The following is a 72,089-nucleotide window of genomic DNA, read 5'->3' on the forward strand; positions in this document are numbered from 1 at the left end:
CTGATTTCGCAATATTTCCCAAGACCCTCCAGCCCTCATTACAGCAATTCCCCCAAATCCTGTTTGGTTGGGCTTGGTACAGCGTTTTTAAATGAGCTTGAGAGTGTATGTAAAGAGGGCTTGATGATAGAGAGAGCAAAGCAAGTTTGTCTTACAGCATCTGTGTTTGCAACAGGAGGGTTTGCCTTACGTCTTAAACACGATACTTTAGAAATGAGTGGAACCACCTTGAAATGACAGTGTTACTCTTACCGTTACTCGAGAATTAAAATGAACAACAACCTGTTATCTTAAAAGTTTAATGTTTGTTGCAGTTTTTGGTTTCTTTTGCTATCTCACTCTAAGCTCGTTGTACTGACACTACGGTTGGTGTTGGTTTTCTTTTTTTGTAATTTTTTTGTCTTTTGTCTATTTTTGCCCACACAGAAACTTGATGGCACAAGAATTGACCAATAAGAAACTCTTTTACAACAAGGTAGACTGCAATCAACAGTTGCCAGGGGTAACACAGTGACCAAAAATTCAAGATCATTTAAAAAAAGTAACATAGTCAATAAAAAAGGGGAAAAAGAAAGAAAAGAAAGCCAGTTGATTTCAAGTATAACTTACTGATAAAATAACTACACAGCATTAAATATTCTCATTATACATTTTAAATTATTTATAAAATATATTTTGGCATATATGTTTTTTTCCTTTTTGTGTTTGTGTACAAACGCTACTGTAGCTTTAGTTGAACACCAATGTTTATTTTTTCAGTTTTTACTTCCGCAACAAAACATTAAAGGGATTGTCACATAACAACAGATTATTAAAAATGATAGTAGTAAACCCTAAACAGAGTTTCACATAGCAAGACGTAAGTGACGACCCCTTCTATCCTAGCCCCATAGTCAAAATCCAAAAAAGTACAAGACCAGAGCACAAAGTTCTAGTAAACTGCGCTCCACTGGCTACAATCAGGAAAGGGCACAGGAGATTTCAAAAGCAACAAGTCAGATTTTTTCTTTTATCCATATACTGTATATATATATATATTTATATCTGGTTGTGAGTCTGAGGGATTGATCTCTCCCTATTCCAGTTTTTCTGTGAGCTTGAGCTGATAGCGCGACTTCATTTAGCTCCATCTTTGATAAAAAATAAGCACTGTAACGACCTCACGGTTTTCTGACATTGGAATGTCTTCGGGGGGAAACAGAGAAGGTTGTCTTATCAGACCAGTGAAGAAGCCACTGAAATGAAATGAGATCTGCGGGAGCATTCCTGTGCGACGTCCCGCAAATCAGACATTGGCGTGAGAGCGCAGTCGGGCGGTAAGAGTTCTGCTAATGTACATCACCATCTGTAACATCGGAGGGACCCACGTCCTCTATGGGAACAGTGAGCGGTTTGGCAGCTGAAGCAAAACTGCATACCAAAGAAGGCATTTTTCGAACAAAGTCTCTTTAGAGTCTACAAGGCATGACTGTATTTAGATATGACCAGTCGTACGCTGGCAGGTCTTTCTCCTTTAAGGGTAAAACGCGAGGGTGGGGTTGAGCATGTCACGCAGCACACAGTAACCAGCCTGTCCACTGCGGACAGAAGATTGCGTCTTAACATAAAAAGCATTGCTGTTGCTACCAAGCCACAATGACACGTTTTTAGCTCAGTTTGTTCGGCCTCTGCATTACCCCGTCCTCGTGGGAATACGTTGTGCAGATGTGTTCCTTCCCCAGCCCACACAGCTCGAAACTCGCACAAATACACACACATAAACGTAAACATATGCTCATAATAGCGTATGCCGTCTGTGTATATATGTGGAAGGCGGTTAAAGCACAATGTCCTTCAGACGCTTACTTCCGGGGGACTCTTTCTCACGGCCGTCCTGCAGGAGCGTGTTGATCTCCCGCATGGGCGGCTCACTGTCCTTCCCCTCTGGCTGCCGTAGCAGGCTGTGGTTGGCTATGCGCTCTGCGTCCCGGCACTTAAGCGTGTTGTAGGTGGAGGGCGGTTTAGACTGGGGGCTCTTCAGGTGCACGGGGGAGGTGATGGGGCTGACGGCCTCCCGACCGTTTCCGGCCTCGCGCACAGCGCCATTGGTCTTGGGGCTGCAGACGGCCGGCTCTGCCACTTGCCGCCTGCCCCTCTGTTCGCTCCGTTCCTCGTCCGGCCCGTCTTTGCCAAAGGTGGCAAAAGTCCTTTTGGTGGTACCGCAGTCCTCGTAGTGAGGTACGTCCACAGTGGTGGCCTCGATAGACAGGGCGATGACGTTGTTGCGACCGTGTTCGGGAGATTTCGCTCTCGCCGACATCGGCACCCTGGGCATCCAACAGCGGTCCGAGTGGCCCAGGATTCGACACTCGTCTTGGCAGTGGAATCCTTCGGATTGATCTGCAAAGAGAGCGAGATTGAGAGAAAGAGTTAGGTTTGTCTCTTAAACAGTGCAGTTTGCAGAGCTTCGGCTTATTTGTGTTTTCTTCTATGGATCTCAGCACAGTTTGTTTTGAATCTTTTTTCTTTTTTCTTTTCACCACATGTCAAAGCTGGAAAGGAGGCAAAGAATGTGGCAAGAGAAACAGCTCCACTCCATTTCGGCAAAAGCTCTTCCCTGGCTCTACCACTTCAAGTTTTGTGCTAGACTTTTGGAGGGTCTTTTAATAAACCAATTAAAGGATGCATTGTGAAATTGAAAGTGGATTCGCCTCTTGTGAGTAATTGTTTCACTCTGTTGCAATGCTTGTTGAAAGGAAGGTTTGGAGATTTTAGTGTCAGGGACATTGCGATACCCCATTGTTAAATGCTGATCATTGTGCTCTGTCATCTAGCTGGCAGTTTTAAATACGTAATGATGCTTTAAAGCTGTTGTGGAGTTACAAAAAAGATTTGTCAGAGCCAGTATTGCTACAGATATATCTTTTGTTGGGTTTAAAGGAAGGGCTATCAAGCTGTTTTTTGTGTCATTACATCAACAAAAGCCTGGCTCTCACTGGTTCGAGTTGACGAGCTGACTGTCTGTCCTCTTTGCTCTTATTTAAAAGAGATGCATGTGAATTAATCAAGGCAGCTCTCTTTTTATTAGTAGTCAGCCAAAAACAGCTTTTCAAGCCAAGTCCTTTGACTCCATACATATTTCATTATTGGCCATCTGGATAGACGGCAGCACAAGGGCACTCTACCTGCTTAAATGTTTACTAATATACACAAATGGCATTTGCATAACAAAATAGCTTCCCCAAGGCTTGCATTCATTGATTGCTGCATCTACACGCTGCTTACAATTAATAAAGAAGAGCTAATGTTTCAAACTAAAAGCTTGTCGCATCAAGAACGATAACTATAAAGATATATGATAATGTTTTGCTGCAGGTTCACATTTTACAGGTGCAAGCCCTTTAAAACTTGAGTGAATTTTGATTGGCTGTAAATGTTTTATTGTTTTATCAGCTGGAAAAAAATATCTCAATTATTTTGTTCCTCTGTATTGTTATGGTTGTGTGTGAACTCTATTCCCTTAAAGGAATAATTCACCTAAAATAAAAAATTCTGTCATCGGGGTTTATTCCAGATATCATTCAAAACCTGTTTATGACTTTTGTGTGGAACACAAAAGAAGATAATTAAAGAAATGTCTGAGTGGTATTCTGTCCATGTAATGGAAGTCAATAGGGGTCAGTGTTGTTTGGTTACTAGTGTTTTTAAATATCTTCTTTTGTATTTTGCAGAAGAAGAAAAGTTAAACCGATTTGGAATTACATAAGGGTGAGTAAAAATAAAAAGCAATTTACTATATGTTGGGTTGTCACCCGTCAACAAAAATAGTAAGAAAAGCTGTCAAACAGATGTTTGTTGACACGTTGTCAGCTGCCCTATTGGTAAAACAGCCCAAGGGTCGATGCCCTGGTACACAGTGGCAGCCTACGGTGACAGCAAGGGATTGTGGGAAGGGTTCGCACATTTACATCTGGCACTCCGAGCTTGACGGATCATCCAATTAAAATCACTAATTATCTGTCTTTTTCGAGACTCTGAGGGACAACGCAGCTTTGGGCCCTGAATCAATATTTAAAGATTGGAATGTTGCATTCCAAGGCCTCTGCTGCCAAAACTTGTCACCCTAAAATGTGATCTGATGAGATTGACAGATATACTGACCAAGTCAGGGGACACTTCAGGTCTCCTGCGGCACAGAAAATGAGAGGCGTAAAAATATGCACGTGTTTGCCTGTGTCTTGGTGCATTATGAGAGAGATTTGACCCACATATAGATAGCAGCATCCACACGCAGGCAGGCAGGCACGCGCACACACACCAACTCGCAGGCGAGCAGCAGGGAGAAGGGAGAAATTAAATTGAAAAAGTAAAAATAAATTGGAAAGTAAAGCTCTGGATCGACTATGGTATCTCAAGTGGCTCAAATTTAGCCCATAATTACCAGCCCCTGTGAACACACACACAAGTCCACATCTTGAAGGGGCTTTTCATCACCAAAAGTCAATGTTATCACCATAGCAACAAGGGTGAGTCTCGCCATTATCCAAATATGCAGCGAGAAACTGCCGAGGACGCCGCACCTGCCACAGCGCACGTATCTGCCTACCCAGAATTCCTCCTTTTATAGGAATCTGCTTTTCTACAGAAGCATGGATTTATCTGCATCCTGTCGATCAATATGAGGCACTTCAACAAGATTCGTTGAATGCTCAACACATACAAAAGCACATTTTCTAATTCTCCCCCTGTATGACAGGAGGGACATGCACATACGTAGCCTCGTTCCTTTAGGGGGTCTCCCGTGGAGCGATTCTCTTGTAAATGAAATCGCTCTGAAAGAACAACGCCATTAGTAGCTCTTTCGCATCCTGTCACTGGTTCATCCACAAAACTCACAGATGTTTCTCTCAAAGGTCTGTAGTAACCACACGAAGTTGCAATAAGACATGACAGCCTGTCAACCCCGAAACAAGATTCTCTTCCTATCTTTTTTCTCTATGAGAGATAGAAATATAATGCAGACAAATTAAGCAATTAAAGCTTCAATGCAGCTGATCTTAGAGTCGAGCAGAAGAGAGTATTAAAAGGCAGACGGCCCTCCTACGGAGAACGTCTATTGAAAATCATCAAGAAAATATGGGTGCCAATCAGATCCGGGAAAAGACTTAAAATGCAGTCCAGAGCAGTCAGTGGGAGCGTTTCCTATCAGAGATTTAAAGCTTCTTAATTACCTCGGCTCTGGTTTAATGCAGAAGCTTGGTATTTTTTATTTATTTTTGCTGTTCCACATTTAAAATAGTAATAAAAGTAGGTACAGAGTTTTAAAAAAATATCTTGGGGTTGAAAGTCTCGCAGTGCTGCTGACAAATCGGAAATATTGTGGTTTAATTTCGCACCGGGGGGATGAAAGAATACAGGAGGCGTTTGGGAGCATTTTAAATATGTGTACCTCCATCTACATTCTGCAGGGCTAAAGAATAATAAATAGCACCACTTGTAATGCAAAGGCTGAACTCGTCTGATAAAATACCCACTAGTGCTCTCATAGCTCGTAATAGAAAAACATCCGTTTGCTTCAACGTCGAGAGAGAAACTCAGCCCAGATCTTCCTCCTAAATGTTGAGCCAAAAATCCACGATAACTCACAGATTTGCTTAAGTCTGACTGAATCTAAGAGATCGCTGTGGCTACAAGGGTGGACACTGAAGATAAAAGATCTGTTTTTAATTCAATAAAATGATGTCTGTTTACATACATAAAGCTAAATTAGCTAGATTTGTGGCTGGGCTGAGTCTTACATACACAAAACAAAAGGAATGGCTTTTAATTTGGACAGAACATGTTTTGTGTCAATGCCAGACTTTTATCTTGTTTGGCAGCTATTCTGCTCCTCCTTGGAAAACGCACTTTCTTTTCTCTCCAAAAATGTGGGCATGGGCGGTGGAGGTCTGCTGTGTTGATGTAATCCAGAAAGAGGGCTGGGGAAATTTCGCTAATGTGCCTGTTTAGACAGGCTTGGACTCGGTACCAGGGAGAGCGGGCATACGCTCATGAAGGCAGTCCGTGACTGGGGATGTAATTGCAACCACAGAGCCCTGCAGTTTTAGCTTGACACTATTCAGTCACTTTGGATTTACAAGCTGAGGAAAGAACATCGTTCCTTTTAGAAACAAGGTGAAACGGACAATGAAGCACACGCAACACGTTTGTAATAAATCTGAGCTGCACAATAATGCAATGGTTTGAAGATTAACAATATTATATATGAGCATGATGTAGTGCGGCCAGACGCACTCTACCTTACAAAGCATTAGTTATTCTTCTGTTTGTCTGCCTGCATTGTTGTTCTGTATACCCGCCTGTTGAAACAATCCAGCTGGAGCCGGCTCCTGTGAGAAATAATTTCTCAGAGTGAAAGGCCAGACATCAGTTGTGGCGTTTGTTTTATTTAGTTCTCTTCACCGCAGGTGGCGTGGTATGAGAGAAAATAGGTGCCACATTAATCCATGTGACCCCGTGAAGTACAACCCTCTGCAGGTCGGCTTTCCAGTCAGGTCTTTCACTGCAGATTCCGCTTTGCTAGCGCGCTGCCCTGGAGCGCGGCCACGCATTAGCGTCTGTCCAGCTGTTGTTTGTTAATTGAGCTCTGTGTTCAGTTGGCTGTATGTGACACTAAATAAGTGTCACGTGGGCATTGTTCATTTAATTCAGGCGCAGGAAGGGTGGCCTGGGTGGATTTGCACAGTGCTTTCGTCCAGGCTTGGGTCACGTCAGGAACCCTGTCTCCACTCTAACACTATCGCTAGCTGCCATGCACAGGCTACGACAAGCCAGGCAGACGCTGGGGGCTTCCCATGAGGGAGAGTCCAAGTGATGCTGTCATCCCAGCCAGGCAATTCAGTCTGTGCATCATAAATCAGCCGCGAGCCCTCAGCCCTGCGGGACCACAAGATGGAGTGTGATGGTCTTGTTTTTACAAACAGTGGAGGAGGATGCGTCACTGAGCCACGAAGATGGTACTCAGTGTAGAGGCCTTGCCATCTAGAGCTGCTCTCCAACGTTCACACTCCATCTGCTCGCGCTCTCTCTCTTTTCTCCCTCCAGCGCTTCCTGTTTCACACCATCCCGAAAACTCGGCTTTCTTCTTACCCCTGTACATCTGCTTCGCTCTCTTCCCCTTTCAATTCCGTGGCTCCTTTAGGAAAGTGACCTTGACGTCCTATGTCTTTCTTCAGTCTGATATTAATTATTGAAGATATTATACTCTCTGCTTGGTCTTGTTAAGGCCTGTCATACGGGTGACAAATCAGGAGTTCCCCGTGCCGGCTTCCATGTCTTAACATTAGTATCACTCAATTTATGAAAAAGTAAATCAGGGTCTGTTCTATCTGGCACGGGTAGGCGTGTTTGACGGTCGGACTCCTCAGTTTAAAAAATTGGACTAAAATCGTGTAGTGTAATCCAGCCTCAAACACACACTGACAATTTAACGTATGTCTGCGGTTTACCATTGCACCATTTATTTCAACCACTGCCATTTGTGTGAATTAGTGTCACGGCTAGAAACTATGTATCCCCGCCCTGTCAACCCCTACATGGCTGGTCCTAGTTAAAGGATGAATTTCTAAACTGGTGCTGACAAACAATGCACCGGCCGTAGATTAGTACAACCAGTATCTGCTTAACAGCTGTGTAATTGCATGAAAAAAACTACAATGGTGATGGTGTGTTATGCAAATTTGAGCTGCTTTATGTAGAAGAGAGAGGTGGGTGCTGGAAAAAAGACTGCTTGATGTTGTGGTATTGAGCTCAGCTTGTCTCATGGCCTGTACAGGTTGAAACTAGATCATTTGGCATTATTGCCCATAAGTCAAATGTTGCTCTGATTGTTACTAGAAATCTATATTTAGCATTATATAAACTGATAGCTTAGATTAGATATGTTTATTATCATGATCCAATGCCTCACTAGCATATTCAACAAATCTAATAGGGATGGTTCACCCAAAAAAACATTCTGTCATCATTTACACAGCCTCTTGTCATTTCAAACCTGTATGACTTTCTTGCTAATGCAGAACACGAAAGAAGATATTTAAAAAAAATGTTGTTAACTGAACAGCGGCAGTACCCATTGACTTGGTATTTTGTATCTATACAATAGTTCTTCTTTTGTGTTCTGCAGGAAGTCACACAGGTTTGAAATGACAAGAGGGTGAGTAAATAATGACAGAATTTAAATTTTGGGGTGAACTCTATCCCTTTAAAACTGAAAGTACCATTAGCATGTGACATCCGGGAGCCATTTTGTGTACAAGATACTGGATCTTGAAGATAACTTAGTGATGAGACTGGATTTTTCCTCCAAGTTGTTTAAAGCCCTTAGAAAGTCCTTAATGTTGTGTCACTATACACTTATAGCTGTTGTGTGGTCAGTGTCATGAACACTGTGCTAACACAAGGGTCAAGCGACCTCCTGGATCGGTCCTCCACTGATAGAAAACAGAGGGAATCTGACAACAAATAGGGTTGTATGTCTCTGCGCCCTTCATGGGTTGGGAAATTACAGACTCCCTCATTAGTTTCAGATTAGCTCAGAGAAAGGCACTGTTGTGGTACTCGACCCCGAGCTCTCTTGATAATGGCGGACCCCAAATTAACCCGACTCATAGATCTGGCACGCAGTTTGAGCTCGGTCGTCTTTTTCAAAGGGATTGGTTTGTGGAGGACATTTTTAAATACTTTGTAAAAAACGCAGTATTCTGTGTTTAAGCTTGACCGAGCGATGTAGCTAATTTACTCGGAAACCCTTGAGTCTGAGAAGAGCGAGAGAGACAAAGCACACAGTAAATTACATCTGTGAGGGGACGAGCTGGGCTTTGGGGGTTGAGGGTTGGGGGGGCTACGAAGGACTTGAATGTACTGGCTGCAGTGAAATTAAATGATCTGTGAGAGGACCACATTGCTGAAATCAGTGAACCTTAGTGATATGTGCAAGCCGGATTTTTTACTTGAAGCAAGCCTATGAGATAAGGCTTTATTTGCTATTAATAAAGCATCCAGCCCGACTGTAACTAGCTTCAGGGATGGCAAAAATAGATGTGGGAGTGCACAATTGTACAGATTTCATCTATTTACACTCTGAGTTTTATGACTTTCCTTTTTTTAGTCAGTTAGTTAATTTTTTTTTACTTTGCCCACTTCAAGAACTGTCTATATTTTAACCTAATTTGTCTTTATGCTTTTGTTAGAAGTTACAAGATCTACCCCAAAGGAAGAATTAAGCTAAGTACTCTAACATGTTCTATTACAGCTTCTATAGCTTTGTCTTCCTCCCATTGTGCTATTGAAAATGTGTTGTTTTTAGACTTGTTGCTTTATTCGATGGGAACGGGTCTGATGCCCTGTTCCTGTCAGGCTAAGACTGACACAAACGCACCTGGACACAATGCAACCTGAGTACGTAAAATCAATGGGTCTTCCTTTCAACAGCTGGCCCCAAGTGCGTCAATTGAATACTAATATCTCCACACTGCCATTCCCAGTGAGATGCGTGTGAGAAGCCTGCTTGCATAGACTCTGTTACATAATTAATGCAATGTGCCTTCTCATTCAGCTATGTTCACTGTGTCAGCTTTGGCTATGCCTTTTATATTCTGTTTTATCTTGCTTTTCAAACTAGCCTTTTTTCTCTCACACTTTCTTTCTTTTGTCCCTCGCTCTTCTTCTTTCTCTTCTTCCTACCCATGTCTGCATATTTCTCTCCTACTTTCTTTTAACCAACTCAGTCATTATTTCTCATGCGCCTCTCTCTCTTTCCTCTCATTTCAGATAATGCAGGGCAATTTAACAGTGTCTGTTCCATTCATCCTAAGTTTTGAGACTTGATTGCATGTGTCTGAATATCAAGATTGTGCACTATTGAACTGAGAATTGAATTCAAATAGTAAACAGGGTGAAGAATTGTTTAATGTGAAGAGAACGAAGAACATTTTTTAAGAAAATTTGAATTCTATTCTCAGTTAAAATGTAATACAATAAATCATGTTCAAATTCAGAATAACATTTTCCAATATGAATTACCCATGAATATTAGCATTCACACAAAACATGGACTATTTCCAGAGCCATTACTTTAATGATGTTGAAAAAGCAACTTTTCTAAATTTAATTCTTACCGATTATATAATACATATAAAATATATACAGTACATTTATTATCATTTTTTTAATTACTGTATATATATATATATATATATATATATAAATTATTATATTTATTTATTTATTTTTCCATTTGACATCCTGCAAGTTTCAAATTCTGAATGGCAAACAATCCTCAAGTTCAAAATTGGGCCAAACCCTGATGCATATACAGACTGACATCACCATGTGTGCGCGTAAAAGGGTGTTTGGGAAATTGCTACCTGTAATGAAGCATCCGCTTCCCCTCAAACCATCATAGCCTGACCCAACCTGTCGCCTGCCCGTGTCCAGGCTCATGACAGGAGTGGGCGGCCAAGAGGAAGGACATGACAACAGAGCCCTGCTGGCTCACCTGATGCTTATTGTACCTCATCACTGTGATGGTGAATACGAACATACTGCACTCAGACCCAAGTCCAGGTGCACTATAGCCGTGCCCCCTCTAAGACGATAACCGTCTGGCCTCTCAACAGGGACACCACACCCTGTTTTGTTTTCACATCCCTATAGATGCTTACATTCACCTTTTTAATTTCTACTGAAAGCTTCTCAGCGGTGTAAGCCATAACTCGTGTGTCTTTCTCCACCCTCTGCCACAAGCCCAAAAACACATCAAGCTTACAACAGCCATTCAGGGGCCCTGACCAACTATTGCCAGACAGTGTGTAATATCGAATACATCAGTGTCAGAAACAACGAATCATAAATACACGCAGCAACCAATCCTCGGACAACAAGCCATCAGAGCGTAAACAACACCAAAGAACCCACACACAACAACTCACACCCAGAGAGAAACAACACCGGCATGACCAATGTAGCATCGTCGACCTAGCACCCTCCCACGACTAAACTTATTATGCCAAACTAAACCACCGCCACCTACACCCCACACTAAGTCCATAACAACCCTGAAAACTACAACCGCCGCATGCCCAAACCATCTGAAACCCAGCATACTTACATTCGTCTCACGAATCGTGCAACAACGCACTTGACATCCCCATACCCAAATACAACAGTATAAAGGTATGCCTTCAAACGATGATCCAGGTAGAGGCATTCGAGCTGCACTGAACCTTAAAGTATGGCTGATCCAAAACAAAAGCAACAAACAAATAACTAACCAAAACACAGACCACACAAATCACTAGCACAGAAAATTCACTACTCACAAATCGCACCCAGAAATACAGCTCCTCAACCCCAATATAAAAGCAAAAACCGGCGTGAACTGCATACCCCATAACAAGCAAGCCCAAAAACAATCCTGCAACTCACAAGCAACAACGCGACCCAGCAACAACCTAGGCATACACCCGGCGGGTAAATGACAGGCATTAGAGGCATCAGTGAAGTCACGTTGCTGAATGCCGAATGAGCATATTACGCTCATCTATATGCGAGAATCACCTAAGCTGACTCATCAAGCGAGACCGAATTTATCCTCGTACAACGTTTATTCCCTACACCGTTTCCACAGTTTCCCTCTTACTGAGTAAAGGGGGTTAGGAATGGGAACTGTAAGGAATTTAATCATTCTGGTTACAATTCTGACTCCTCTTAATGATTCCATTAATGATTCTTTTAGTAGTTCTGAGACAGAAAGATTTGGAAATGAGAAATGCAATTATTGCTGCATTTACCGCCTTCAGCAGTCTCTTATGAAAGCATTTTAGATTGCAACAGAACAGATATAACAAATCCAAAGGAACTGAATACTTCAATTTGTCTGAAAGGACTTTTTATAAGCAGTAAGAAGTCAGGAATGGGCCCCAAATACATTTCAAAATACACGTTTTTTATATTTTTATATTTTAGTCATTTCATTTCTTATCGAAAATGAAAACATTTTCAGTATTTTAGTTTGCGTTGGCAAAAGAATGCAATAGAGGAGTCAAAGTTAATATAAAAATATTAATTTCTGGTATTATTTAATAACAATAATTCTGAATTGTTCGGAATAATCTGGGATTCTGGGATAAAGAAAAACGGGAACAACAGACCTCTAAGTCATTGGAAGTTAGTGGGACATTGGCAATAGGAGACACCCAGTTGTGCCAGAGGGGTGGGTGGGATTGCGAAAGGCACAATGTGGGCACTGTTGCTGTGGCAGAAGTTAATTGGATTTCCTCTGTGCCCACTCCTGCTCACATGCAGGCTTGTGACATTAAATGCCCTTATCTATGACAAGAGAGTTATACGGCGTATAGAGAAAGCGACTTGTCTTCATGCGCCCTACTGACCATACCCAGTCTATGCTCCATCACATTTCCAGCACAGCCAGCCCAGTGCTCGACTGCAAGGGTGGGCCGTCTGGCATACTATATCACAACAGCCAAATGGTCTTGGAAGCAAGACCCCAATGATTGTATGACAAAAGCTTATGATCTCATAAAGCCTGTCGATTAAATTAGACATATATCATCAACGGCAAATCATGTAAGTGACAGCCAGATCAGAGCGCATGCTTTAGATCTTTTGAGATGCTAATGTGAGAGAAATAATGAGAAAGCAAGAGGTTTTTCATTGTTAGGGTGCATATTATACCTTAGCATGGAAAGACAAAAAGGTCTTAGCTCCCGCTGTGATGTTTGGCCCGGCTGATTGTGTTGATCTCCAGTCTCGCAATGCAGCAGCTCATTCCTGCCTAGTCTTTAATGGATAGTGCACAGGAGCATGGGAGCGTCATTAAAAAACCCATTTTGAGGTCTCCCCATCTGCCATTAAACTTAACAGCCAGTCATTGCTGGTCGTTTTTATCCTCCTTTTTAAGGGGTAGCGGTAAGACCCTTAAAACCATGAAGGTTAATTGGTTACTCAGAGGATGAAGTGATAGAGTTCAATCTGCCCTTTTTGGAAGGCTTGAAAACAAGGGTTGTGTGAAGTTTAGGTAACATGCTCAAAATGCATGCCACACGGTCTCTCTCCTCTGAGAAAAAGGTGGCTCTGGGGCCGCTTTGAGAGAAAGGAAAGAGACCATTTGCACGTAAAAGGTTTGCTGGGGGGGTCTGAATTTTAAATCTGAGCGCACAGGCCTTTGGGCAAGGTAGGAAAGGTTTGTGGCCCTGTTCTTGGTTCCTGCCTTTAATCTTTCATCAATGGCTCATAATCTAACCCCGGCTGAAGTCATTTCTGTGCAGGAGGGAGGATAGTTTTGCTGAAGAACTGAATTTGAACCCACTGAGATCCTCTGAAATGAGGTGAGTGAAGATGCAGTGAGGACAGAGGGATGAGGGAGATGAAGTTGTGCCTGTGAACTCAGCCAGCCATTTCCCACAATTCAGTCACTGGCCGTCTGATGGCACGTTTGTGCATTTGCATTTCTGCTGTCAAAGGTCCAGATCATTTTAATGTTGACATCATGACAAATGAAAATAGATCAGAATGCTGCCCAGGGTTTAAACCTTTCTTAATGGCTGCAGTTACCTCCGACCGACGGGCATGGTAGCTTTTATTTTATTTTTCAGGATGAGTCATAATACAGGATGAAATGTGATGTCAGTCAGTAGATGAAGGCAAAACAGAAAAAGTAGCTGGCAAATGGAATGTAGTATATAGAATATAGAAAGCTCTATATATATTTAGATGCACGCTGTGTTAATATGAAGGGGGTTAAAGAGAAATTCTCGCACTGCCGCAGTGACAGAGCAGCCAGCTCTCTCTCTCTCTATTTTCCCTCTATCTTTTTCTCCTTCTCTATCTCTCTCTCTCTCTCTCGCTCTCTCTCTCTCTATTTTCCCTCTATCTTTTTCTCCTTCTCTATCTCTCTCTCTCTCTCTCTCTCTCTCTCTCTCTCACTTACTCACTCACACCCTCCTCTCTCTTTTCTACCCAGCTGCAGTGATAAATGTCTCTTTGTATTCCGTACAGAAAACTGCCGGGTACAATGTACTTGTCAGAAGACAGCAGATTTTTTCTATTACAGTTGGAGAGTATACGCGTAATCTTTCTTGGAGTGAACGAGCCCGGCCTGAGAAAAAAATATACAATTGACATTTGGCGAATGGCATAAATGCCGCAACAGCTTATCGTGTGTGTTTGCATACGTGTAGGCGTGTTTGAGAGCGCTTTGCTCAAATGTGTACACTCTTTTAATCAGTGTGTATTTCAGTGGACACACATGCGGTTTAGTCCGTAAGCAGGGATCAGGGATGTTGAGTTACAGCGAGTCGAGCTGAGCTATTCTAATGGGAGTAAATGGAGTTGAGTGGGGTTTGCTGTGGGTGCTGTGGGCTGCGTGCCAGCAGGGATCTCATCCTGGCGTCTATTAAACTGCCTGCCCACTGATAGAGGCGAGCTTTTTTGGCAGCGCTCGCCACAAGGTCCAATCCGCTCCTCGTCAAGCAAAGCGACTGTGAAGATGATGGGCCGGTTTAGCTCGGCATTGCTGCTGATGAGATTTCACTGATTGGATGAACGTTTTATCCTCGACATGTGATCTGCAATTTACCTCCGCCCAGGTAGAGAAATCCTAGGGTGGGATGCGGGAAATGCTTCATTGGAGACGTGGGTTCCCTAGCAGCGGTTACGATGAGCCCATTACACATGGAGAGGGTCCAAGATCCCTCCACAGGGATGGATTTTGTCTCACCCCGCTATTAGTTACGTTCTGGTTAGAGCACAGCTGAGGCAGTGCGGTTAGCTTTACGTTCTGTACCCTAGGGGCTGCTACTTTATGACCCTGGGCTTTGTTACCCGTGGATTTTCATGTAATGTGCGTTTGGATAAGGGCTATGTGTCAGAAAGAGCCAAGAGGGTATGGAGCACATGGGCATGGTGATGGAAGGCGGGTGGCTAAGCATAAAGACAACTCTTTTAAAGCGCAGATCAATCAGGATAGCAATTTGGCACACTGGAGACGGCATGGCGCCACACTGCAGCTCGCTGTATTTTATGCGTCTCAATGTGCCTTTGCAGCTAAAACCCTTCCACAATGCTTTTATTTTTACAATCTCTACCTTATTAACCCTTGAATGCACGATTTCTTCCTTCTTTCAGTTTCGCCCACCTCGCAAATTGACTTGAGATTGAAGAGCAATACTTCTTTCTCATCGTGACTACCAAACAGAACATTACCTTGCCTAAATCTCCTCTGTGTTCAGCACAAGGCCAGTCTCAGAGGATTCCGATTTGTGCTGAATTGCACCCAGTTACATATGTGTTCAACAAACAGCTAGGATTCAGAGTGTTTTCTGAGGAGATTATTAACACGCAGCCATAAGCAGGCGTTGGCAATCAAATCCTGAGCCCTTTTTCCTCTCCATCCCGATCTATTTCTCGCTTTTCGTGAATCAAAGCACGGATTGTCTGGAAAATGAGCTGTCAACTGAGGGTTGGCGATGAGATACATCAACCTCATTGCAGACCCTAGAAATAATGAACCTCTCTTTTTTTTTGTTCAGTAAGCTACCCATAACAAGTGAGGGAAAGATAAGAAGCCCCTTTCTTGAGCTGATTAAACCCTATTGCGAGTATTCAAATGGAGGTTTTGCAGATGGGGATTCAAGGGAGAGAATGCAATTCAGAGATGTGTGATTGTCTGAGATGTTTTCGTATTTTTGAGAGGAAAGCACACCTTTAAAGAGACAAAAGATCTCAAGGCCTACCTGCCACAGTATGGTGTGAAAGCGTTGTGAAGGTAACAGCTGCAGAGGTAAGCTCCAGTACTTTCCAATAATACTCTCGCACTTTTTTAGAGAGCAACGTGGACTCCTGAATCCAGGAAAATAAATTGCATATTTAGGCGCCATTTGTACAGAAAATGCCTGTAGCCGCACAATTTTATTCTAACGTGTAATGCCAATTATACCCTACCAGTCAAAAGTTTAAGGTGACCTGACTGAAATGTTGCTCATGATCTGGAAAAACCCTTTAATCTGAATTTAAAATCGGTTCTACAGACAAAAATGTATTTGTGCCAATATTTTAATGTCTAAAAAAGCATCCCAAAAGCTGAGTACATTTTTGCAAATTCTAAGTAAAGGGCGGCTATGAAGATTCTAAAACACAACATAGTTTTGATATATTTAAGATTTTGGAAAACATTTCTATCAGTTACATTTGTGTTACATCGTGGTTTTGATAAGTTTTCTATTATTCTAAAATAATTGTAAAAAAAGAATGAGTGGGTGACCCTAAACCTCTGATTTGTGAATATCCAATGTTTTTCTCTCCCATATCAGACAGTATTTCCATAAACTTCTAATGTATGATTCAGTCAAATGTTAATACTAGTTTTGTAGGGCAAGTCAGCTGTCATGATGCACTCTTGGGTATTCAGTTCTGAACCGAGATAAAACCACTCCAACCTGTCAAAGGCATAATTTCTACTCCTTTCTGAAACTCTCTCACCCTGCGTACCTGACTCACAGTCCTCTCTATGTCTGCCTCTGTTCCTGTCTTGATTTTGACATCTGTCAGCATTTGCATTAGGTGATCAGAGAACCCCATGCAGAAAATGTTCACCCAGAAGTTTAGGGCAAGTCATTTCTAGACAAATGCCATTTCAGTTGTCATTTCTTATAGTACGAAGGCGGGCGGTTCTTTGACTGTCGGTGAAGTTGGTAAATGTGAACATGCAGAACTGCAGTGGTTTGGGGAGGACTGGGGAGGGGTATGTGATGGGTGGGTTAAGGGGGGTTGATGAAGGAGACAAAAAGCGAAACTCTTTTATCAATTTCATCAAAATCAATTAGACGCCGGAGTGTACTGATGTGGCGCTGGGAGGTGGAGGGAGTGTGAAATCTTGGGGCATAGGAGGAGATACATGCCCATGGGGACAGAGCGATTGATGAATAAAAGACTCTCAGGGCCGGGGATACTCTGAGTGGAACATGCTGGAACTCAGCAGCTGCAAATTGAGCTGCCAAAGCTCTTCAGTCTCCTCTGGGGGTGAGAGACAAGAGACAGAAGAACGAGAGCTTAATGGTGACTGTCATTTTGTCTGGTGGGACAGAGACTCTACAAATAGCCTTCAAGCAAAACTCTGGCCTACAGCAAACAAAATTAACACTCGATCCAAGTGGAGAACTCAGAGATTCATCTGGGCCCTTCCATGCCAATAATGCCAATAATAAATCATTGTCATATCCTAATACTAACAGCAATAGGGGTCAGATGGGGAAAATTGAAGGGCTAAAATGTTTAAGTGGGTAAGCTGTGTCACCCCCTCAGTATTGCAAACTGTGCACTGTATTTTTTTATCATATCCAGCTCAGCTGCCTGTGGCTGACAGACTGGAAACTACTTTAGAAACAATTTTAATCATGTTATATTATTATTATTTTCAATAATGAATTTTATGTCAAGCTAACTTTTAAGGTCTAAGAATACACTGTATATCATACATATTGGCAGATTGTCAAGTAAAAACATAATTTATTTGGCTAAAAAGCAGACATCATTATAAAATACATTTTTCTCTCAAAATGGTTGCTGTGGGAAAAGTATGGAATTGGCTCAACTAAAAGGAACAGCTTTGCCTCGAAGTGCAGGAATAATACTCCAGAATGTTGGACTATTTTAGTACATTAAATATTCTAAATAAACCGTTTCTGACTGGTTTATGAAAACGAGAGTTGAAAATGGATTATGAATTAGTAAAATTATTACCTCTCATATTTTCATTCTTTATATATACCCCAAAGTATTCCATTAAAAAGAATGATATGAATAAATGTCAGATTTTTATGGCGAAATGTTATAGATGCTTCTCATTTCAGTTGATAGCAGACCTGAAATATATTTAGGTGTATAAGTATCTATCTCTGACACAGAGAGTGACACAGCTTGTCCCACTTTTCTCTAGAAATCAAGTCAGGGCTTTAGGCGTACAGGGAAGGATTCAGTCAGTCAGCACTGTGCTCCATGCATCACCACTTTACTACACTTAAATCTGAGCACTGTGAGGTAATTCTGTCCTAATGAAATCATTACTGTCGGCTCGTGACCACCACAGCCCCACTACAGTAGCATGAGCACCGTCTCCAACGATTCCTGTGAAAAACCCACAATCTCTGATACGCAAGCGCGGATTAAAGCACTGGCTGCAGCCTAGGGGCCCCGCCTGTTTAGGAGCCTCTGATTGAATTCTTTATTTTGAATTTACTTCAGTGCGAATAAAAAAATAGACCCTCATTGAAAGCCACCTAAGGGGGGCCTCACCCAAAGAGCAGCCTAGGGGCCCCCGACCACCTTAATCCGCCCCTGTTGATATGTGTGATATTTCGTGCCATAGAAGCCCCTATAAATGGCTCCGTTTCTTGAAGGAAAGGGAACACAAACTGCAGGAAATAGACATAGATCCTGGTAATAGAATAAAAGGCTATGAAGGAAGCACCACTGAGGAAGTGTTTGTGCATTACCTATTAAGAGACTACAGTCCTAGGAGGGCTTTTCCCCCTCACCGAAGCCCGTTCTCACACTCCCTCTCACAATAGAAACAGTCGGCGAGAGAATTTGGGGAGGAGCCATTTTAAATCTGAGGTAACATTGTTTCCCCAGTGCAAACGTTACCTTTTCAAAGAGCTGCGTGAATCATAAACATTTACACAGTTCGAACGCCTGGGGAACAAGACGGTAGGGAGCTTACTATCCCTCTGCTTCCTGCCTCTGTTTGTTTACAGGAAGTATGAGGGGGAAAACAAAGCAAAAAAGAAAGTCTTTATATTCAGAGCCTCTGTTTGTGTCCTTTGGCAATTGCAGTTTAAACCTGTTTCACTGTACGAGAACAGTTATATTCCCACTACAACGGCTAAACGCCTCTTGGTGAACGAGTGTGTTTATTGCCTTGCTGGGAATATGTTGGTTTTTGGTGAATCTGTGATTGTCTAAATTTATTATACTGACACTAAACTTTACGTAGCTGCAGCAAAATAAGGCAAAAGAGCCACTAAACACACCACATCTCTTTCAGATATTTCAAGCAAACAGTTCTCCAGAGGTTTGCGGAGCGCTCCCGTCCTGGCTCGGGGAGAGTAAATTGTGCTTTGTGCCAATTCAGTCAGTGAGTCAGCAAACCCATCACACACGCTTTAGAAATTCCATTTGCGGTGTAATTACATTTCCGTGTATGTAAGGGTCCGTGCTCACTTCATTTAATGATTATCAACAGGCCTCATTACGGCTCGGCCTACATGTGCCTACAGACCGGGTTTAAAGACAAAAAGACAGGGAACTAAAATGAGACCCATCTATCCACTGTGTTTCTTTTCATTGGAGGAACAAAGCTTAAAGCCGGGGATAATATGATAGAGGACATGCCTCTAAATTCCGTTAGTATCTGATAATTGTCACCATCTAATAGCTTCCTTAAAACTGACGACAGCGCCGTTGAAGTGCTTGCTCATTTTGCTTATCAGCCATCCTTCATTTACGGTGTTTGTTTGCTCGTGAACAGATAAGAGCTTGGCTAATGATAAAAGGGCTGACCTGGAAAAGCTTCATCCACTTGTAACATACTCTGTGCGTACATTTTTCGAATTGTGTCCAGTTATGTGAGTGGTGAGCTAGAGGACATGTCAGGATGCATTTTATGAGACCTATATTAACGTGTATTTCTTTTCCAGAGAGACATCCACAGAAGTTAAGCTGAGGCTCACCAATCCTATGTTCATTATTCGTTGACAGCAAGTTGGCGTCGAAAGAAACGCGCCAACATCTCCATCACGGAAACCCTAAGGCTTGTAATTCCTCACAGCAGTCTCAAGAACACGGAGCGTAACACTCTCCCCGGCGAGGCTAACAACACTCAAACAAATCTGCTGATGCATCCGACATGTTTGCGTATAAATTGTAAATAGAGGACGTTTCCCCCTTTCCGGTTGCCAGGTAGCCATACGTCTTGCGAGAACAAACTGGTTAATTAGGCTGCTTGAATTAGCCACAGAGCACACGATCTGGAGCAAATGAGATCTTAATTGGTTCACCTGCCAATTCCACATAATTCAGGATCCCGTTTCACCGGGGGGAAACAATGAAGATCAAGCTAAATTATTTTGTGTCTGTTAATTCAATGCTTTCTCTTCCTTAGCTCTTTCTTATTAGACCGTTCATCCTGAAGCGGGACAGTAAGGTGGCGCAAATAAAAGCTGTAAGCGAGTCAGAAATCTAGAAAGATGCAGTCAGCCGTGGGTTTTTTTTGTGCGCGAGGGACGGCGCGACACGCATTCTTTAAAATCCAATCCGAGCCGAAATCTTACTCAGCAATGCTCTTTATTCTGCTCTCCTATTCAGCAAATGTCAAGCTCTCGTAGTAATTCAGAAAACTGGCTGACTAATTTCTATCCAACAAGACTAGAGTTCTCGCTATTGACTATTTGCTACTTTTGGAGGTGGTCCATTGTTCTAAAATGCTCAGATCAAAGGTTGATTGAGCATGACAACACAAAACAATTGGTGTAATAAAACCACTCTAAGCCCTCCTTTAGTCTTCCCTATGCTTTGATTCGCTGTAGCGCTGCCACGTTGTTCTGTAACTTGGTTTGTTGAGTGGCAGTAGCAGAAAGTGAACATGACCCCCCCGTCGACTCCTGCCAACAAACCAGATGTCTTTAACGCCAGTCAAAAAAAGAAACATCAACATTAATTCCCTGCTAAATGATCCGTGTGAATTATGCATGAGGAAACTGGGTGATATGTAGATTTCCACCTTCAACCTTTGTCAGCCTAATTGCTGCCATTTAGGTCTAGATCTGAAGCGCTGCAGTCGTCTGCAGACACGGCTCACATCCGTCAATAATGTTACCGGCCTCTCATCAAAGACGGGCCGGGAAAGGGAAAGAAAGTGCTGTCTCTACATTAGCACGGCGCCTCAAGGCTGGCTGTGCCTGCAAAGCTTGATTTGTACTTTGAGTTTTGGAATATTTGCATTTAGTTGAAACCATGTCTTACCTTGGTCGGGTAACTGCGAGTTGTTTGGAGGTACGGTCATATTTAGCACGTCGTTGACGGCCGTGTCGGCGTAGTGGCCTCTCTGAACGTCGTGTTCACTATCGGTTTGGTCGCTCTCCTCGTGCCCGCTGTCCTTCAGACTGTTTCCTTCCATGTCCTTGAATGTTGACGTGCTGCAGCCAGGTGAAGGAGAAAAGATGAGGGAAAAAAGAAAGTGTTATTTAACTGTCAACTTTGGTTTCATCATTCAGTTTCTCTCTTCACCCCATGCTACCTCTATTTATTCAGTGTTTAGTGCCTAGCACCCAGACGCCGAGGCTGAAAAGAATGTGCTTTTATCACATTCTGAAATGGCTGGGTAAAGGATCAGGGGTCGCTGGCCTGCACTCTCTGTGGATGTGCAGAGCTGTTCAGTGTTGAATTATGGCTCTGGGTAAACACTCAATGTTTCTTAAAGTTCTTTTTAGAAAACTCACTACTGGTGGTATTAAAGATCCCATAAATGTTTGTCAAGCTTTACTTTGTTTTGAAATATTTCCTACTAAAACGAAATATGGGTCAATGGGTTTTTCTTGTTTTACATTTAGGTTACATCACATCTCAGCAAAGTCGTGATTCGCCACATGCTAGTCAATTTTAGGTTATATCAAGGGAAGTGGATATACTCTTTTACATTTAGTCATTAATATTAGTTTGCAGTTGTCCACGTTAGTGGTTCATGGTGCATTAACTAATGTTAACACATACAACTACTGATTTTAAAAACGTATCAGTAAATGCTAAAATTAACGTGAACTAAGATTAATAAGTGCCTCAGAAGTCATTTCTATTCTTAGTTATCTAAATGTCTAATCTAAATGTAAAGTGTTACTATTAATAATTTTGTCTGATTTACTTAAATGCACATTTACAATGACTACACAACCTCTTTAATTTGTTGTTAAGCATGTCTTTGTTGGTCACACAGATGAATCTGATTTGAACAAACATTATTTTTCCTGTTTTACCAACAATTAATGATAGTAAAAATGTGGGCAAGGTGTCTTCCATCAGCTCCACACACCTTAATGTGACAGCCAATCGAAACACTTTGTCTCTAAAGCAACAGAGAGGATCAGAGACGCATGCGTACATGAACACACGCTGACATACACAGACAAAAGCATCTCTGTAGTCGCTTCTGAGGAAGAGAGAGACAGAAAAGATTCTTGCAATGTCACTGCAATGGTGGTAGCGCAGCCTCTGATTTTATCAGTCTAATTGCTCCTGTCCCAGTCTGTGCGCCCACAGGCTCTGGGGGGGATTTCTTTGTAGTGTTGCTGAACCAAACAGCCGACACTTGAATAGTCTTTGTTTATGTAAACACAGGAAAGGCTTTTTTCAGGAGATAAAATTGCTGTAATTGGTTTGAAAAATGCAGTACTGGGGTAGGCTGGAATGTTTTCTTGCTCCAGGTGAGAGAGGCATTACGTTGCTGATGCACTTTCATAGCGGCTTAGCCCCTGGGCAGCGGAGGACCTTTATTAGGGATGTCTGCATGCCAATGTTCCATGTCAGTCAATAAGCTCTTTTAGGTGGACTGAGGAATGCTGGCCAAGTCCTGCCAGTACAAAGGATCTATTGTTCTTGCTCTTTTCTTCCAGAATGAAAAATAACATTACCTTTTTCTTATCTCTGCGGCCTTACAAAGGCCTCCTTATGCGCTCCGAGGAAGAATCCTCTGAAATTCCGGGGATTAATATTCTTGTGGATTTTGCTATCTGATTAATGTCTAAATGCGTGTATGCTCAACCGCCCAAGCCTCCGCTCTGGGCTACAGCTTTAATATTCTCTAACATGTAATATGTATACACGATTGGAGGGTTTTGATGGAATTTTTCATAGTAGCGGAGAAGCAAGTAATACTTAGAGGATGTGCCTAGCAGTGTTGGGTGTAACTAGTTACTAAGTAATTAGTTACTGTAATTTAATTACTTTTCCCTTGAAAAAATAAAGTAAGGGATTACTCTTATTTTTCTGTAATTTAATTACAGTTACTTTTGATGTAATTAAACTAAATACTTTGTGTAATATATGTGTGCGCAATAGTGGAATTGACATCAAAATTCAAAGTCTAACTTTAAAATCTGTACTTTAATGTATAATTCTCACATTTGTAATACTTTGGTCAGTTAATAAGAGTACTTTATGTAGTTTAATATTATTTATTTGAATGAATTAAAAGAGCCATTTCATGTCTATCCTTCAATCACTTAACTAATCAAGGTTGACGTAGGATATAGAAAGTAATCAGTAATAAGTAACTAAATACTTTTTGGAGAGAGTAATTTGTACAGTAATCTAATTACACTATTGAATATGTAATTAGTAACTAGTAATTAATTACTTTTTCAGAGTAATTTACCCAACACTGTTGCCTAGTCACTTATGAAACTGAATTATTAACGGTGAACATTGACCATATATAAACACACTTAATGTCTCGTCTAGGTATGTGGCAAACCATGACATGTTCTTCATAGCAAGATTTTTAATAAACATGAAAATATTCAAGGAAATGCAATCTTAAAGAGGTAATACCATGAGGCATCTGCGTTTCCTTGATCTTTTCAAAGAATCATATAAATTGTAACGTACTAACATATGACTGACTTCACATCAAAATGAAAATCCTGTCATCATTTACTCACCCTCATGTTGTTTCAAACCTGTATACATTTCTTTGTTCTGATGAACACAAAAGAAAATATTTGGAAGAATGTTTTAATTGGGAAGTACGAAAGAAAACTACTATGGTAGTCAATAGTGTCACAGAACAGAACTGTTTGGTTTACCACATTCTTCAAAATATCTCCTTTTGTGTTCAACAAAACAAAGAAATTTATACAGGTTTGAAACAACATGAGGGTGAGTAAATGATGACAGAATTTTCATTTTGACGTGAATTATCCCTTTAACTGCAAATCTACAGCTTGCATGAGTTTTGTCTCACATTTCACAACTGTGATGTGAAATGGACGTTTACAAAGAGGTCTTAAAGGCACAGCAGCATGAAACAGTTTCATTCTCAAGGTCAAGGAGGGGATTGAACATGGTCATAAAAATTGTATCATGTCTGTTTTCGTTGCAACACAGTTGAAGCATTTTAAGTGGACCCACATGATAAAAATCAAAACCCCTTTAAGAAAACTTCAGAATAAATTAAATAAGTTAATCTGATTGCTTAATAAAGACATACCTTTTAATGAGGTGTGCTCTGCTGTTTACATAACTGGAGTCAATGGAATAATTCTCCGTCTGGGGGAAAGAGACAGCATTAGAGAGAGAAAGAGAAAGAGAAAGAGAGAGAGAACAAAAATGAATTTAATTATGCAGCAACCAAAATAATGTCACCAGTAATTGCCTTTGAATAGAAATGTTATTTTACACAAAGACTGTAGTTAGCTGCCTGGGCTTTCAAAGGCAAACTCCCCCATTCTCTTTCTAAGCACATGTGGGCTGTTCTGATGCAATGAGTCTGCTCCCGTCCTCACTCCTCCAGCCTTCCCTCCCCCCAAACCCCCCAACCCATCCTCAGTCAGACCACGCTCTTCAAAATGTCATTAAGGCAGACAGGGGAATAGATGAGGGGTTGGGGGTTAGAGAAGAAAGTTTCCACTTTTCTTTTGCTCGCACTATTTTTGAAGCCGTAATGTGGAATATCAAAGAAATAAATAAACGGAGGGAGGACATTAAGAGCATGCCGGGGGACTTTTTAACTTGAAAAAGGCCTCAGTGATCTGCTATGACCCAAATTGACAAAATGTTCAAAAGACTTCTGGAAGTCAATAGTGTCTGAATAATTCTGTGGGTAGCACTGCCAAAAGATTAGCACCCCACAGATTAGTACGGAAGAGTAGTATACAACAGGACTGGGTGAATTGATGCTGTTTGGTTTCTCTGATTACATTTTTTACAGGAAATATGTAATTATATATATTACAAATAACCTCAAAAAGCCATAAATGGTAGACATATATTTAGCTATATACAAACACGAATAGAGGACACCAACACTTTGAGAAACACATAGCAGATGTTCAGTAGTAGCCAGTCTACTGAGAGAGGTGGGGACGAGAGTGAGAATCTGTCCATTTTGGTGAAAGATGGCAGGTACTATCCTTTCACTCAATATGGTGATAAGATGCAGGTGTTTTCCACAAGGAGAAGCATGCCGGCTTTCTCAGCTTCAACTTCTCTGATTGGAAACCAAGATAGTAAAAGAAGTCAATGGCTTCCTTCCAGGGGTATGTCTAGCCATCATCCCTTCTGACAAAAACAGCCTCCCAGACGATAAGGAGGTTAATGCAGACAGTGGAACACGACCAATGATTATGCCGCCAGCCAGGGACATCCAGACTAGCTCAGACAGATACAGGCTATCATCATCACACAGGCAGAATAACTGCATCAGAATCTATGATGCCAAGCACATGTGTATATATCAGCAGTGGCTAGCAGTTAACCAGCACACAATGTACACAAAAATATATAATATCCTTAAAGCTACAATCTGTAACTGTTCCCTCAATAGGGCTCTGTTTGACATGCAATTGAAGGTTATTTGCGTTTCTTTACATGACATCTCAAATTATGAATCATTATTATAAGCCTAGTGTTATGAATCATGGTGAGATAAGGAGACACATTTTTATGTGCTTGCTCAATATCTGATTTGTTTATTTTTATATATAAAAAAAGCGCATGGATTGCAGCTTTAAGTTCAAACATATGTTAATATTCTCTCTCTCCACAGTCTGCATCATACATTGGCCGATACACAGGTTATGTCTACTTCAGGCCAATCACAACACCAAAATATCTTCTGTACCGTCTCACCTCCACACACCCTAATTGCCTCCACGCATGATAATATTTTAATTACAAGTGACGGCCGACCAGGCATCTAATTGAGATTTTTGTGTGAGAAGTGAAATCTGGACCCAATGAAGGTTAACGCTCTGTTCTCGTTCGTGTGGGTGGTTGGTGTGGCTCTAATTAAACCTTAAGTCATTGTAATCAAGGAGATAATTTGTAAAAAGCCATTTTAATTAACATTATATTAGCAGTCGGCAATTTGGAACATACTCTTGATTGTTGTCGTCGCAGCTCACGAGCTTGTTATTTGCGTCTTTGTTCTCGTCCGGCTTGACTCCATTAATATCAAAGTAAACGGGCATGGACAGTTACTTCGGAACTCTATCCGGGCAGGTATACGTTTGTATATATGTGCAGAGAAACTTGTTTTTATGCCACCTGTGTTCTACTTTGTTCCCTGGGAGAGCTCATTATAGAACCTTTCCATCTCCGCGGTCATCCTCAAAAAGACTATGAACAGCTATGCGCCGAGTAACAAGGGGCAAACTTCATTAAAAAAGACAGTATACAAATTTCCGAATGATGTGCTCTGCGTGGCTGGCCCATAATTGGTTTTGAATGGCGGGCTCTGCGTTAGGCCGGGCTCTGCTGGGAGAACGAGATTCGGGGCCGTACTTCTCATGTGTTCGCTCTGCCTTCCCTCTCTTTAGATATGACTCTTAAAACAAATGAGTGCCCTGTTGAAACGCCGTCACGAGTCACGGATCGCTGACCCTTTTACGAGAAGAGTTGCTATCGACCACGCGGGCTCAGTCATCTCAGCCGTTTTCCGTCTGTTGACATTTTGATCTCTCTGCTTGTATCAGAGTGGGCTAATTGGAGTAATAGCTTCAGTTATGCAAATGCGGCGGCTGTTCCGCAGAGACGGTCGATGCTGGAGATTATGAAATCCGCTCCTGCGCCGTATTCGAGCACGTATCCACGCGTTCTTTAAAGAATGTGATAGATAAGTGCCATTATTCAACAACAAAAGCGTCTATTGATGTGTGGTGATGATTCACTAATGGTTTGGCATAATTGGTGAGCTTCAACAAAAAAGCATATCAGTTCTATTGTGCAATGCTTTTTTTTGTATTGTCATTAATTCAAGTTGAGGGCCAGAGGGCGTTCAGGAGGTGCCCTTGGCCCTTTAAGGTCTTTATGCCAGAGAGCTTTCATGCATTAGTGGCATTATTCCTGTAAAGTAATGTACTGCATATGCCTAAGCCGCTAACCGCCATCAAATCACAGGGGCTATCAATATTTCTTTCCCAGAGGTCGGGTTTCAGGCTCAGAGATGAGGGATGCTTAAACTACAGCGAGGCTGCCACAAATGGCTACTTAATCAGGTTCTACAATGTGTTGTTGTGATCCGAGCGGCCCCAGTTTGGCGGCCGGAGTCACCCTATACCCGTAATTATTGTTCTGTTTCTTCCCACATACTTGAGGGTCCAGCAGGCTAAATCGCACCCTAAGAGTTCTGTGAGTGAAGGCAGAAGGGCAGAGGAGGCGAGTAATAGAAAGAGGGCTGTAAGTGAGACCTCTACCCGGCTAACCTAGACCCTAGCTAAGTTCTCTAACCTCATTTCTCTCTCTTCTTTTCTATGCAACCTGCTGCCCCTAACCTCGGCGACCCGCTCCACCAAAACTCCTCCAACTTCATCCAGCGGAGAGGAAAAGCAATCTCCTCGCTTAGTTGCTGCTGTGAGATTTGATTTGCCTTCTTCCCAGCGTGACCATCGGTTGCGTACTCCGGATGTGAGAGAGTGTTCATTGTATGGGGCAGATGCACCATGCAAGAGTTCTCCGAGTGGCAAAGAATAAAATAACTCACTTGTCACGCCACTGAGGTAATTCATGTTTAATCTGTTTTGAGGTTTGTGCATCAGGCCGTGCAGTTATACTTGCATTTACACATGGAGGGCGTTCTGCACTAATTGAATTGCTGTTATGCACGCTATAATAGCAAGTAACAATTATCAGACGCCACCCTTCTTTGGACCGCCATACATGATATTACTATTAAATCTGCGTTTAATTCATTTCTGGAACCAAAACTGTTAAATTAAGGTTTAAGGTTGTCTTTCTAAGTTTGAACGTGTTCTGCACACCAGGCAGGTCCCAGTTCACTGCAATGCTCCTAATGTCACAGTCAGAGAACAAAAGCATGTTTTCACTATACTTCTGCTGAATACAAATACAAAAAAGCATTAAAGGGATAGTTTACCCAAAATAGACATTTCTTTTTACTCACTTTACTTTTGTGTTATTCCATTTGTAGCAGAACGAGTTTTTTTTATATGTGAAAGTGGATGGGGACCATGCACAGCTGTGGTCACCATCCACTTTAATGTATAAAAAAAACAATTTTGTTAGATAACTCCAGGCATTTAGGTTTGAAATGACACTAAAAGTGATTAAATGATTTCATTTTGGGTGCACTATCGCTTTAAATATCTCAGTACTCAAAAACATTGGAAATAAAAAGGTCCTCAAATCAAATAAAACATTTCCATTTGTTCAGCTTGATGGCAATTTGATGCTCGCCGTTATTTGGAAGCTTATTCTTCAGTCATATTAAGGCTTATTTACACAGTCTCGAGGCTGCTGGGAGGAAATCAGTACTTATAATGAGTCTTGTTGTTTATCTACCTATATTCACAGCAGCATACAGAGAAGTTAAAGTGAGGTAAAGTAGTTCATAACTATTTCTTGTAAAAAAACAGAAGAAGGCAGACAGGCTTTGTTGGGCAGGGTTTAGTACTAGGAGCAGAAATGAGCCTGTAGCGACGGTGGCATTTTTTACGGAGGCTTAGGAAGTGTCTATATGTGTACAAATGTAGTGCGGAGGAATTGTGTGCGAGTGTGTGTCTGTGTGAATGGAGCTGCAGAGTTTCACTAGCATATAACACTCCTACACAAGCTAATCTCAACATGACGTTGCTCTTCCCAGGCATCACTGCTCCATTTCTTTCCTCTCACAAACTCGCTTTATTCCTTGTCCAACATGCAGCCCTTCTTTAATTCTTATTTTCTTTCTTTTTAGCTTCCCACTCTCTCAAAACTGCAGCAAGCCTTCTCTTTTCACACCACCCCACACTGTAAAAAATACAACTTCAAATTGTTCATCCAACAAAGGTAACAAAGTCATTTGAACAAAGTTTTTTAGTAGAAGAGGAAGAATGTATTATTTTGAGTATGCTGAACAAAATGAGTCTAAATGTGGTACCAACAAAGATTCTTTTGTTGACTGTACTTAGATATCTAAGTGATTGTCCAAAGCGCGTCAAGAAGTTTGACCAACTTGCCAAACTGTGTAATCTCAAAAAACAATTCTAGTGTTTGAAAGTTCCCAGCATGCATTGCAGAATTTTCAATTCGCTGGTTAAAATTATTAAAATGATTGCTATTTTAGTGTTTGCTGGCTATATTTTTTGTTTTTGTTGTCATTGTAAGTTACCTTTGGTATTTAGAGTTCCTTTTTAACTATATGATGTTTGATGATTGTTACCATGATTGAGGCTCATGTGCTCAGTGTTGAGCTCTGAAGTAAATGACGCAGGGAGTCCACTACTAAAATGTTTAAAACACAAACCGCTTAAGCAGTTACATAAGAGCGTGTATATAACATATCTATTAAGTAGAATTGAGTATTAAGAGTGTGTAAATAATAATAAAACAATTATATATTAATTTCATATAAAACATAATCTTTTGAGTTGGGTCAACTAAGTCCATAGTTGAGTGAACTCAGAAACTTGATTGTTGCATTTTTATTTTAAGTTGGTTCAACTATTTATTTCAATTGACAGTCATGTGACACTACTCAGTTAATTGAGTTAGGTGAAATACTTGGCCAAAAGTTGAGTAAACTCAAAAAAGCTGTGCAGCGAGTTGCCTTGAAATTTTAAGTTACGTCAACTTTTCATTTTTTACAGTGCACCCCACCGTCCATTCTGTCGGTCTGTGACATCTCTTCATCTCGTCTCGCTGAGGCAGTGCTCTGTGTGGCACCCGTGACAACAGGAAGAGACCACCATGGCTTCCTCTCCTCTGTGGAGCGAAGCACCTGGTAGGAGTGGATTTATCCTTCCCTCACCAGCTCAGAGAAACGCATCACAACGGGTGGAAACGCTCCTCAGCCCGGTGTTAGGTTGCCAACCCCTGATTATAGAATTTCCCATAGATCCTCTACCATCTGCTAGATTATAGATTTCCCCTTCTCTTCCAACCCGTGTGAGCCCTAGGGGAGGCTCTACAGTATGAAGAAGGTGAAAGAGCGCCTCGGGCTCGTCTTGGCATCAGGATGAGATTACGTTTCTATTTTTGCCACTTCGACAGCGGCCGTGATGAATATGAGGACTTGTTGACGTTTAATTGCAGCCGGCTACCTACAAACACAAATTATAAAATTTCAATCGCAACAGGAGCCCATGTGACAAATAAGCTGCCAGATCCTCGAGATCCTTCCACTTCATCACCCGTCAATTCACACTCAACTCAATTTGCACCATTGCGAATTTATCTTACTGTATGAAAGGAAACCATTTTCAGGGGTGAATGTTTCGATAGATGATAAAGATTTAGACTGGCCACATATTAAAAAAGTCAATTGCTGTCACTTTTTTTTCAGATTTGCTCCCTGAAGTAATTCATAATCAATGGCATTTTACATTTATGTCTGTTTTTTTACCATTTTTAATAAAGGTTCAAAATGCCACCTATACATGTCAAGTGAACCAATTCATTGAAAAAAATCTTAGTATGAATAATCATCACAGTTAAGAATAGCTATCAAATTAAATTAACATCAATAATGATTTCTTAACACAATAAACAAGTGGAAAACATTTTTAATCGTTCATTTTGTGATATATCAATAAATATCTCGGCTGGCTATTTTGGACACATTCAGCTTTATTTCTCCCCTTATCATTATTCACAGTATGAATAATTATGACTCAAATTAAATCAAAGTCAATTATTATTATTGTTAACTTTATTACTGGTCCAGTCATGTGATGTAAATTTTTAAAAACAACAAGGGAAAAAACTGTATTATATGGCCAGCCAGCTTCACATTATTCCACTAACTAAAGCAAAACTCCTTGGGGATAAAACAGTGTGTTACAAAAGAGTAAACACAACACACTTCCCTACTTCATTCGCTCATGGTTTCTTTCCCTGCGGACTCTAGTAGCTATATTTCCTTTACGTAAAACAATCACATACTACTAATAAACAGCTAGAAAAGCAGACACTGGTATTTCCCCTAACAACCGCTGCATCATAAACACAGAGAGAAAGCTAGACAAAGCAAGAAAATGTTCTTTTGTTTGATCCTGTATAAGACCTATATGTTACATCCACTCGCAGTCAGTTTATACATAATTAATTATGCATACATTAATAGCACCTGTTTTAATAATTCATAAGGTCATCATATGTCAAAGCTCTGTGCCTTTTAGCATGATGAAAATATTTAATAGCCCATCCTGTCATGCTTATCTGCATTCCAGCAAAGAGGGTCGTACAGGCGTGTTCTCTAAAACATGGTAAATGTATTACTGTAACAGTCCTGAACATCTCAAATTCTCTGTATGTGTGTGTGTGTCTTTGTCTACTTGTGATATTTCTTGGCCTTTGTGGTGTTTGGAAATTGATCAGATACTTTGTCCACTATAAATAGCTTTTTCGACATTACAATATCTCTGTCAAGCCACATTTTGTGTGCGTGCGTGCGTGTGTGTGTATTTTATAGATTCATCTGCTTGGATGTTTTACAGGAAGCAGACTGGTCAGAAACAAACACAAAAGAAGGTTTGTGTGTGTGGTTGGGTGGCTATCATTTTTCAAAGCACAATTCAGCCGCTAACCTAATGAAACATAAATGGTGGCAACTTATTTAAGTCCATCTCATGGGATTTGATTTATTCTTCAAAGCCTGGACTAAAAGCATTCACACCCCCTTATTCAAAAGTCTCCCTACATCCACCTGGCGTCACATGGGGCAAACGGTACAGTAAAGTCACCCGAAACAGACAATTGTCGCAACACATACAACCCTAAAGTGATTCACTAACAGACACGAAGCATATATGACAAACAGGCTGTTCACTTTGGCTTCCCTTTTCTTATTTCCATTTAATCTGGAACCTTAAACAGCAGTATGTTAAGGATATTTATATGTTGTATATATTAGTGTTATTTCTATTGATCATCTAATTTAAACTAATCTCCAAAGCCTAAATATTAATCGTATCCCAGTTTATGAGTAACACCTCAGATCATGTGGTTGGTTAAGCATGTGGTTGGTTGCTTTTTTTTTTGGACATTAAATTTTCATCTGGTGGATGATGAAACGAGAGGAAAAAACACTTAAATTAAGAAATAAAATGAAAAAAGCGACCCAAACTATATCTAGAAACCGGATAAGACACAAGGGTTTTCTTGTTTGATTTGTCTCAGTAAGGTACCTGACAGAACGCACTTAAAAACATCTTAGCACCTTCTCAGATGTGTTTAGAATGCTCAGACACATGCCAAACTGCTCCAGCTCAACTGTTGAACCTACAGACAGCATGCTGAAGAAAGTAAACACTTTCTCTGGATGAGTACCATTTTACACCACAGTCATGCATCTTTCTCTCACAGATACGCAGTCACTAACACGTGCAGAGGCGCATTCGGCGGGCGCGAGCAGAGCGGATGAGCGATGCGAACACCTTTACATCGGTGTAATATCCAGCACTAGGCTCCAGCAGGGAGCGCCGACTCATCCATTCTGGATGCTGCTTTTGTTATGAGTGTACATCATATATTCGCTTGACACTTTGATCCGAAATAATGACATAGCATCTTGAGCTATGTTCTCCCAAATATCTGCCATCGCGGCTGGGATGTCTAAAAGACCCTCCCCTCGCATTCACCTCTCCCACTGAAAGCGTGGCATCTCTTCTCACGATGACAAGGCACAAAGGCGTCTATATCGGGTACTTTTTTATGGATGAAAATGTGCAGCAACTCATTACAGACTCGGAGTCTCTCCGGATATACTTCCTGTCTCTCCCTGTCTCAAGTGCACTTTCTCTCTCTCTCTTTACCCTTCTCTAAAATGGATTGAGTCGGCCTCCTTATTGACATCCCTTTATTGACATCACAAACAGATGAGACGGAGTGCGTGGAAACGCGGCAGCGCCGGGGCTTCTGCAAACGGGAAGCCGTGCTGTAGGGTACAGAAGGAACTTCCTCATCATTCACTAATCCCTCCAACCTCCCCCACGTACCCAAACAAACAATGTTTGTTTGTCTGTGAGTACATTGTAGTTACCTCAAATAATGTGGCTTATGGAGAATAGATGGGTTATTACTTTTCTAAATGATCAGACTTATGATGTTTGCTTGACGGATGATCAATAGCGTACAAAAACAACAGGCTCATATTACAACAGAACTATATCTAATGACTAGAACATTGCAGATATTTGGAAGTAAGTTTATGACTTGGAAACCACCCGGACCAAGCTAGCTACTGCATAGCAACACCTTAATTGTCATCTTCTTTCCACTGAAAATATATATAATAAATACACAGTGCTTAACCAATGTATTAGTCCACCTGTCATAATAGAAAACACAAAAGAACACTAAAGAGAAAACACAAATACTTTAAGAATCTGTCAAAATCATAAAAACTCTATTGTCATTTATTATGCAAATAACTAACGGCATCAACTAAGTTTTTCAACAAATTTGTATATAATTCTATATAAACTTAAAGAGTCTGCACCTCTCTCAGAAGTTAGAAATTAAGCAAGCATAATATTTATTTTCTTTTAAGGACTTCAATACTGTAATTGGGGATCTGAATAAACAAATAAAGGTACAATTTTTTTCTTCCTTTCTTGTAAAACAGTAAATTAAAAAAAAAATCATCTATACAAAACATTTTTATTTTAGCATTAGAAGTACTATTGTGACTAAAGAGCCTACACATACTGGTGGATTAACCATTACAGAAACATAAAAACTTTTTTGTTAGTTTAGGCCACAAACCTTACATTGGGTGGTCCTACAAACATGTTAAGCACTGTATTTTATATCGCAGATAAAAGTAGTGCCTAGGAACTCCCACAATGCCCTGCTAGACAGATGGGCAGATAAAAGCTCCACTGTAATCATAACAAGGTTGACCCAATCAGCACAATTCACGATGCAGTCCTGTAAGAGTAGTTAACATTCAGATTTAGGCACGCCGGACACATCTGCTCCTAATATCTGAAATGGCCTTTTTCAGCAGCTGTCAGCATCAGGACGCTTTACTTCGCCGCATGTCACTGGCTCATGTGTAGACAGATGAGCAGATGCTAATCAGGGCTCTGACAGTCTTCCATCACCCCTGTGCGACAGCGTCCCCTCACCGCGCGTTACAAGAGGGACTGCCGATAGCTAATTCAAGCGAGCATTTCTTGAGATTTTCAATTAACCATTAGCTTCAAAACCCCTCAACGCTCACGACTATTACTTAACACCCTTCCCTACACTTCTTTAACACCGTCCAAACAAATATCTCCACATAAGCACAAACACACCTTACATGAATGCTGACAGGCTCACACCCTTGTTTTACATTCCCACATCCCGGGCTCAACCACACGCATGCACGCACACGCTCAAAAGTAGGCCAGTAGGGGTGCAGCTCTGCTCCGGCTCCCAGAGAGAGCAGAGCAGCTTGTGGGCTTGTTGTGGCGAGGAGGGCCAGATGCTGCGGGCTTGACCCCACGCCACTGCGGCAGCTGAAACACACCAGGATTATCTGTGCTGACTTTCTTTAATTTAATTTCTATTAGATAGTATTTAGGGGCAAACGGGTTTTAGGGGGAGGGGTCGTGGAAAACAACAACATACGGCCGGCACATCGGCCGTCCACAGAGACGGTGGTCTTGGCGCTTCACACATCTGCAGTCACGCAGATAAAGATCGCATTCTTATTTGGTGCCGCGCCCGTCCGCGCTCTGCCTTTGCACAATGAAGCGTTTCCTGTAATAAAACACCTCGTGTCGTGCTCTTTTCACCGTGACTTCATTGAAATAAAAGGCTGAAGTCCTTTTGTTCTGCCGCTGTAAACAACGCGACATAATTGCGTCTTATCAAAGCCGTCTGGGTGCGTTTGTGTACATGTGCGTGTGGGTGTGCGGCCGCGTCTTTTGCAGTTATCAGGGCCCGACATTTCTTAAAGCTGACTGTGCTTCTGTTCAGATGGAGATTGAGAGAGTTGGGCTTTGTCTCAGTGCAGTGGCGAATAATTTTATTCATCTGCTTTTATTCTGCTCGTCCTGATTAGCAGCCAATTTCATTCCTCGCAGGCTGATAAAAACTGATATCCTACAGCGCTGGACTCTTTTTATTTATTCAGAGGACTCCAACTGTGGCCTTTACATTAAATCTTCAAGATGTTTTCAAAAGCAAAGTGGAAATCCCTCTGCAGTTGGACAATTTAAACTTCAATAACCAATACTGATCAGGGATTCAAGCTGAGCTCGGGCAGAAATGGTCTCCTCTCCATATGCAGCGTTTAGCCGTATCTCGAGTTTAATGCCACTTTTAGAGAAAGATGCGATCTGGACATTTTGTCTGTGAAACAATAGTACCTTGAGCTCTTTGTTTGTGTTTTGTTCAGCTGACAGGCTTGTTAATAAAGCCAGAATGTACTGAAACAGGTAGTTTTATAGAGAGACAAGTATAGCACAGCCACACGCGCATAAGGCACGGCTACGAAAAAAGAACACCATCAGTGCCGCAAAGACAGATCAAGTGTGTGAGCGACTATAAAAAGCTAGTACTGTAGGACAGTGTCAAAGTGGAGAAGAGTTAATCTTCCTCTGTTTTGATGGCAAGTGGAATAATTGGGCTCTCTTACACTCATTACATGAGAATAATGCCAAGCTAAGAGTTCTCCAACAGCTCCAATTTTGTTCAGCTCAAGCTTTGAAAAATAGCACTTCCCCTGATTAGCAAAAACAGAGAAAATCTGACACCTGGGGTCCTGAGCTCTGGGTTAATAAGCAATTTAAGACATTTTTTGAAAATGAGCCTTTAAAATGGGATTGTAACGTCTAGAGGGGAATCTGATGGATATTTCTGTAGCCTGTGCCCAGGTAATTATTTTCAGAATGCCTCTTTTATCCCCCTGACTGTTTGTTTTATATGAAAACACACTATTTATGCCAGCAGATACATTTCAGATTTAACTAATAAGCCAAGCTGATTTTTAACGTTTTAATTAATAGAATCCTAATTTCTAACATTCTCATTTTATTTATCACCTGTTCACCATTATAGTGCCCATACTGAGGCTGTGGTTTAACAAACCTGGCAAGACTGACAAACAGCCGCTCGGATAAATGTGACATAATGACTGTCCGGGTTAACAGGCCCTCTAATAGAGATCATTAGTGTGACAAGAGCTGAGGTCAGCCAAATATAATACAAAGAGGCTGTCCGGATTATAAAGAGAGAGAACATTTGTCTTTATTTGCGCTAACATCATACCAATACAGGCCAAATCTGATTGACATCCCTGCCCTTTTTTATACAAACACAATATTAAAAATGAGTTAAAAATGTTGCATGCGTGTTGCACAGTTGTGCTTGGAGTGTAAATAAAGCTCGGCTTTAAAAAGAATTCCGGGAGGTTTGCACCAAATATCACACATTCTGCTATATCTATGCATTTTGTTTTGTATATTCAAATAAAACCAATATTCCCTGATATGTAGCACTTAATAAAAATATTTTTTGTCAATTAAATACCTTAATCAAACATGTCGACAACACAAATCACTTTTGGCCCCTACTGTACTGAAAACAATTTCTCTCCACGTGGAGTATTTTTTGTCAGTCACGGTCAGAAAATAACTTGATGACTTTATTGGGAATTCAAAAGGAGAGGATTGAGCGACGATACTTTCTCCCAGTGGAGAACAGGTGCTCTCAGAAGCATGCAGTTAATAGGAGGTTAAAAAGGTGTCACCTTGTAAACAAGAATCTACACACACGCACCTCTATTTTTGCATTACTCCCCTAGTGACCGTCTCCCACTGGATACTTTCCCTCTCCACCAAAAAAAGGATTCGCTGTCTTTGTCTTTGCCTCAGCTCTCGCCCCCTGCCCCTGCGGAGACCTATTTCTCTCGTTTTTCACCCCCACGAGACACATGGCAGCCTCTCACTTTCATGCACTTTCAAACAACACGCATGCTGGATTAATGCTTGTTCCCCTAGCAGCCTGACAGTCAGACAGCCAAAAACAAAACAGAAGAAAGTAACACTTCATTAACAATGCCTTAAACAAACAGGCCCAATTTGCAAGGCGGTGTCGTAAGTTCTTTTTTATGCCTAAATAAATAAATCATTCAAGTAATAACAACAGCAGCCTTTATTCTCCAACTTCCAGTTAGCCACTTTACAAACGTTTGTTTTACGGCGTTATATGAAACAAGCAAATAGAACTTTCATCCGTCTTTCTGAACAAGGATTGAATTCAAAGTGAAAAACGAAAAGGTTTTACATCTTCTAAATTCAAATGACGAGATTCGTTCATGTCAATTCACTTCCTGGAATAAAATAACAAATATCTACAGGCGTATTTCCACAGAGTGAGCTGAACAAACAGTGGTGGCGTGTATGTGAAGACTCGAGTTATGAAAAGGATAATTTAACAAAACTTGCATGCTGCAAACTGTGGCATTTTTCATGTCGCTTTGTTGCTGTACTATTTAGAAATTCATATGTGGGCTTTAAAATGTTCATAAGAGTTGAAATCACACATGAATGTTTATTATTTTGCTATTTAGAAATTCATATATGTCCTTCTTATGATTATACGTTACAATTGGAGTTGAAAAAAGGAAATATGTATGAAGAAACGAATGTGAATGCCTAAATAGTGACTCAAAAGTGAGTTCATCTTAATTTAATTATTGCCTTTATATAAATTGATTTATTGCATATGTATATATGGACGGACAGACAGACAGATATGTACGTTTATAAAATATGTGTGTGTGCCATTTATATTATACATGTATGTACAGTATGTATATATATGGCACACGCACATACATAAACACAAATATTATTTTTGGAATTGATTAATCACGATTAATAGATTTAACAGCCCTACATAGTTACCCATATGATATCTACATGCTATCTAGAAGTTATTTACATTTCTTTTTTTGAGAAAGTCACCAGGAAATGTTGAGGGAAGCACTGATAAGCATCTCTTATCCTTTTAAGACTGCCCCTTAATCCGACTGAGAGGAAGCTGCAGCTTTAAGAGATTTAGTATGGATTATTGGTAGTCTTCAAAATTAAACCAAAAGTCAGCTGTCTGCAGTTGCTCATGCAAGCTGGAGCCCACCACAGCACTGTGACTTGAGTGTTATAATTAGAAACACTATCTCTCCCTGTCTCTGACTGTCCAGCTCAATAAGCAAGACCTAAGGCTCCCAGGTAACGTCTGTCTGCTTGGACTCGTGTTATTGTCTGCCCACACTCTCACGTTCTCCTTCTGGCTGCCTGGTTCTTCTAGCAGCTAAACCCCAGACATGCCTCTGGGCTACAGTGAATGGCAGATCCTGCCTGTTGTCTTAGGCACAACAAGGCCAAATCTGGTCTTAAGCCTGCTGAGTAATCATTTTAAGACACGAGATGTCTCTAATCTGTCAGCCTCGCTTGTCTGAAGTGCATTAGTCCATCTATAAAACACGTACCGGACCGACAGTACCTGTGTTCTATCTAATGGCAAGCAATGTTTTGAAGTAACTAAATCAGCAGGGCCCATAAAATATGAAAATACCATAAAGCAAACACTGTCAGCGAGAGCCCGGAGCTACATTGTCAACCTACCGCACCTTCGTATTTCAGGACACGACATAAAAATAGACCACAATAACAATTAATCACGCTCTGTAGGGAGAAACTAAGAACCCCTGAGAGAAAACTGTCGCTCCCCATTTGTAATATGAAACGCCCAAGACATAATAAACAAGAGACCGAGGGGGAATAACAGCCCTCACCATTACCCCCTCCAGCGTTATTTGTGACAAATCAACTTGCAGCATTCTGGGCGTGTCTTTAGAAGAGGGTTCGCAAGGGGTTTCGTCACTCCGTCGGCTCGCTTTAGGCTAACGACGTCTCAAAAGTTTGGTAAGGGGGTGAACGTGTCGTAGCGTACCCGTGCAGCTCAAGGACAAATTACATCCTTATCATTACAGCTAAGGAGCGAAATGCTTCAACCCTCCACGATTCCAGTCTTGCACGTTCTTCGTCTCCCTCTCTTTCAGAACAGCTGTCTTGTCAGAATGTGGTTAGGGAGGCTGCAACCCCTGCTGAGAGCGCGGCGCCTAGAAACAGAGCAGCAAATCGGAACACACCGATCTCATACATTAACTTTGGCTCTCTGGCTGCAGGACATCTAACGCTGGACGTGATGAGAGAGTCAAAGCAAACCGCTATTGTGTCTCCAAAAAAGGAAGCTTAAAATCATTTGAATGTTTTCTGTTGCAGGGGCTGAATCTGTTGGGTTTTCAAGCTGTTTCGACACGCAGGTTTTCAGGTGACCTCACCAAGCAACAAATCGTTAAAGTCGGCCTACTCCAATCCCATTTATTCGGCCTGAGCAATCAAAATGCAAAACAGTATTACATTCTCAGAGCATATCTTGCTAGTAACATCAAATGTTTGTCCTCACTTAACTTGAAATTTGTTATGGAGCTTCTTGGTTGCATGACAGTGAGCACAGCTAAAAAGAGGATGAGGAGATGTGCGGGGCTTGGAAACAAAATCGAAAGGGAACGGGCGACCACGATGATTGGAGTGGCTTAGGCCCCTGGAAGGATGAACCTGGTCATAGCCCATTAGGAAAGAAGCAAACGGGTGCTACAGCTCATTACATGCTCTGCCTCCTGTTCTATGGCTGAACAATGCACAATTATGTTGGCCTGCTGTTTTCTCAGCGTTACTGCTATACAGCCGGCCTGCCTGCCAACAATCTCACTGTTCATTAAGCCACCTCACCACACACTCAGCACAGCCTGCCTACCTAGACAAATAACACAGTTGCCAATGGACCCACAAAGGGACTGGTTATTCTTACTCTTGTAAAGCCAGTGCACAGAGAAATTAATCTCGGTAGATATATGGTCCAATTTTCGTTCACATTCTCTCAAGAAGGATTTTTTCCCCCTTTCATAAATATCAAAAGAGCAGAGGCAAGTAATAAGGGCAAGTTCTTGATACGTAATTGACTCGATACATCAAAAGTTTGTATTAAACGTGGAAAAGCGAGGCAGGCGCGGGTCGATACATAAACAATTATATGCTTTGATATTAATCTGTAAAAAATAAAGGTGCCAAAAACTAAGCCACAAAAGCAGAAATCAACAACAACAAAAAGTCATATGTTGCAAGAAACCAAGGCAGTTGTTTTTCTAGAACACTGGACATAAAATGGGCTTGACACTATTATGGTTAACTTTGTGTCTTTCTGTCTTGTCTATATCCAATTTATGATCATGCATGCTGTCTCTGACACTCAGAAAAAGAGAAAATAAATTCAGTTTGGCCATTTCAAAAGGTCGCTCTATGTTTGCCTGTGGTTTCAGCCTGAACATTTTTTTTACAATAGCTGTTTATTTCTCTATAGTTATAATGCCACAGGAACTTCCCTGAATGCTTTTGTATCCTTTAACTGGGGTCAGGGAACATCCTGTTAACATCCTGAATGACTGGCCATCAAATGATAAAGAATGACAAACACAACATTCTATTTAAATACATTCGAAGAAGTGTTTCCGTCTTTGCGTACAGTACATTTATAGTCTGACCATTCACAATGTATATTGTTATGTTTTACTGTGCTTTGGGAAATTTATTGAACGTAAATAAACATTAAATAGCTATTTAATTTCCCTAAAAGGTCTGTGTGTGTGCAGATCCCTCGGTATTGTAATTGGCAAGTAGGTATACAAATATTTGGAAGGACATCTGTTCTACTAAATCACATTTCGTACACATACATATACACACAACTCACTAGTCTGAATTGCACCCACAAGGATTTTCTTGTATTTTCGGAGTTCTCGACTTGTTCAGGTCCATGCACTACACATGCAACTGTGAAGATTGTAGATAATTTGGTAGCTAAAATAAGCAAACAATGCTGTGCCTTGCCCATTATTCTGTATATATAATTAAACTGATTCACAAGTATTGTGTAGAAAGTTGTCTGTTCTACATTCCCTGTGGCAATGCCTGTATGCCTTGTGTTAGAGAATGTAGGCCGACCTTTCCCATCCTATTAATTTAACCACAGGCATTTTCAGCGCTGGCAGCTAAATCTGTATTAATGAGAGATGAGGCTAAGAGAGAGAAAAAATCATTTATAAAGTTATTTTCCTCTCTTGTGGGTCTCACTGTATCTGTATTTGTCCAGCTACTGTTCCATCAGAAGTCCTTTTCACAGGTTCCATCTTGCCGTCCTGATCTAAGCGATATCACACATTAAGTGTTACTTTAAAAAAGTGTGAAAAAAGTTGTTGTTCTTCTCCAACTGTTTTTTATTGAAAAGAGAGTCGAAAACAAATTATTTTTTAAAGATCCAAATGTAAATTAGGTGCTGCTTTTCTATAACCTAAGGGCTACAATGTTCACTCAATTGTGTACAGGGGACTGAAAAGGGAAAACAGTGATGTAACCATTCTAAAAAATCGATCCAAGTACAGCTTTGTAGGTTATGTAACAGGCATGATTTTTCAGAAATGCTTTTTTGTTTGTTTCAAATCAATCGTTTGTGGGTTTTGTTTGACGAATAAATCAAATTGTCCTATGGTATGACAGAAACATGAAGATAACTGTTGTTTTATATTATTAATATTTATATTTATCATATAAAATAGCATAAGAGAGATTTATCTTCATTATTCGTTTTTTTTCTAAATTTTTACCGTCACACCATAGGATAAATTTGCATATTAGTCTGTGAACTACCCATATACACATATTGAAATTACTCATAAGGTATGTTGAATTTAAGAACTGATTAACTCAATAAATCCTCTGATCTCTTTTCAGGCTGCTTTGGGGACAACTGAGATGAGCATAGGGAGGCCTGAATTGTACTGCAATCTTTTTTAGCCGGAGAAAGGGGACACACAGAACCAGACTGAGCAAGTATACAATGACGATATTAAATGGAAAATGCAATTTGTCTCACATTTGTGATCTCGCTAAAAGATCAAGAAATGCTGTCACAGTACGTGAATCTGTTTTTCTTTTTCTGTCTGACTGAGGAAATCATGTTGTCAGCTTTTTGTCTTATATATATGAATTCAGACAGCAAATGAAAGCTGATGTGAATATGTTACAAATACGGCATTACGGCTTTTTCCATTATGCCTCATTTTCTACCTACAGTGTAATGGTTACGAGAGAACGAGTTTGCTCGACTATATTGCACTAATAGTGTCTCACTTGAATGTTCGTACTATAATGAGACTGCGGTCCTTTTAGTAGTTCCTGAAATGTTCGTGTTAGTAGGCGACTCTTGAAGGCAGAGTGCCAGTAAGTCTGTGGCTTATAAATATAACCTTCTTTGAAAATTCCCATCTTCATCTGCCAGAATCCAATCAGAATACATAGCGAGGTACTTGAGATAAGATGTCTCTCTCTCATCCCTTTTCTTCCCGCTCTATCTCTTGTACTGTCTATTTTGCTCTTTGGCACAAAAACTGCAAAAAGAACAGGCGTGCTCGAGTTGATAAAAAAGTTGGAGTTGGCAGTCTTGGAAATGTGTCTGTTTGTCTTGCTGTCTGTCTGTCTGTCTTTCTTACTATTATTAATTCCCGAACTAATTGAACTGTCTACATCAAAATTCTCCATCACAGCAGCCTAGTTCAATGGAGCTTGTTCTAAAAGCCCTTCAGGGAGGAAGCATCCTGTGGCCTTTACCTTATCGTGTATGGGATTTACGTTGATTAATTGGCTTAGTCTGATGAAAGTCAGAGAAACAAGAATCCCCAACACAACAGGTAAAAGAATGATTTTAGGAAAAAGGATTGATTGAGAAAGAAGAAAATAACTACAAGTTTCAGGACTGCAGATCTGTTGCAAACAACAGATGATATAGTTATATTCATCCTGAGACTAACAACATTGCTTTTAAACTACATTAATAAGGGTTAGGTGGGAATTAGAGCTAGAAAAACAGAGTGGCGCATTTCCACCGAAATTACCTGGAACAATTTGTCCCAGGAACTTTTTTCCCAGGAACAATTTTCTCCTCAGACCTGTTGCTGCCTGCATTTCCATAGCGGTCTAAAGTACCGCGAAGATTAGGCAAATCAGTCCCGTGACTAGGACTGCATGTGACGGCTCCTCCCAGTCCAGGAGGGGGCGGTAATGAGGAACAACGATGACGTCACATAAAGCGACGGACACTCGTCATTTTTTTGTGCGGCAATGCCCAGCTTGTATAACCGACTCAATATTTTTTTTGTATTTTTCATTGCGGGTCATCATTTCCAATTCCCGTTGGATTTCGTCCTCAGCAAAAACACTTAATAAAGCCTGGACCTCGTCGTCGGTCCATCTGTCGTATTTTTTATCCATTTCAAACAGTAAACGGCTGAAACTACACACACCGCAATTTTTTTAAATGGTGGTTTGTTTTTACCGGTGTTCTGCCAATTTATGCATCCCTATCAAATTTTGCTACCTCCATACAAAACAGGACTAACCCCTCCCCCAACCCAACCCTTACACCTAAATAACCCCTCCCCCAACCCAATCACAACACGAGGGTAGCACAAATTTATGGGTAGCATAAATTGGCAGAACACCGGCACACGATGCAGCATGTAGAGTCAACCAATGAAATCGTGAACTCAACCAATCAGCATATGTCTTTTTACGTGTATACTTTGCACCAAATCACATATTAAGATGTAACATAGTCCGATTTATGTGATAATTTCTTCTGTAACAGAATGCTAGCATCTGGATAAGCAGAACCTAAATTATTATTTGAGCCATGTGTCCAAAAATATGCCATAAGAAAAAAATGAAATAGAAAATATTGATTATATATATATATATATATATAATTATATTATATATAATATATATACTATATGTATATAAATATATATATATATATATATAAATGAAGTAGCTACAGAGTAAGGAAACAGTCTGTCTCCGAGCACAAAACCAGCACCAAAAAAGTAGATCAAAACATGATTGAATTTTGGCCTATCACAGTTGGAGCGAAGCCTTTCACACATTCTAAAAGACAAAGCTTTCTGAAAACATTGTGGACAACTCCTCAGAGACTGGCAGCACAGAAGCATCTCCAGAGAGTCACAGGGTGTCATAAACAGATCTCACCTGGAGCCCATCATGTACATGTCTGTAAATGCTACTGTTCTATCAATAGGGTTGTGCAGTGTGATACATTTGATACCATGGTAACTTTATAGCAATGGTAGATTACTAAAATATAGTTATTTGGTATCTGTGTGTTCAGAAAGAAATACCCAGTACAAAGTAAATACACGGTGCTCTTCAAAAGCATACAGCTATCGCTAAAACAAAGCACTGTGCATCTACTTTCATGTAAATTATTGTCATTATCAATAAGCTGGCAGTGTGTAATTTTAATTAAAGTTATGCAATATTACTTTCCTTGCGGAAACACCAGGGCGCTCTTTCTAATGTGCATTTTCAGCCTATATGTTCCTACTGGGTCTGGAAAATAAACAAACAAACCACATTTCAAAATGACGTTTGAATCATGAAGGGCTGTGAAACCGCCTTTGGGCCTTCATATTTCTAGGGTTGTAGATGCACTGTTAATCACGACTGCACCAGCCGCTATGTCCTCACCAGACCTCTGGGAAACCCTGACTTGTAGAGTCAAATGTATCCAAGCCCGGGCTCGCAAGGCGTGACAGAGCTATTATCGGTCATTTCGCAGCTGCAATATTTGATCGTGGCCCATATAAACTGAGACGTGATTACGCCAACAGCATTTTTCAGATTCTGTGATGGGAAGGCATATGGGCATACTGTAATCAGTTTGTTTTTGAGGCCTGGAAATGGTATATGCAGAGCCGTGGTCAAAAAGATGTTAGTCAATGTCAGGTGGAGCGGCACACGTGATAAAACCAGCATACAAATGTACCCACACCTTTATCAGGCCAAGAAAACATGCCGGGCGCTTAAGGCATTACGACACATACATATACTTTATCTCTCTCGCTTTTTTTCTCTGCTCTAATGCTGTAGTCAAACAACAGAGATTAGCATTCGAATTCATCGTACTATCACACTCCCCCACCCCTCTTAATTCTTTGTCTTTTCATCAGCCGAAACAAATACATGTTCTTTAATCCTGCTGCTTAGGTGGTTTTATTAAAGGATTATGCCACCGTGCCCAGCTACTACACTCACTGTTACACTCCATAGTTCCTTTGTCCATCCAGCGTAGGGCTTTAAATTTAGTCAGACCTATTGGATGATGCCAAGTGCGGCTTGTTTACGTACTTCTGGTAATTTGATTTTTAATATCCTGAATACGATTTGAGGATATAGCGACAGCTTCAAAATATTAGTGCTATATTAACTGTGACTTATTGATTTTGCAAATCTTTAGACAAACAGTGAAGAATGCTGGATCAGCCGGTCGCTGTGCAAATCTTTGATGTCCTCTTCAATAATGCAAATCATAAGGCTATTGTTATTATTTTTCCATGCACCAGTCTGACATTTAACTGTATGTATTTGGTACCGGCCAACGATCAGAGCAGTTTATGGATTGTGAAGAACGGATTGGTTGAAATGTTTCCAACACAGTTAATTTGATGGCGAATAGCTCAGTGTACGTTCGAGGTACCAGCTTGCAACTCAAACAGCCATACCACCCATAGAGAACAAGAGCTTAAGTGCAATATCGTTTTTCAGCTACGGTCGTTCTTAATGTTTGCACCTGAAATGACACGCAGAGCTGCCGATTAGCCAGGTCAATGCGTTTGGCAGATGTTCATGCTACAGCACGGTAGCTTAGAAAAAAAACAAGAGAGAGCAAAAGCAGAGGTGGACAAATAATCCACTTTGGCAAACATCCAATCATCGTTTGCTCACTTTTATATTTTTAAGGCATCGCCCATACTCAGGTTCCCAACACTAACAAACAACAGTAAACATGAAAGCACCACCAAAGGCTAGAAGAAACCATATTTTCAAGAATGAAAAAGATCTGCCAAAAAAAACTAAGCAAGCACCCAGATTCCTGCCCAATCTGTCTCTAAAGCATGCAGTCATCAAGTAACCAGATTTAGCCTTTTTCACTAGGTTGACTCAACCTCCCCCGACCCCGCCCTCCCTTGCCACTGTTAGCCGTGGCAGGCTGAAGGATGGAGCAGACTGGAGCAAATCTCACCTCAGGCAGCGGCATGCCGTTGATGATGAGGTCAGGCTGCTGAGGGCCCTGCCCTGTGAAGGTATGGTGGTAGCCATGGTTGGGTGCAGCATTCCTGGAGTTCTGGTTCTCCACGTTGAGGAAGGTGCTATCGGAGCGCCTGCAGCCCAGTGGAAGAGTCTGCTGGTGGTAGTCGAAGTAGTTGAGCGAAGAGGTGAGAGACGAGCAACTCACCACATTCATCTTGTCCGTCTCCTCCACGTCCCGCGGCACCAGCCGGATGTCGTTCTTGCTGAGCTTCTTCTTCTTGCTGGACTTCTTCTGGTTGCCGTAGGAGTACTCCGCCACCCTGCGCAGGTACAAGAAACTGAACAGACTCAATAAAGCAGTGCTCTGCCTTTCTCACTGCACACACAGCCAGGGCCAGGTCCTGCCTGGCTCGGGCTTAGGTGCCAGACCCATAATCATTGGCAGCACCAGAGAGTAGCCACATTCAAGTGACCTCCGGCCACCAATGGAGTCGACATCCCTTATTTGTTTGTATTTCCATGCTCGGCGGGTCAACTTGTCACAAGCGCACATACACAATGCAAACATGCCAAACCACAAAAGCGTACAAGGCGACAAATGATACTAAATAGCATCGCTAGAGTAAGCAATAATATTCAAAGTAAAACCCACATTTGTCTGCTTTCTCACTTCCACTTCAAATAAGCCCACTGGCAGTTGGGTTGTGAGTTTCAATTCTCTGAACAACGCTCTGTGGCTACTACTAACTTAATTTGAGGGTTTTGATTCTAATCACAGTAAATGAGAAACTTGGAGATTCTGCCCTGAAGGATGCTTAGGTTGCAATACATCCACTCTAAGCATAAACTTGAGAGCTCATAAGAAGAGTTGGTGTAGTAAACAGTCTTTGTCTGAGCTATTCCCTGTTGACCCCTCTCTTTTTCTCCCCTGAGGATCATTATATCTTATAGCCTGAAACAATCTTACACTTATTTCGTTTTATGTCCTCTGAAGGGCACGCATTCGTTTAAACGCACGCTTTTCGTTTAATGGTATTCTCTCTCTCTCTCTCTCTCTCTCTCTCTCTGCCCGCACAACACTACCTAACAAAGCCTCCTCTTCTGTGGTTTTCATTTGGATTCAGATGATGTCTCCACGCTCCTTACTTTTTTCTGGCTCAGAAAAAATGATAACGGTGCAGGACCTTATCTTTTCAGAGAGCATCTAAATGCTTTTTTTTCCTTCCTTGAGTTAAAGCGGTAAAAAAGTTAGACAGTCTAAGGCTTTCTTAATAGCTGGCTGAAAAGTGCACTATTCTGTCATTGTTGAAGCGGTAGGCTTGTATTTTTCCTCAAAGCAATGGAGTGACACAGTAGACTGCCAATGAGTGAGCGAAGATTTAGTGGGGTTACTTCTTCAGGGCTCTGGGCATAGTAGGAAAACGTTACATTTAAATTGGTTTGGCCACAAATACACTTCTAAACACAATTGATTTTTATCATTATCTTTAAATTATTCACGAATTTAAAATATTTGTATTTTGGTGATTATGGGAAAAACACTCAAATCGTCATTGTATATGTTTTATTGAAATTATTTACACATGTTCCAGAGTACTTTTTACTGTAATAAAGTCATATATACTATGTTTGGCTCTCTTCACATCAAAGACATTCCAAAGAATCTCAGATGAGCCAGAAAGGAGTCAGCGAGCATAGCAGAAAAGTGTATCAAGCACTCTCACTAACCCCCTGCTGGGAGAGCTGAAAGCCTCCATCAGGTTTCTATCTGGAGAGGAAAATAAATGTTAACGACGGCAATCTAAACACGGCCCTCTCTAACTATCCTGCCATCACAATGAGGTAGATACTGTACTGTATGTGCCTAACCATTGAAGCCACCTTACCTTCTTGAAGATGATCGCTTACATTCAGCGTCTTTGTTATGATGGATCATTATCCTGTCGCATTGCATGACAAAAATGTCAACAACAATTTCAGGTAAAAAAATATGGTAATGGTTTCAGGTTAAATTTGCAAAAGCAATTTATATGGAAATTTTGAGTGTTAATGTAGCAAGTGGGAAATCAACACTGGCCAATGTTACAGACTGATAAGTGTTCATTTTACAGTAGATTAACAAAATAATATTCTCCTACACACAAGTCTCAAAGACTATTACACAGTGATACATCTGCATGATTGACCTTTTATGTAGATAATTAATACTAGGAAAGTGTCATCATGCTATGGCCTTGCTACCATATTATGATAAACTGACATCTACAATTGCAATCATAATATATTGCCAAAGCCATAATGTGGGAGCAACAAGTTAATATTTTACTCCAACAAATTTGAGTAAGGACCTGAAGTGGGCCTAAAATGTCACCAATATTTTTTGCAAATGTCAAGCTCATGCAAATGATGTGTGTGTATAATGACAGGCCTAAGCTTACCTTAGAATGCATGGGTTTTATTCAAATGATATTGCTTATTTTGAAGTAGCACCTCATTTATGCATAAAATAAATGTCTTATATCATGACGGTGATCATATTTTTCATTAAAATATTTGGTAGCTATTTATTTATCTTAGTTCTGATATTTTAGGACTGTATTGTTTAGTTTAAAACAACATGACCTAAAATATAATATTTAATATAACCGTAGTCATATTAAATATTGCATTTTATATAAGAGTTATATTATTGTCAGTATATTCATAATAAAAGACAAGAGTGAGGAGATTAATAAAATCATCTCCTGTTATATTCTTGCATATTTGTGTCATTGTGTACGGCGGAAGCAGACCGAGGCCTATAAACGCATGCACAGGTGACAAGGACACAGCGCGTGCACAGCCAACATTCACATTAATCATGCTGTCAAGTATCAATTATTATATGCATTCGGGAGATAAAATACTTTCTAGTACAATTAAAATGATACGCACAATATTCAACGCTAAAGACATATCAAAAATTGTTTTGGTACCTGCAGTTGTACGTTCGGATTTCCTTGTTGTCCCTTTTGCACTTGACTGCCACAAAGATCATTGTGACAAACAAAATGACCGCAATTGAACCCAGTGCAATGATGAAAATGAGAGAGAGGTTAACGGGTCCGATTTGCTCCTGTGTATTCATGTCAGGGGAGAGATAAATGACAATGTAGGCAGAGGCGGATAAAGAAGTTTGGCCGTGGTCGTGCGCCACCACCGTTATTTGGTAGGATGGTTTCGCGTTTTCCCCAAACGTCTTTGTGGTTCGCACCTCGCCGTTTATCTGGTCAATTTCAAAGTATGCCACGTCTCCTTCTGAAATTGAATACGTTAATCTTCCGTTTTCCCCCTCGTCGTAGTCATCAGCTTTAATTTGCGTAACCAAATAACCAACTCCAGCGTTTTTGGGAATTGATACCTCCGCGGTGCCGTTAACCAGCGGCGGGGTCGTCATCACAGGTGTGTTGTCGTTTACATCCAGTACGACGATGCGCACGGTGGCGTTACTGGTCAGCGGTGGGTCACCTCCATCCTTTGCTGAGACTTTGAACTCAAAGGTCCGCGTATCTTCGTGATTAAAAGCCCTGACCCCGTATATTTCACCGTTGGAGTTGACGGTAACGTAAGATTCCACAGACATCCCCCGCACCTCCGATTTGATGATTTCGTACGAGACGGTGCCGTTCATGCCCAGGTCAGGGTCTCTGGCGGACACCGCTAGGAGAAACGCACCTGGGACATTATTTTCGAGAACCATTGCTTGGTAATGTGGTTTGGTGAAGTATGGGGGGTTGTCGTTTTCATCTGTTACTTTAACAGCAAAGGATTTTGAGCTTCTAAGCGGGGGATATCCGCTGTCCTCTGCTAAAATGGTTAGATTGTACATGTCTCTCTGCTCCCTATCCAGACGACCATCAACAAGTAAGGTGGAGAAGCTCTCGAATTCGTTGAGCCTGAAAGGCACATTACCCTGCAGTCTGCACTGCACTTTTCCATTCGCACCCGAGTCGTTGTCCGAGACTCGTACCAGTGCTATTACATACCCGAGTGGCGCGTTCTCGCTCACCTCCACCATCTCACTGTTTTCTGACAGAAGTTTGATTTCTGGTGCGTTGTCGTTCACGTCTATTACATTGACAATCACTTTGCAGTGGGCAGGGATTGAGTTTGGACCCAGATCTTTGGCTTGTACATCTATTTCGTGGACGTGCAATTCTTCGTGGTCCAAAATGCCATTTACTGTTATCACGCCTGTTTTAGGGTCTATTTTGAACATCTGTTTGGTTAGATTGAAGACAAAGTTAATGAACGAGTAAACCACCTCGCCATTGGTTCCTTCATCTGGATCCGTGGCATTCAAGTCTATGACAAAAGTGTTAATGGGAGAATTCTCCAGCACGTTTACAGTGTATACTGGCTCGTCGAAAACGGGATTGTTATCATTCGAGTCGATGACTTTGATGTTAAGTTGCACAGTCCCAGACTTTGGGGGGTCACCACCATCCTCGGCGGTGAGTTCAAACGTGTAACGGGACTGCGTTTCTCTGTCTAAAGTCTTTTCTACCACAAGCTCTGCGATCTTGGACCCGTCTCCCCTCGTTTTAATCTCAAGACCAAAAATATCATTGGGGGTAATTGTGTAGGTTTGAATGCCGTTGCTCCCCGAATCCGGATCGCTTGCCCCCTCTAGGGGAAATCTGGTACCGGGCGCAGCATTTTCTGAGATTTCTATGTCAATGTGGTTGGTAGAAAAGCGAGGCGCGTTGTCATTCACGTCGATAATCTCAATTTTAATCACGCAGATCTCCATCGAGTTCGACATCACCTCCAAAGAGATAAAACACTTCGGTGTCTGTCTGCAAACAGCGTCCCGATCAATTTTTTGTTTTGTGATGAGCAGTCCGGCGGGGCTCAGATTAACCCATCGCGGCTCGGAATTGGATATGACCCGCAAATAAGGCTGGCGGTTTCCCAGTGCAAAACCCGCAACTTTTGCGTCTGCCGTCACGTTCGCGATCTTTGTCCCCGGGCGCATCTCTTCTTCCACCGTATATTTCAAATTAAAAACTGCATCGACTCCAGTCCAGCACATAAGAAAGCACAAGAACATTTGTACGAAATCCATGTCCTTTGAATGCATTATACCTGTTGATGTCTGTCTCCACGCGCTTATTTGCGTGATAATTTATTAACATCGACACATATGCACATTCGGCACGGAGTAAAGAAGCCCAAATAACTCACGTGAATAAAATCACAGTCTGGTAGATATCCTTTAAAATGAACGAAAATGTTTATATCAGTGATGAAATTCATCTGATTTACGGATTTCGCATCTGATAACTTCCGATTTGCTTCACTGAAATCTTATCAGGCCAGTCATGTCTTGCGTTATTTTAAAAATAAAATAAAAATCATAATTCTTCATTTAACGAAGAACACGGGTTCAGCATGAACATTTACGTAGTTCAGGGTAAACGGCATGTAAACCGACCATTTTGAGTCCATGCGAGAAAAAAAAGGATTCAATACAAATGCAAATGTCCTTTCGAAGGTCCTTAATTTGTGAATGAAAGACAGAAAGAATCCAATTCAAAAACGATTATTCTTGAACACACATTCGTTTACTTGGAATAAATTTGAGTTTAAAGAACCACTCATGCCCAATCAGTCCGTATAATAAACTGAAGTTAGGATGTCTCCTCCTTGATCCGCATTTATGTCCATACACATATCCATCTGAAATCACAAAGAAATCCAATCTTGGTGAAAAAAGAAATGCAGTAGGACGAGAAATTCGACCAGTTTCTGGAACTAGAACGATGGTGAAGAAACAATGTTAATTCTAGTTTAGTCCACAATTCAGGGATATTCCTAGTCGAGCAAGCGGTGGCTGCCTTGTCCACTGAAGATCCCGGAGATTTCTCTCAACAGCGTAAATGTATCATATGAAGGTATTTCAGCTGCTCCAAGTCCAGAAAGAATTAAACAAAATCCATATAAAAACACGAAGGAAATATCAATGAGGTAAAATCTAGGACTTGTAAATGCAGCTAGACTAGCCCCGTCGTACGGTCTGAAATATCCAGCCTACACATGAACCGAAATACAGTTCTTGATATAGTTCTTAAATGTGGTTCGCTGAGGTAAACGCACGGCGCGCATCTTCAGCGCATACTGTCGAATGCACAACTCAGTGTCTTGCGCTCAGTCTCAGGACCCGCAATCCCCACAGCCAATCAGAGGTTACACTGGAGAGTTGGATTTGCTTGTGGGTGGGGCAACACTACAGCTATGAAACTCGACCAACTAGCTCTAGTTCATGCACGCACGATGTATGTTATCCGCGCTAGTTGTATATCTATAACTATAACTACTGTTGGTTGTTATTGTTTGTGTATTGATCCGAGTTTACCCTAATTCAGAAGCGGACGTTAGGATGACGGAGCGATTTATGCTGCGTCCTTTCAAGATGATAATTGCAGACTATTTTTGCATGAAAATGACACGCACGAGCAAAGAAATGGCTCTTTTAAGGTTTTAAAAAGTCGGTTATTCAAATATTTCCGCAATCCGTCAATTCGTGTCCTATTCCTAACTTAAATTGTTCGCATACCAAACAGCAGATCTTTAATCTTAGATATTATAGTTTAAATGTGAAGACTGCTCTTCTCAGAGATCATTTAGGAGTGTTCGTTATCCCCATATTATAAAACATCCGACCTGGTGTTTATGTACAACGTTTGAGATTAAACAAGATGTAAAGGTTGTCTACGTGTTGCGCTGCGAGCCCTCGGTGATGAAATATGTTCACTTACAACTGTCAGTTAATCGAGTTAAGCTATACTCGCATTTGAACAAGAGCACAATATACACACTGCAGTTCCTCGTTGTGCATGAGATGACAGCGTTTAGATCTGCGACAACCGCGAATCTTAAAAGGAGCTGCCTTTCGTTCCTATCGTTGATGACGACCACGATGTATCAATGACCACCCATAACCCCTCCCCCGACACACACACACACACACACACACACAGGCGCGCTCGGGCGTAACATGGTATAAAATGGTTATGGGCTTTCAGACTTTCTAATTCAGTATTTGACTGGGGACGATTTCTCTAATGTAATGAAATATTGTACTGTTAAAATGTACTCCAAAAACACAGTAGGCCTATTTATTAATTTAATGATTTTTTTGTTTATTCTTTTTTCTCGTTTATTAGCCTATTTGTAATGTGAATTTAAGGTATATTTTATTATCTTTCGAAATATACAATACAATACGTGGAAATCCCAGAAGTAGGCCTATATATATTTTGTTGTATATCTTGTATATGTGCGTTGTATTTGTTGTATAAGCATACATATGTGTGACTAGAATATATTATTCTGTACATGTGTACTAATATTTCGTTTCTTCGATACAATATTTTTTTAATGTAACAGTGTTTCCCGTCTAATACCGCACCTTTTCTGTGTCATTTAAATTCTTCAGTATCTGCCCCACTAACACTCACAGGAACAAGCACATATGAAAACAGCAGCGATCATGCTGAGAGTAAATCGTGTTTAAAGTCACAAGGCTGACACCTAGCGGCTGACACCATACACTTGAAGAAAGTGGCTCTTATGCTCACGTGATGAGGCTGTTTTTTTAGACATAACTGTTGCAAAAAATAAACGTTTAATGTTGTTTTAAAGTTTATTTAACTATTTTCTCGTAATAAAATAATCAGTGCTATATAATTTTGAATGCATACATGCATTGCATTATGTGTAGTTGCACTGCTAGTTGTATCTTTTTAATAAATTCTTGATGTGGTTTAGATAGGCTTTGTTTTTCAACCGCCTTTATAATGTTTAAATATAACCTGGTCAATTATATTAGTACAACGTTGAAGGGGAGGTTGTATCAGGGTCCTGCTTGGCAAGTTGTTTATTTTATCTGTACAAATCAGTCCTAGGATATACATTTTGACATGAAGGTTAATAGCTTTAGCTGTTTATCTATGTCAGTGTTTTGTGTGTTGTGTGTGCATTGCTTTTTATCCGTGTATTAATGGTGCATTACTTTTGTAAATGTGTGATTGTGATTATAAAATTACATTTATTAGACATAATGCTATGTCATACAATAGGAAACATGCACAGTATATTTGTCAACTCCCCTTGTATAGTGCAAAACAATAGACATGTTCATTGTGCAGTACATCTCAGATACTCAGATTCTCTTTTTGATTTTTGCTTAGCTTCCTCAGTGATGTGGCATTATTTGTTCTCCTATGAAGTTTTTTTTTTTTGATACTGCAATAGTAAGTGATGCATATGGATGGGGGTTTTAATCTTGCTGAGTTCCATTCAATGTAATGGAAGAGAAATGACCATCAAAGCCAGAGTGAATTCAGCCCAGTGGTGAGAGACAGTGCAAAATGGGCACTACATCAGCAAACAGAAAGGCAGCAATGGCTCTCAAATAAATAATAACACACACAGGATAGCAAACAGATGCTTTGAAGTTCTTTGAAATGAACATCAGGGTAAAAGGAGACCAAGATTCGGAGGAGGAAAACAAGCTTTAGTTAATGATAGCTGGCAAAATCTATGTATACATTTATAGTAAATGTGTGGATAATATGTCACTTTTTATCCAAAGTGATTTCAATGTACACTTGTATTTTTTCCTGGGAATCAAACCCATTAGGGTCCATAATGCAATGCTCTATGAACTGAGCTCAACACATTTTTAGTTATGCTTGCATGCGTGTTTCCATCAATTTAGTTTATTTTAATATGCTCAATGACAAACTTTCATTAAAAAAATTATAAGTAATGTGGCTGCAGTCCCTGTGCCCCTTTAACTGCCAGTGGTCTTTGTGTGAATTGCTAAAGCAGCTCAAAGGTGCACACAGGCTACAGCCCAAGCTACTTTGTGCAGCAGGAGTCACTCAATCATGCCGTGGTTTGAACTTCTTTAAGACACTTTTTTTTCCTCGAAGCCTTGAGCCAACACTTTCCACAGTACACAGAGAATAACTGATTTGATGCTATATTTTGCTGCTAAAGCATGGCACACTTCTGTAGCCGGTCCCTTCTGCTCACTTTGAAAGGAATATCTGAGGCTGGTTGATATGTTGCTGCCTTATTACCCCTACAGCCTTGCTGCTGCTGAATAGCATGGGCGATCACTGAGACTCGGGCCTACAGGTGTCAGATGGAATAGAAAAAGAGGGAGAGAGAGGGGCGAGGAAATGAGAGAAAGCAGGGAAAAGGGGAGGAGGAAGGACAGTGCTGTATTTTTTTATTTTAAATTGGGCAAGATGGTGGCTCTTGCTGAAAGGACAACCCTATTATGTTGTTCTTCTTTAGTTTTTTTTAGGAGTTTGATTTTCTCTAATGATCGTGGCTGGAGGCAATATGCAGGATGACTGACAGCCAAATCCACAGGCCTAGCTTCTCTGATGTCTTGCGCTGCTATCTGTGCCTTGATTTATCTTAAAAAAACACAAGCTCCCCATTTGAATCCCCCCACCCCTCGCTATGCTAGGAGGGCACTGTTGCATCAGTATTGAAATACTTGTTGTTTGTCTCAGTACTGAGTCTTTTATTCTGAATACTTTTATGACACACTATTGATTTTACATGCTTTATGTGTTGGATTCTAAATATTCTGTGTTTTATATTAATGTATTTTTCCTTTTTAAGGGAATAAGTTTGTTGTTTACAGTAATTTACTGATCCTTATTGCTGTCCTTTGCCCCACTGTTTAACAGAGGTCTCGTTTAAAGATTTTATCCTGCTTTACTGATCAGGACCTTGAAACGACCCGTTAAATATTTTAAAAGCAATTTAAAGTACAGTACACAAGAAAGATCTTCAACTAGTTGGCTACTTGGCTTTGTGTTTTACAGATGCTACAGTAGCTTTAATGAAATTTACCGCATTGATAGATTATATTTACATGTGATCCCAGATTGCCTTAAATGCAACAACTGTGAAACCTTTAAAAGCCATTGCTAGGTGCTGAAAGGTTGTAGCGATGGCTGTTTAAGATTGCATTAGGCAGAAAAAAAACGTATAGTGTGAAATGAAACTGCTGTTAACTGTTGGTGGCAACTGTTTAAACAGACAGAGTAAAGATAGGCTAATAATTTAAAGGGACAGTTCACCTAAAAATGAAAATTCTGTCATTATTTACTCAGCCTCAAGTTTTTCCTAACCTGTATACATTTTATTGTTCCACTGAACACAAAAGAATATATTTGCAAGAATGTTTGTTACCGAACAGTTCTCGGGCACCATTGACTTCCATAGTAGGAAACAAAACTGCTATGGTAGTCAATGGTGCCCCACAATGGTTTGGTTTTCCACATTATTTTAAATATATCCTTTTGTCTTTAATAGAACAAAGACATTTATACAGATGTGAAACACCATGCGGGTGATTAAATGATGACAGAATTTTCATTTTTGGGTGATCTGTCCCTTTAATTTATCTGGTTTTGTGCCAAAGCCATCGTTTGTCGATACAAAACACATCTACTTCAGATGTGTTTAGAAAATGGCATATTTGTTAGTGTTATTGATTGCAACTATACTACACTATATGATTAAGAAATCTTTGATTTACATTAATCTGACACTGCATTTCAAGCAATTAATCATTTTTAAACAATTATAATAATATGGCCAGCTTGGCCTCATAATGTCAAAGACTTGCTAGCAGATCTGGAGTGGGCATACTCGAGGGACGAAATGTACACAGTAGCGGAAGTCACGTCGTAGGATTCATCACTGTAACTGGCACTCGGCACAGCTGCAGCCAATTAGATTTCACTCTACTCTAGGCCCAAACAAGATTGAGCTGTATTTACACTTCATTGTGGAACTTATGACGGCTGCAATTGAAACTAATAATTAGTAACCCAACATCCCATTTGCCTTCAGAATGACGTGTGTAAGAGCACTGTGTTCTCTTTATGCAAGATTAATTTGAATATTTCAGCATTTAGATAGCAATTAATACTTGTGGTTTTTATTTATGGCAAATTTAATCGCTTTAGGTCTCATGTCTCTTTAATTGCTGTAATGGCTTTTAATAATTTCCTCTTGATGGTTCGAATCAAGGGCACAAACATTAGCTACTTTTCCAAAATGCACACGCCCACTTTTTTATTAACGTTACCTGGTTTTCGGCATCAAACAATGGCTCGTTTTCCATTTTAGTGGTGATGTGTATTGTTCTTTTCTCACCTCAAGCCACTCACACAATGAGCACAATCATGTGTTGAATGAACCACTAGAGACTGGAATTCCAACCTGATTACCCCTATATGAAGAAATCAGTGGCCTTTGTTTAGTACTCGACATAAGCGCAAAGACCACCTCATACTCAGAAGTAACATGTTGTCGTTTGTCCTCATGCTGTTTGCATCACCTGGCCTTTTAGAATGTGTTTTTTGTAGGTCAAGGTCTGATTGATGTTAGAACATGTAGGGTAAAACACCTGGATGGGGCGGCCCTTTGTCTGATAGCATCAGCAGGATGGAGAGCTTATCAGCCTCTGTCCCCTGGGTGTGTGTTTACAGCTGTTCTCTAGTCAAGACAAATTAGGAGAATGTGAGGCATTAGGCCACTTCAGACACTTTTGTGTGTTTGTGAAGCTGAGGAGGTTTGTGTGCCAGCGTGCGCTCGCGTTTTTGTCTCTGTTTTGTTCGGATCGTAGCAGGTAAATGAATGCCGGCGGGGGGTGTGAGCGTGATAGACAACAGGGCACAGACTTGAGCCGGTCCTGCGAGCAGATTTGACAGCATGTGTTGAGAACATATGTGACTTCAAGTGTATTTATTCACAGGGGCTTAGCAGACATATTGCTGTTGTTTATTTTCCTATCTTAAATATCGTCTGTCTTGTCTAGTATCTAAATATATATTTCTGAGTGGCGGGGAGAGCTTTATGCCTCATATTACTGCAAATCTCTTCTGGCCTCTCGAGTCAATTGTTAGCTTAATCCACGGAAATTATGTATTGACTAGAGCTGGCATCTCCAACCCAGCTCCTGGAGAGCTACCGTCCTGCAGACTGCAGCTCCACCCTGTTACAACACACCTGTTTATAATGATCAAGCAACCCTCAACACCTTGATCAGCTGCTTCAGCTGTGTTTGATTGGGGTAGGAGCTGAAATCTTCAGTGGTGGAGTGAGCCGTTGGTTGCAATTCGCAACCTCGCCGCTAGATGCCGCTACATTTCATAAACTGGAACTTTAAACTAAGAATGTTTACAGGTCATGAGGAATCAGCTACTATCAATAGACAGATAAATAAAAGCACATTGGCCAAGGTTTGCGCAGGTTTTTTAGTGCTTTTTGTAATCTACTTACACAAAGTTCTTGAATGCATGCTGATGTTTTCTTTACATTAGGGTTTGTAAAGTCCATCTGAACCTCTATGCCTTGTCAATTTATAGAACTGGACTCTATAAAGTCAGCTTTTTGTTTTGTTTCTGTGTGCCAGGCAGTCTCAAATAGTTGATGCCACAACAAGTCATTTAAGAACAGCAGTGTCTATCCAGCGACTGGTTCTCGAAAGCACTTGTTGTATCAGTTGTGCTGTATCAACTGCCTTGTGTGTTGTGTTCAGACTGAAGTTGCATAGCCCCCACAAATCAGATTGGATTTTGAGTTTTCTGTATATGCATGAGACGGTCAGTAATCGGATTGTGAAGGCTCCTTGGTGCTGAGAATAATATAGGCCTACATTAAATATGTATTAAATGCTGGTATCAAAGTAGACCCCTTGTCATAACAACCAATATTGATATCTGACAGAATATTCAGTAGGTTATATCAGTGACTCTCTCACCCCTCAAAACACGCACTCATATCAGTTTACCTTCTTTCATCTTTTTGCTCCAGATCTCATAATGTTCAGTCTCTATAAATGTCTACAACAACCCCATGAGAGAGATCAAACAAACATTGCCAGGGAGGAGCTCTGTCTGGTGTTGTGTAACTGTAGAGGCTTTGCCAACTCGGTCTCGAAAATGTGACAGGGAATTGCAGTTTTTCTATTTGGACGATGATATCAATAAAGGTAGCAGTCCGCAGGGACCGCTGTCAATTCAATTCGCTCCTCCCTGAGGAAATAGCTTCTACGTTGTTTGAGTGCGTTGTTTTCGGCTGACTTTCTACACGTACCCTGCAATGCCGTTTGCCCCCCCGCTATTGGACGAGGCACACGGGCTAGAATTAAAGGGAAAGGGGAGAAAAATAAATTAATATGGAAATTAGCCTGTATAATGCCTGAGGCGATTAAGGTGCTTTAAGGGGCAATGAGAACTTGGCGGTTTCCAATGCAGATAGCTGCTCGACAGCAAACCCAGGGATATATAGAGATTATTTTCCTTGGGAGGATCGTTCTCCTCCCCACTGTAAGGATTAAGGAAATAGCTTCTGAGAGGCATGGCATGCTGTTTAATGTACGCTAATTGCACATCCAGTGTTGAAAAGTCTGTTCGGGGCAGATTGTGGTTTTGTGCGTATTTTCCATTTTTTCACTTCCACCCTTCATTTCGTCTCTGCGATCTTCCTCTGATCAGTCATAGCACGACTAGCTTACTGCTTGGCCTGATAATGCAAGATACAGCAAAGATGAATATATTTGCTCCTTAAGAAGGTAGGAATTCCCACTGTGCGTGTGTGAACTGCGAATGGGTCAAAGTGCTACCGTGGGGTGCTTTACTTGATTGATCTGTCTATTTTTATTCTCTGCTTTTTATCTGAGGTGGGCCACCCCACCCGGCATATCCTCAAGGCAAGGTACATTGAAAAACATCGCCTCTCCCGACGTTTTGGTTTGCAGTAATTGTGCTGGAGATGGCTGCAGGCTTCATTATCTGTCTTTGCAGGTAACAGGCATTAATGTGTATAGGGGGGTGGGCAGAGGAGGAGGTGCGATGGCCTCGGGTTATGGGAATTCCTTTACTATCAGTGGCAGCCAATGTTTATTTATCCCTCAGGGACAAGGGAGGATCACAGGGTTTCAAAACCCTCGGGATCCAATGTGTGGGTTGTGCAGTGGAATGAGAATTCCCTCAGTGTCAACATTTGTTTTGTTCCTATGTCATTTTCCCAAAGCTAGAGCCTAATGGAATACACACACACAGTATGAAACAGAGACATTATTTTCAAAACTGAGTTCGTATTTGACGGTTACAGGATTTTTCAGGACATTGAACTCAATGAAAAATGTTATTTACATCCTCTTGTGAAGAGATGCAGTTCACTATAAGTGAAAGAAATCTTAACATTTTTTGTAGACGTTGCTTTGTATTTTTTCATCAACTTTATTCCAAGAAGACGCAAAAACATTGTGCAACTACGTTTATTTTCTTCACAGCACAGCCTGAGAATCTTTTGATGCAATTATCACATTGAAACATGTTGAAAGGTTAAGATCTGTGCTAGTTTGATGTTTTGCTACACAATGCATTGTAGAACTCTGTTATGAGACGCATTCATACAACTTCTCTAATTTTAATGTGTTATGATCAAAATGCCCATCTTCTAAAACAGTGGTTCTCAACAGGGGGAACGGGAGGGGTAGGTGGTCCACAAGGGGACCTCAGGATGACTAATAATTAAAAATGATACAAAATGAGCATTGAAATACATTTTAAAACAACTAGAAGCCAAGATATTTCTTATTATTTGTTCATTTTTGTATAGGATTACCACTTTTCCAGTTAATGTGAAGCTCTGAAATATTTTATTGGGTAGAAATTTTGAGTTTTTGTGAGCGGGCCTTTGAATATTGTTGAATACAGTGGGGGGCCTTGGAGTCAAAAAGGTTGAGAACCCCTGTTCTAAAAGCTAAGAACTAAAATCCTTTCCATTTGAGCTTTTGCACAGCTTTTTGTGATCAATCACTGGCAGTTCAAAATTCCATCAGGAAGCTGTTCTTTCAAACAACATCATTATCATTTCAGATGTGATGAGCTCTATTGTTATTGTTAACTGCTTTTCGTTCTTTACATTACGTAATAGTATGCCTTCATGCTGTGTCACGTCTCTTGATATTCTTGCTTTTTCATTGGCATTTGTCTATTGGTAGATAGAGCGTTTATGAGTCAACAAGATCAGCTAGCAAAGTCTATACTTTGAGTAGATAGGGGAGCCGTGGTTGAACAGGTGACCTCTCCTCTGGTGAATTTATGTGTGGGCGTGTACACAAATGTGCATTTGCAGAGAAGAAAGAATTTGCTTTCTCTGAACCTCCAATTTCAGAGCAATAGTATTTCCATTCACACACGCATCATATGCATCTGCCTTTTAATGCTGAAATTTCTAAAATTTCTAGTTTTTCTATCAAGCTGCTTGTTCATTTTGCCGTTTCTTCTCAGGCATGCTTCTTTACTGAAACCAATAAGATTTTAGTATTTGATCAAAAAACCTACAACAGTAGCTGTTCCCCACTATCAAAGGTGCGAAAGGCCAACATCATTCCCTATTGTTTACTGAAATGGTGGTGCTTGTGATAGCTGTGACTGAAAAAGAGATACCGTAGCATTTTAAATCTGGCTTTGAGCTGAAGTAAATGCTTTAACTAATCTCCTTGTGCTGCATGCGCATATTCCGGCTTGGCTGATTTTCTCTGCCCTCAGGGTGGGCTCCCAGGACTGGAGAGGAAATTTCCACCGCTGAGGTTTTTCTATGAAGAACATCAGAGAAAAATGTCGACTTACACACACGTACAGACGGATACACAAACAAGCCTGGGCGTCACACACGGCACCCCTGAAAGGCACGGGTGATCTTTGCCAGCGCTAGTAAACAAAGGAGCAGGGGAGCCTAATCCGCCAGTTAATCTGAGGATCATAAGTAAATCACCTATTTTAGAGATAAATCCCATAACAGTCTGAAAATGACACAGGAACAGAGATATAAAGAGAAGTGTGTGGGAGGGGCTTGTTTTCGGGTGTTTTTAAACGGTGCTTTGTTTTCTTTCACCTCACGTGTGTCGCTGTTAGATAAGAATGTAATATGATATACTCAAAGCTGGGTAACTAATCTGATATTTCACCTCAGCGAGCGATAGGAAAGATATAAAAACACATTAGGAGTGGGCACTAAGAGGATTACAGTATGGAAACGGATGTGTGGCGGCTTTCTAATCCACTCATGTTTAACCCCTTTGAGCTAGCCAATCGCGCGCAAGCAATTTATTATTCTTGCCGACTTTCCGCTCTAGGTTTAGCCCAATCCTGATTCGACCACCCTCGGGAACAAAAGCCCCAGCCATGCCTGGGCTACCACCCCGGTCTGTTGACAGCTCTATGCTCCGTTTGGGTGTGTTTTAATCTGTTTGGAGACTGTCATTAGGAGTTTAGAAGGATTTTACGTCTGGCTGCTGGTATATTTGCGGTGGAGTGCGCGTGTGTGTTTTTGTATTTACGTGGATTTGCGCATGTCTGAGCGATTGTTTCAAACACAGAACGGTGGACTTTATTATAATTCCGCAGAGGGCACTTAATCTTTCGCCTCACCTTAGTCCCTTTCTTCAATGGCTGGAGCTCTCAAACAATCCACTGCAGGACTGATTAGTTTAACCCACAGTTCAAAGCGTGTTGCTTGACCAAGCCGTCATTATATCGCTGGATATGAAGTCTAACACTTGAGAAATTACACAGAGGTGGGGTGAAAGCCATTTTACCCCTGCAGGGCTTTCTTCTGAAGTTAAAGATCCAGGCTCGAAGCGCTGACCTTATGCCGTCGTCCTTAATTAGCGCGTATTAGAGCTGCGTGACCTTCAGGAAGGCCACAGGCATCAGAAACAGCCCTAAAATAACAGGTGCCAGTCTTCATTACGGAGGATATGCTTCCTTTCAAAATTTCTTATCAATCATCAATTAGGAGGAATGAGGCCGAGGACACTTGTACTATGTGACACCCTAATTAATTGCCGCTGGAATGAGAAATTGACACCCCCTCTTCTTCCGTAATCCCTCATGTCACCTTGGACTGCTCCTATACTTGGACTGTTTCATAATTAGCTGAAGTGTAATGTTAAGTTCCAGTACATTTAACAAGGCGCCATTCGACGGCGCCTCTCTCCCCTATTTGTAATAAATGCACGTGAAATGACACGCATGTGCATTTAATGTGGAGCTCTGATGAGTTTAAATCCGTGCGGATTCGTATGCATGATATGTGCGGAACAACCCGGCTTATTCTGCTTCATTAATAGCTCGGCAAAGCGATATAATGCGGCGATGCTGTGAAATTACAATTGGAGTTCCATTATCAGATTAGGCGTGGTGAATTAAAAGAGATGTCATTTGAATATTTAGTTGACCCCAAAATCTGCACTACTTTGTGCATTGCTAGAATGCAATATCACTCCGGCAGTGTTTTACTGGCTGATTAGAGATTATTCTCTCGGGGAACAGAAGTACAATAATCAAGTGAAGAAATGTGAGAGTAATGATGAAGAGACGTGGCTTCCACTTCAGATACAGAGTAAGGTACAGATATAACAGTGTTTCCTAGTAACACAATGAATGGATGACACAGTTTCTTGCTAGTCTTCTCTGGAAGTCTCTGCTCCAGTAAGCCCATCCCTTCTGGGCTGCGGTTCATTACTGGGCCAGGTGTCTGCATTCTGAGGGGAGCTCATTGACTCTGGGTTCCCTTGAAAGAGAGGGTAGGCAGTACCATTCATTTTCTGAATCTCTTTACTCTACATACAGAATTTGGGTTGTAATGGAGCGCCTTCTGTCCCTACTGGTGGGTATTGCCTGTGCCATGTACTGAACAGTTTTATGAGGAAGTATTCAGTCAGAAGATGAATTAATTAATTTATTATAATGTCTCAATTATTTATTATATGTTCCCCCAGAGTTCATATAATGACATGTTATGCTGCTCTTCAAAACATTTAAATTTATTATTTTTTAATTTAGGTTATTGCATTTAAGAATACATAATTTAATAATAAAGATAAATAATAATGTAATAAAATATTTATTTATTTATTGTTATTTGTCCCGTATTATGGAATAATGTTGCTCTTCAAAACATTTCCTTTTATTTTCAATTGAATTGAACTATGAAGATAACTTTTTTATAGTAGCTATTTTATAATATACATATAAATAGTAGATATATAATATAAGGTATTTTGTATTCTACATTTTTTTTCAAACCTGTCAACTACCAATATATAATAATATAATATATATGGTGTATATAACTACCCAAATGTATCTAAAAATAATATAAATAAGATATATAGATTTATACAAAGATACTTCTAGAAACAGATTGTAAGTTAATGTTTTTTTCCCTGCCAAATCACGTGACCTGTCTATTGCAAGGACTGACTTATTTCTATTTTTGTTGTTGTTGTAAATTAGACCCACACTCGCAGGCTCTCCCCATAGCCTTTCAAATGTCTATAACTCAGCTAAGCCTACACAAATTCCATACAAATGTCTTGTCATTTCCATCGATCAGGTGTGTTTTTAATACCGCCTCACCTCCGCTCGATCGTGCTCGGCTTCTTAGCGAATTGTCAGCCAACTTGCTAAGTAAGTTATGGGCCCTATGGGGGCCTCCACAAAGTGCACCATTGGCAGTTTCTGCTCTGTGTTACCATGGGGCCGTTAATGCTGCTCTGATCAGTGCGATGACAGCCCGCTGAAGCCGTGTCTTGGTGTAACACACTAAATGACTCCACAACTAAACACCTGCTTCGGAGACAGAAGATGTCTCTCGGGTCAGGACTCATGTAAATGCTCCTGCAAGAGATGCTGCATGCGTTATATTGTAGCTGGAGCTATGAAGCTTTAGGATGATCAGATGTTAATGGTGCAGCCTCTCAATAAAAGCAGGTGCATTCAATTACTTCATGGTTGTTTATAAGGAAAGCTAAAACCTCCAGAGAGTGTTTGGCACTATAAGATTAAAAGAGGGAGTTTAATTACATTTCATTCATTATGTTGAGGTGTTTTTCTGAGGCAGCACAATATAAATGTACAGTAGGTGAAAATGTGTTTTTGATGTTTATTCCGCAGCAGTTGTGGGGTTTTAATTGCTCTGTTTCCAGACATAGTGAGCCGCCCACCTACCTGCCGACAGTGTTTAAAGGCCTTTTCAGAAGTAGAGAATATGATTCTGTCCGGTAAGATATCTAGTTTTGAAATTTTAAGTGTCTATGAAGGAAAGCCAAACTTGCATCGAGATCATTGAAATAAATAACATAGATATGTCTATGTGTATAAAAACATGTGTTTATGTGTATAAAAAAATCCTAGTTTAGCAACATAATAAAATCAAACTATTGGAATTAATAGTGAGTAGAGTGCTATTTTGTGTCAGAGTTGCTGCTTATGTAGATTCCAACTTCAACCCTTTGTTAAATTCAACCTTTGAAGTTCCATTTTTGTTGCTGTCTTCGAAGGTTCAATTCAATTCAATTTTATTTATATAGCGCTTTTCACAATGTGCATTGTTCCAAAGCAGCTTTACAGGAGAAAATAAGAAAAACTGAAAAACACAAAAAAGGTAAAAAAAAACAGCACAGTGCATGGTGTTTATAAGGTGTGTGCATAGACAACTCTTTTGGGTGGACAACAAGTTAGCTTACTAGTTTATGGAACAAATCGGATGTTAGCTAAGTATCTTGAACATTGAAGGCATAGTTCACCCAAAAATAAATTGCACCGTAAAAAAACAGTAAGTAACTGGCAGCACGGTTGCCAGCATGTTACTATTAAATTAACGGTGTCTTGCTGTTGCTTAAATGTACAGCTGGTTCCTGTTTTTGCAAAAATACTGTTAAAGCATTAACAGTCAATTAATGTTTAACTGACTTTTTCCCAAGTGGTATATATTTGCAGTACAATACAAATAATCTCTTTGCAGTGTTAAAGTTAAACACGTGTTAATGCAGTGGCATTTCAAAACGTATTTTCTTTATTATACTAAAAAACAAAAGCCTGAAACGCATTTAGAGCAAAAACTAAAATTCAGCCATCTAAATAAAATTAAATGTGTAAACAGCAAACACAAAAAACACTCAGTGGTATAGTATTGTGTTAGCAGCACAAAAGGTTGTAGGTTTGATGCCCAGGGAACGTACATACTCATAAAAAATGTATATCTTGAATGCACGGTAAGTCACTTTGGATAAAAATATTCTCAAAATTAGTGGCTGCGGCAAATCAAGTGAATAGCCGAATAAACTTACATTTGTGACCCAGTCTGTGAAAACACCTGAAAAAATTGACACCTGAAAAAAATGTGCGCCTAACACGCAATGTGTGTATGTGTTCATGCTTGTGTTTGTTGTGTGAAGGTTGGGGTTCACTTTTATATGAAGTCCCACTCAAAATCCATCAGTTTCTTAAGTAGACTGGAAACACAAGTGATGACTGATTTCTTTTCATGGGGACCTTCCCCATCCACATCAACAGGACTCCTCCACCCTTGCTTTATCCCAATTAACCACCTAAAAAACAAATGTGTACATTCAGAATTAGTTTGGGGAAAGAATACTCACTGAGATAATGTAAACATAGCAAAGTCTATTCTTGTATCATGTAGACATTATGTAGATAATGTTGCATTTTAGCTTTTATTTTAGTTACACATTGTTTCATGTAAATCCATATTTAAACATGGTTCAGATAAAAGAACAAGCAAGCATGTTTGTGCTTATTTGCTCTATGTGAATAAATACCTATGTCTATTTGCAATGACTTTAGGAACTTTTTAAAGGATTTAAAAGAAAACAGACAGTTCTATACATACCAAGAAGTATAAGTCAAAGAGTTAGAGGTAGTTCAGGTCGGTGTCCTTTCTACATCAGCTGCAGTGGAAGATGTCTATGACACACTTACAATAAAAAGGAGATCGGGACAAAATACACTAACAGTAATGCCTTGTATCTATTAAATTTTAAAATGAGTTCTATTTTGGTTGTCAGATCAATAACAACATGATAGAAAAATAAAGAAAAAATGAACTTGTCTGTCAAGTATTCACAGAAGAGAGGGGTTTTAAGTCGTTTTTTGAATGTTGTGAGAGATATGGTTGACCGGACTGAGTTAGGAAGAGTGTTCCACCAGGAAGGAGTTGTGAAGGAGAATGAGCGGGAAAGCGATTTACTGCCCTTTTGAGAAGGCAATATAAGACGCCACTCATTTGCTGAACGCAGGGTTCTTGATGTATGCCGGTGCAGATCCAGTGATAGTCCTGTAGGCAAGCATTAGTGACTTGAATCTGATACGGGCTTCAACCGGTAGCCAGTGGAGGGAGATGAAAAGGGGTGTCACATGAGCCCTTTTGGGCTGTTGGAAGATGAGGTGTGCTGCTGCGTTCTGAACCAGCTGGAGTGGTTTGATAGCCTTTGCAGGAAGACCAGCAAGGAGAGCATTGCAGTAGTACGATCTTGAGATCAAGTTAAAGTGGGGATTTAACGCTGTTTCATGCATTCTGACTTCTTTACCATGTTAAACGTCCTGGCTTCTCATGCTTAACATGGTCAACTTGTTAAACGTATGACGTAGTTTCGTAGTTGGACGTATGACGTAGTATTTCTGTGCTTGATACTCTCCCCCAGCACTCCAACTTGTTTCGGAAAGTTTTTAAGTCTGGGTCAGTGTTGGGTAAGTTACTCTGAAAAAGTAATTAATTACTAGTTACTAATTACACATTTGATAATGTAATTAGATTACTGTACAAGTTACTCTCTTCAAAAAGTATTTAATTACTTATTACTAATTACTTTCTATATCCTACATCAACCTTGATGAGTTAAGTGATTCAAGGATAGGCATGAAACGGCTCTTTTAATTCATTCAAATAAATACTATAAAACTACATAAAGTATTATTATTAATTATAAATGTGAGAATTATATATTAAAGCACGGATTTTAAAATGTAACTTTGAATTTTGATGTAAATTCCTCTACTGCACAAACACACATATTACACAAAGCCCATGCACCAACCGACGAGCGATAGTAAGACCCGCCTACCATCAAGATTGGCTGTTCTGTCAAGCCTGGCTGCGCTGTGGGTCTGCACTGCAGCTTGTTACTCTTGCGATAGGGAGAGAAGTTTGAGGTGTGTTTGTTTGTTCACGGCATTTCAGTGATGGATGTTATATAAACGTTGGATAACGCTGGATTTAGAGATAGTTTGAAACTGATAGATGGCGTGGTCCCAGTGCTAAAAGATGCCGGACATGAATTGCACGCAGTAAGTGAAACTAAGTCATATGTCTGTGTTTTGTTGGCAATCGGCGTGTACGTGCATAATATAAAAAACACGAAGGGATTAATGCAAGGATGTATTGTGTGCTCGTGCTGTAGTTCCCTCCCACTGCCAGCCTCCAGCAGCTCGTGTTTTTTACGGAAATAATCGTACAGCTGTATCTATCTTTTCTGATCAAACTTAACACATGCAATACTACTGTATAGGTACTCAAGATTAATATGAGATTGGCAGAAACGGCCTAATCTTTAATATTATCAAACAAGCTGCCAATCATTTCAGCGTGATACAGAGATATCAATGTGATTTTGTGTTTGCAGGCTTACCCTTGCAAAAGAGCTTATAGTGTAACATTAAACTTTTTTAGTTTTTTTAGTTTAGTTTGATAAAACTCACCCTGTAATCGCAGAATCAGAAAGTCAGCTTCACTCCACAATAATACAGGCATTGTTAATCACTGGAACAAGCGTATAAAAATAGTTACAATGTCACGAATCGGGAGGAGAGAACCCAGATGCAGAGCCGTGACATACAAATTCCTGCATCCACAAGTTGTAAGTTGCAGTTTTTTTTACAGTTTTATGTGTAATTGCAAATGAGTGTTTTGTCTATAATGAACAAATCAAACTGGCACTCACCTATTAACTCCGAGAATGAACACAGATGACTATCCAGATGTGCTCGCTGCAGTTTTCTGTTCCCAAAATACTGTAAAGAACTGTTTTTTTCCTTTGTGCCATAAATACGGTGAAATGCTGTTAAATTTGGTCTATGTCATTTAAAAAAAACAATAATGGACTGTTTTGGCTATAACAGGATGTTAAAATGTAGACGTAAAATAACAGCAATTTTTAACAGTGTATCATTTACTTACCTTCAAGTTGTTCCAAATCTGTATACATTTCTTTGTTCTGATGAATATCTAATAGTTCTGGGGCACTTTTGACTACCATTGTCATTTGTCCTACTATGGTAGTCAATGGGGTCCAAGAACTCTTTGGTTACAAGCATGCGTTCCAAATACCTTTCTCTGTGTAAAACTAAACAAATAAATGTATACAGGTTTGGATCAACTAGAGAGTGAGTAATTCATGACAGAAATGTCATTTTTGGGTGAACTATTCCTTTAAAAGTCTCTTAATATATAATACAGTGCACACATATAAAAAATGCTATTTGTCCATTTTAAACTCAAACAGTTTTACATGCAAATGCCTGCAGGAATATCCAGGCATGCAGAGTCAAGACATCCAACCACATACTGCCTAACCTTCCATTATAGAAATCAGTCATTAAAATATGAAGTGTGGCTTATTGTATCACAAAATAGCATTGACTGGGCAAACGAAAGATATCTGATTGAGGGAGCATTTGTCCTGATTTCAGCGCAGTGTGAGAGAAACAGCAGAATGAAAATGTGTTGCCTCATAAGCGAGACTTGTTCACGAGATGAAATATTAATGCTGTGGACGAGTGCAGTAAGCATTTGGAGATGCTCGCCTGATGAACGATCACAGGGATGTATTTGCATTGGAGATGAAAATGTTGAACAAGATTCATGGTTGCACTGTTGAAATGCAATATGTGAGATTCTCGAATAATGTCTTAATCTGCAGTTTTCCTTTCATTGAAAGAAAGCACAAACACAGGTGAAGGGAAGCCAGTGAAGCTGCAGGATGCAAACATTTTGTGATTGGAGGGGATCGGGGGACTTTTTTGGGGAGAAGCTGTGTTTTTATTAGGTCATTGTCTGGCTCTGTAGTAATTCCGAGTTCCATTTTGCTGCAGCCTCACAGCTGTTGCGCTAATATCCACATTAATTTAAAAGTGGCAGCTATTAACAGAGCAACTTAGCTCTTGGACCGAAATGAGAATTTTTCTTTTTGGCGGAAATTTCACAGTGCTGTGCTGGAATTAAGGGTGCATGCTGGTTCTTTGAAGGAGCGCTACACAATAATCGCTCCAGCCTCAAATCTGAACTCTCAAAAATTATATTCCAAAAACCATTGGATTTTACCAGGAACACCTTATAAGTGAAAGGTTTTGATTTGAAATGCTCTTTCAGACACGCATAAATTACTACGTTTAGTTTGCAAATGTTTAATGGGATTGACAATTGGATATGAATACCGTATAGCTCTCTGGTAAAAACAATAGACAGGCAGCTCGTATTTCTGTGTAAATCATTTGTTAAATCAATGAAGAGTAAAGTTTTACAATTTACACAATTTAAAATTTGAAATTTCACTTTAATATATTATTTTGTTTCATGAATAAGGCTCTATAAAATTTGAATAAGTGATTTATATAAATGTCCTGTATCTATTACATGACAGATTCAGCTGAAATGAGGTATCCTGAGAAACCCGTCTTTTGAAAGCCCTAGGCTCTGTAAACAGCTAAAAGGAGTCAAGGGGCCGGCCCACTCTTCAGTAGCCAATCACAGCTCTGCCTGTGTATCGGTTTGCGCATTTGGGATTGTTAACATTTAGCTGTTGACATGTCTTTGAAGGGCCTAAGTTTTGGAAAGAGGGTGTATGTTTGAGGTTAGCAGACTGGGGGAAGTTAGAAAAACATCTCAAATCACATCAGCAAGTTTAAGAAGAGTATATCAAGGCCAATAGGGTGAATTCAGGGAAATAGGGATGCTTTTCCAATGACACAAAGTGGCCCAGTTTGAATTTGATTTCAGCATATATGTTTGAATCCATATGTCATTCCCCCACTTCTTTGAAGTGCAGTAAAGGTTCTTTAAAGGTTCTTCACGGTGATGGCATAGAAACATTTTGGGTATCACAAAGATTAAAGGTTAAGGTTTTCAGTTAAAGGTTCTTTAAAGAACCATATCTTTCTTACCTTTTTATAATCTGAAGGCCCTTTTTTGCCATAAAGAACCTTTTGTGAAAGAAGTTCTTAATGGAGCCATTTAGACAAAACAGGTTCTTCACTGCATCATAAAGCACCTTTATTTTGAAGAGTGTGCTATGACCTCATCAATGTCAGACTTTTGTTTACAGTTTCTGGCTCTCCATGTCGTCCTGCCTAGCCACTCTGGGCTTCATCAGCTTTTTGATTTAACTTAATCCTGTCAGTCTCCACAATGGACCCTGATCTCCTCTGTTCTCTTTGATGCAAAATCAGCCAATAGCTCTGCCTATTCAAACTGTCTCGATTTCAGCTGAATCCATAATCATTTCTATTAAGAGTATGAATGTATCTGACTTTTAGAAGCCAAGGCGGAGATCCGCATTCATCCGAACGTAAGCCAGCCGGGTGAATACAAAATGGCTTCGCTAAATTCCAGCGGCTTCAGTGCTTAACGCGATATGAATAAAGGACAGAG

General features: G+C 40.5%; 1 protein-coding gene and 1 long non-coding RNA gene across 5 annotated transcripts; one reads left to right on the forward strand and one right to left on the reverse strand.

Moving 5' to 3' along the window:
- Window positions 1-728: 728 nt before the first annotated feature.
- pcdh19 (protocadherin 19) lies at window positions 729-52,658 on the reverse strand. Of its 4 annotated transcripts, none has more exons than XM_057349230.1 (5): window positions 49,460-52,658; window positions 46,690-46,804; window positions 24,317-24,375; window positions 21,079-21,251; window positions 729-2,379 (listed from the first exon to the last, which is right to left on the reverse strand). In XM_057349230.1, exons 1-5 carry the CDS (start codon window positions 51,604-51,606, stop codon window positions 1,817-1,819), a joined length of 3,057 nt encoding a protein of 1,018 aa, XP_057205213.1. In that variant the 5' UTR covers window positions 51,607-52,658; the 3' UTR covers window positions 729-1,816. The 4 variants fall into 4 exon arrangements, with proteins under 4 accessions (XP_057205213.1, XP_057205210.1, XP_057205212.1 ...); XM_057349227.1 differs by having other exon boundaries at window positions 46,477-46,804; XM_057349229.1 differs by having other exon boundaries at window positions 46,690-46,822.
- LOC130563585 (uncharacterized) lies at window positions 25,076-30,809 on the forward strand. The gene is made up of 3 exons (XR_008964137.1): window positions 25,076-27,824; window positions 29,021-29,112; window positions 29,913-30,809. It is a non-coding gene; the product is annotated as an uncharacterized LOC130563585 (long non-coding RNA).
- Window positions 52,659-72,089: the final 19,431 nt, after the last annotated feature.

This window comes from Triplophysa rosa, linkage group LG13 (assembly GCF_024868665.1).
Source record: "Triplophysa rosa linkage group LG13, Trosa_1v2, whole genome shotgun sequence".
NCBI classification, from domain to species: domain Eukaryota; kingdom Metazoa; phylum Chordata; class Actinopteri; order Cypriniformes; family Nemacheilidae; genus Triplophysa; species Triplophysa rosa.

Coding starts and splice junctions, on each gene's coding strand:
- pcdh19 (XM_057349226.1), bottom strand. CDS start 51,606: ATGCATTCAAAGGACATGGATTTCGTACAAATGTTCTTGTGCTTTCTT. Junction 24,376..46,476: donor ACGGCATGCCGCTGCCTGAG/GTGAGATTTGCT, acceptor TCTTTCCCCCAG/ACGGAGAATTATTCCATTGA. Junction 21,252..24,316: donor AGAGCACACCTCATTAAAAG/GTATGTCTTTAT, acceptor ACCTGGCTGCAG/CACGTCAACATTCAAGGACA.